Genomic DNA, 71,398 nt, shown 5'->3' with positions numbered 1-71,398 from the left:
AGTTGCAGTGAAGAGATATTTGAGAACTACCTCCTTTCCTCAAGCCAGTTGTAGGTACTGTACAATGGTGCACAGAAAGTTACACATACACTTCTAAACTGAAAAGCCACATCTATATCTAGTACAGCTGGCACTACATGGGAGGAGGAAAAGGGAAAGCAGACAGGGTTAAACTTCTTAAGAGTGAAGAGAATAGGCAGATGGGTGTCTAAGGATATTCAGGGTTCTAAACTCTAATGACCAGTCACTGCTCACCTGAAGTGAAATGCCTAACAAAGAAAGTTTGTTTTTGGTCCCCACTAGTTGGAAACTTAAGGGGGTATTGCTTGGCTATACTCGAGAATTCAGACTGGGATGGAATTTCAAAAACAGTTTTGCTTCTACCTAGTAGGTGAACATCTTACCTTAGCTTGTATTTCCATTTTTAGTGTGGAGCCAACAATAGTTAAGACATCACTAACAATAATCAGGATGTACCACCCATTGATAAATTCCATTTGATCTGTGAAAGATACTTCTTTCTTATGATGATGTTGGAAAAAACTTACAAATTCCTAGAGAAAAAAAAAGGAAAGGCAGCTACAGTCAAACTAAATTTAAACATCTCAAAAGCATTCCTTAGGATAAGTTATACCCACCCTTTGGAGCCGAAATCCTTTAACCACTGATCGTGTGCAGAGGATCAATGAGGCTAAACAAGTCAATATGACAAAGGCATCAAAGATCATCATGTAATGAGTATTCTTTTGTACTGCAAAAGAACAAAAAACCCAAAACATGTTTATAATTGTGCACAAACACAATGGATTTTGCCTGTCTAAGAGTATCCATTTAACTCAAGTCTGAATCACTCTGTATATCCAGTTTGGATTAAGATAATTTAGAGTTTCACCCATTAAAGCTTAGAGATAGGAGCATGAAGTTGATCTAGCATCTCAGTATGCTAGAACACCACTCACCAAGTTGTAGGCTTAAACAAACCAGTATATTGCACTTATGCCCAAGACAAGGCAAGCCATCTGGCAAGTTATTTCAGTATTAATGTATCTCCTGCCTTCCTGTGCAAAGAAGACATGCAAATTCAGATTCAAAAGGAAACAGCTTTCAGCTTTGGTTAGAATATTTTTAGTTCTTTACTGGCATTCTTGAGCAAGTTGTACAGATAGCACGTTTTACTGACCTTGTCAGTGCTTGAAGGCATGAGACAGTCATGTGAATACTATTTGTATCTTGGAGCAAATACATAGTTGCTAACACGGTAGAATTACATTTTTCTGTTGTGTATTTGCAATTTAGATTTATACAGATCTAAAAGACAGCTGTATAGACAGTCATGCATTACACTGACTGCAAATATTAACGGTATTAAACTTCGACTAGTGCTTCTCATTTAGAAGACCTATAACCACTCCATGGGTTTCCTAGATCACAAGCCAACATGATTTTACAGTATCTTCTTGAAAATAAGCAGTTGTCTTAAAATAACCCCATGTCATCATAATAGAGGCGTCTCCAGTGTCCCATGGGAGCACGAGATACTGTTCCTCATTTTACAGCGACAGGAATGGAAGCCTTTAAATAAATAGACATTCAGTGTCAGTAAGAAACTGATCCCAGATCTTCTCAGTTCCAGTCCAGTGTCTTATCCACTGAACCATCCTTCCTCTCCCAGAGCAATGCAGGTAACTGGTACACAGCTGCACAGGCAGTCAAGACCCAAGTAGTACAAGTTGTGCTGAACATCAATTACTCTAACCAATGTTGCTTTTAATAAAAAGTGTATATTAAGAATGAGACACAATCAAGACATTTAGGCAGACGAAGGTTTGCACCAGAACTATGTTAAAGGGTTAAGACATTTTATACAAGCGTTTTCCTATAAAACTAATATATTTGAAGCCAGATAACCATCAGAAAAGGATTAAAGTTCCAGTACTAAAAACAGGATGCTTGCTTTAGACAACCCCTATCTCCCACAAAAGGTATTCTAGTGATTACATTGGTCTCTAAAAACCACTGTAACACACAAAAGACTCTACAACTGCTTATTAATCCAAGCAGGTTTTGAAACAAGCAAGCTATCAATCTAAAAATAGGGTGCTGAAGTGCTATCTGACCTCAAGATGGTACCTGCTGCACCATTCCACAAAAGATACATGTTGACTTTTTGTATATCCAAAAATCTCTGCCATATATGTAGCTATGTACTCACATTTGAGCAATTTTTGCAACTTAATTCAAATGGATAAAAAATTGTGTTTGGGTTTTTTGGGTTTTTTTGGCTGTACTTGTAAAACAAGTAAACTTGACTAGTATGTTTCACCACTGATTTGAGATTAAGTACAAAAGAATCTCCTGGATTGACCTGTAAAAATGTTAGTGTGAGGCACATTTTAAACAGGGCACCACATCCTAATATAGATTATCACACAAGTCTGATATAAAGCACTTTCTTTCAGCACTGCATGATCCATTTGGGCTAGCATGCCATCTAGTGACTAGTTGGTGAAATGCAGCTAATAGGACTAATTGAAGCAGGGAAAAACGTGAACACAAAAAGGTTTCACAAACAGAAGTTTTTGAAAACTATTGTGTTTCATTGTCCTCTCCACTCCCCCTTTTCCACTGAATGCAATAGATTGAGGGCCAGGATGGGTCTCTTTTCTTCCCTGCCCCTTTAAAAAAAACTCCCTCCCCCCCCCAGTTTTTCCTTTTGCCACTGACTTTGGGGGGGGGGGGTCCAAAAATTTCTAAAGTTAAAGTGGAAAAGTAAAAACCTGGATCTCATTCACCCTACTGGGGCACTTAGTGGCAAAAAGGGGAGGGAGAGGAAAGAAATGACATTTGACAAAAAGCCATTTATGAACAGTTTCTGGTTTAAAGAAAGGCTATTTCTGATCAAAGTGTCAAACAAAGTGTTTTGACCAGCTCTAATATCTACTAATCTTAAGCTGGTTTGAAATATAGTCATTAAGTTCCAACATGCGGTACCTGCTGTACAAGACAATCCCTGCCCCAACTGGTTTATAATGCACGCAAGTACTTAAGATATTTGTTAGGTACCGTTGGTATGAATCACATCACAACTTGATTTCAATTAAATCAAACCCTTGGTACGGTCAGTTACACATGCTAACAACATTTAGGTATATTTCTAGCCACTCCATATTAATACAGGTGAGGAAGTTTACTGGATACAGCCTTTGCACATGTTAGAATAAAAAAGTGAATTATATAAGAACCAGCTTTACTTTTCCACCACTATCATTCAGCTCTGGCAGACTTATATAGTGCTAGCCTTTTTGTACTAAAAAGTCCATAAAAACAATTTAACTCAGTATGGTCAAGGATACATCTAGCCCAGTATCTTATCTTCCAACAGTGGCCAATGCCAGATGGTTCATTGGGAATGAACAGAACAGGGCAATTGTAAAGTGACCCATCCTGTCTTCTAGTCCAAGCATCTGGCAGTCAGAGGCTTAGGCCTGGTCTACACTACGCGTTTAAACCGGTTTAAGGAGCGTAAAACCGATTTAACGCCACACCCGTCCACACTAAGAGGCCCTTTATATCGATATAAAGGGCTCTTTAAACTGGTTTCTGTACTCCTCCCTAACGAGAGGAGTAGCGCTAGTATCGGAATTACCATATCGGATTAGGGTTAGTGTGGCCGCAGATTGACGGTATTGGCCTCCGGGCGGTATCCCACAGTGCACCACTGACCGCTCTGGACAGCAATCTGAACTCGGATGCAGTGGCCAGGTAGACAGGAAAAGCCCCGTGAACTTTTGAATATTTCCTGTTTACCCAGCGTGGAGCTCCAATCAGCACGGGTGGTGATGCAGTCCGAAATCAAAATAAAAAAAGAGCTCTAGCATGGACCATGCAGATGTGATCGCAGTAAGGGCAGGCAAGTGTTCTATCAGCGCTCCGTTAAAGACGAAATTCAAAATCATTTTTAAAAAATCTCCACACAGACGCCATAGCAGGGACTCAGTGCACTGCTGCGTGACAAGCGTAATGGAAAGCCAAAGAATCAAATGGACACTCATGGAGGGGGGACTGGAGGACTCAAGCAATCCCACAGTGCCTGCAGTCTCTGAAAAGCATTTGCATTCTTGGCTGAGCTCCAAATGCTTCTAGGGTCAAACATAGTGTCTGCGGTGGTTCAGGGCATAGCTCGGCAATTTACCCACCCCCCAGAAGTGAAAGGGAAAACAATCCTCTCTTGACTCTTTTACATGTCACCCTATCTTTACTGAATGCTGCAGATAGACGCAATGCTGCAGCAGTCAACACCAACATCCTTGCTCCCCCCCGCGCCATGGGTGGCTGATGATGACGATGGATATCAGCCATATTGCACCATCAGCCTATTGGCACATGGGGCAGTGCAAAAGGACTGGTAACCATGCCGACTAGCATTCAGTGAGGTCTATCATGGGCGCCTGTGTAAAAAGCTCCTTATTTTTCCTGGTAGATGGTGCAGTATGGCTGGTAACCATCTTCATCATAGCAACAGGGGGCTGAGCTCCATCAGCCCCCGCCCTTCATGTGTAAAGAAGGGATTCAATTGTCCCTGGACTAGCAGCGGAATGCTGGGCTCCTCTCCTCCACACTGCTTAATGTCCTGTCTGGACTATCATAGCAGCTGGAGGCTGCCTTCCACTCATTTCTCACTAACAAGTCACTGTGTCTTATTCCTGCATTCTTTATTACTTCATCACACAAGTGGGGGGACACTGCTATGGTAGCCCAGGAAGGCTGGGGGAAGAACGGAATCAACAGGTGGGGTTGTTGCAGGAGCACCCCCTGTGAATAGCATACAGCTCATAATTTCTGCTGGATCTGACAGAGCAGCTGTGCTCTCTGGTTCTATGATACAGTGGTTCTCTAGTACACTTGCCCATATTCTAGGCAGGACTGATTCTATTTTTAGATACCAAAAAGTAGGGAGTTATTCCCAATTTTGGCTTTTGCGCCCCTGGCTGATCTCAGCCAGGGGCACTTATGACAGCAGCAAATGGTGCAGTGCAAAAGGACTGGTAACCATGATCATCTTATTACCAATTTATGGTATGGTAGATGGTACAGTATGGCTGGTAACCATCTCGGCTGTCATGCAAAAGCAAAAGCATGCTGCTGTGTAGCGCTGCTGAATCGCCTCTGTCAGCGGCATCTAGTACACATACGGTGACAGTCACAAAAGGCAAAACAGGCTCCATGATTGCCATGCTATGGCATCTGCCAGGGCAATCCAGGGAAAAGAGGCGCGAAATGCTTGTCTGCCGTTGCTTTCCTAGAGGAAGGAGTGACTGACGACATTTACCCAGAACCACCTGCGACAATGATTTTTGCCCCATCAGGCACTGGGATCTCAACCCAGAAATTCCAAGGGGCGGGGGAGGCTGCGGGAACTATGGGATAGCTACGGAATAGCTACCCACAGTGCAACGCACCAGAAGTCGACGCTAGCCTCGGACCATGGATGCACACCACCGATTTAATGTGTTTAGTGTGACCGCGCGCACTCGATTTTATACAATCTGTTTTGCTAAACCGGTTTATGTAAAATTGGAATAATCCCATAGTGTAGATGTACCTTTAGGAACACTCAGAGCATGGGACTGCATCCTTGACCATCCTGGCTAATAGCCATTGATGGACTTATCCTCCATGAACTTATCAAATTATTTTTTGAACTCCATTGTAGTTTTAGCCCTCAATATGACAGGGCAACAAGTTCCACAGGTTGACTGTGTTGTGTGAAGTACTTCCTTTTGTTTTAAACCTGCTGCCTATTAAGACCCAAGGGTCACCAAGTGAAACTGTGTTATGCAAATGAATAAACACTTCCTTAATCACTTTCTCCACACCATTCATGATTGTATAGACTATCATTCATCTCTTTTCTAAACCGAACAGTCCCAGTCTTTTTAATCTCTTCTCAGATGAGAGCTGTTCACTACCCTTAATTATTTTTGTTGTCGTTCTCAGTACCTTTTCCCATTTCTAATACATCTTTTTTGAGATGGGGCATCTAGAATTGCATGCAGTATTCAAAGTGTGAGCATACCATGTATTTATACAGTGGCACTGTGATTTTTCTTCTTCTATTATTATATATCCCTTTCCTAATGTTTCCTAGGATTCTTAGCTTTATTGACCACTGCTGCATGTTGTGGATAGTGGTATGACCATGCCTGCTCAATTACTAAGATCTTTCTTGAGGGGGGAGGTCTAAATGTTCTTTTAGATCATTTGTGTCTATTTGGTATTGTTTTCCAATATGCATTACTTTGCATTTATCAACACAATTTCATCTGCCATTTTGTTGCCCAGAGATTGAGAGATTCCTTTGTAACTCTTCGCAGTCAGCTTTGCACTTAACTATCTTGAGTAATTTTGTATTGTCTGCAAACTTTGCTACCTCACAGTTGAACCCTTTTTCCAGATCATTTATAAGCATGTTAAACAGCACTCATCCCTGTACAGATGCTTGGGGGGCACCACTATTTACCTCTCTCCAGTCTCAAAATAGACCATTTATTTTCATCCCTTGTTTCCTGCTTTACATAATTCCCCATATTAGTTGGCAAGTTGAAAATGAAAGAGGATGAGAAGATGGAACAAAACCCCATCCAGAGTGGATGGATTCTGTATAAACATGACAAGAGTTCAAAACATTTATGGATGCCTTAAAGTATTTTAACTTAGTTGTTACTTACTTGATCCAGAAACATGCCAGTCTCTACATTCCCTGATGGCAATATCATTGTCCAGACTTATTTTAATTCTTCCACTATGTGCTTTGTTATCAAACACTATCTGTGTGAAGAACAGATTTTGTATAAAGTTACAGGTGCTTATATAATGCTTAGAAATTTTATATATTTCATAACAATGACCCATAATAGTCTTAGGAGGAAAATTAGGAAGCTTGGAAATTTCCACTAAGATAATACATATTTACATACATAAATTTGACTAACAGAAAAAAGGTAGTCTGATTAGTTATTTGCTATAATTACTCTGTTCTATTTGTTGGAATATAAATTAAATCAATAATTTAAATTACAATCCCATTCTAGTCTGAACTTCACATAACCATTCCTAGCAGGCTCTTTAGAGAGAAGAGAAAGTTGTTTTTTTAAAACTATACTTGTGCGCTCAAAGGCGGAGGTTTAATTTCTTATAGTTGCTGTCTGGTAGCATTTGGTTAATGGTTTAAGAGGAGAGCCTATCAACAAAGGTTGGCAAAATGTCTTGTGGTTCCCACAGCACCAACCTTCGACTATTTATAGGCTATTGTAAGCTGTAGCAGCCCCCTCGACCCACTCACCATGATAACCGAGCCCTGGTGCGCAACCATGTTTGAATATGTAATGTATAGTACACCCCCTATGAAGGTATCAACATATGCAAGAATTCTTACTATGGTGAATACAAAATACATTGAAGTATTCACTTACTGCCAAAGTAAAGTCATAACAATCCGGGAGTTCATGGTGACGAACTGTCTGGAGATTGATTGCTTTCAGTTTAAAGGTAAGCTGTACTGTTACAAGTCTGGAAGGCAAGTTTGAATTAGCTTTTCATAGTACTAGAATCACACACACACACACACACACACACACACACACACACTCTTCCACCTCACCTATGGAAGTCCAGAGTGAAATTGAACTTGTGCTTTCCCAGTGTTCTGTTTTCCAAAGGCATCATTGGCTCAACATAGAAACATTCTGCCATGAAGAAAGAAGCACAAACACTAGATGGATTCAGTGTCAGTTTGAAACAAATTCAACTACCAACCCCCCAGCGGGCATAAAAGTTATTGACTAAAGTCAAAATAGCACTCTCTCTCAAATAGATCAGTCATTTTAGAGATCAGTTTGCAAGATTATGGACTTTTACACTCCAGCTCAATTCATTCTTGACCCAAGGCACACTTGAAGAATTAACATTAGTTATTTACTTCTTTACCTCACAGGGATGTTGTGATGGTAAATGGATTAGTAAATGCATTAATAAATGCAAGAGGCTTCATAATATGGTGATGGATGCCATAGAAAAGCCTTTAAGTCAGTCAAAATACCAATAGCATTGGCTAAAGCTAGTGCTACTTCCCTCAACATAAGGGCATTAGAATTGCAAGTAATTTTAAAAGTTACAAAGCTTTACACGTTTCACAAATGTTAGGTTACAATAAGTTTAAAGACAGACTACATGATCCAGCATAATCTGTTCTAGATTTTTGTGAAGAGAAACATTTGTAGATTCTGTGACCGTTTAATACAACTATAAAATACTGATTAGGTTTGAGGAAAAATTGAAAACCAAAAAGTTTACTGAGTATAAATAAAGAGTTCAGACAAGATATAAAGTAGGTGTGTCACCAGTTTCAATGTTGGGGTCGATATCAAAGGTGTCATTTCCAGGACAGATGCTTCCTCGCTTGTAGAACTGTTGACAGACTGCCATAGCTGTTTCTTCTGCCCCTCTCCTCTCATAAGCATGATTTCCAACAGATATGTTGCGCAGCTGTAAGTACTAAGTCAGAACAATAAGAGTCAAACTGTCAAGTCACGCCTAGGCTGCTACATCTGAAAAAGACAGACAATCAGTATTCGTTTGAATGTAGAATATAACCATCTCATTGTTTAAAAAGTCACCTAAATAATTCAGAAGGGCTACGCCACACTCCTCAGCTGGACTTGTCCACTAACTTCAAGAGAGTTTTGCTTGGACAAAAAGTTCCAGATTAGATCCTAAACAAACAAGTAGCATTTTCTGTTAAAGTTCTCTCTTTACAAATCCCTAGGATGACCCTAATTCATTATTTTTAAAGCACTTGGAAATCCTTGCATTAAAGCCATTAGACAAGAAAAGCATACTGATAAGACTTGGAGGCAACAGCCTCAAAATGTTTAACACTGGGGCATGAAGATCACTAGTACCAGATTTTTCCAAGTAGTCACTGAAGGCCTTCATCTGTCAATCTGATTCAGGATTTATCCCAGGCATATGGCAATATTGTAGTTTGTTGCTTAGTCAAAATTGACATAAAAATTAGCCATTTGGTTTGACAGTAGTATTTCATTTGATCCTAGAGGTACAGTGCACAGATCCTCTCACGTGAGATGGTGATGCTACAAAAAGCAGCCACGCTAGCACATTCTGGCCATAGACCTAGCATATCTGACTCTGGAAAAGTTACTCAACATACAGGACCCTGGGATGCCCTAGAGTAGCCAGAGCAGTTCTTATACCATGCTTTTCCCTGCTTCCAGCATAGGAGGGTGTGGCTTGGGTTTTTCCAATAGTCTTGCCAGTCCTCTGCTGCAACTTTGGCTTCTTGGCAGTTCAAATTTATACTGGGGTCCAGCCCACCACATAGCAGACCAGGTTGTTCCCTCTTCACACACAGTTTGTCTCCAGGTCTGTTTCCTCCAACTCTAGGAAAATATATACATATATATTTTTTCTATCTATGGCCCTTATTCAGAGGTGAAAGTAAGGCGGTCCGGTATGGTACACCATACCGGCAAGAGCCAGTATGCCATGCTGGACTGCAGCGGCTTCCACAGCGGGGATTGAAAGGGCTCAGAGCTCCCTGCCGCTGCAGGCAGCCCAGAGCCCTTTGAATCCTGGCCGCGGCTCTGGCAGCCGGACTGGGGCTGGGATTTAAAGGGCTTGGGGCTCCCCTCAGTCGCAGGAGCTCTGGGCCCTTTCAATCCCTGCCCCAGCCCCGCAAAGCTCAGGGTTCCCCCGGCAGCAGGAGCCCTGGGCCCTTTAATTTGCCCCTGAGCCTGGGGGGGGGGGGGGGCTTCCAGCCACCTCTTCAGCTGGGAGCCCGTGGTTGATTTAAAGGCCCTGGGGCTCCCAGCCACAGCCAGTGCCCCAGGGCCTTTAAATCTTGAGACCACACCCCCCTCAGGACTCCAGCAGTACCGGTAAGTCCTGTAAGTTACTTTCACCCCTGCACTTATTACTGTAGTATCCAAGTGCCTCACAGTCCAACCTATATACTCTCACACATGCCTGTGAGGGAGGATGGGAAACAGAGGAAAATAGAGGCTTAATGACTTGCCCAGGTCACACAGGAAGTTTGTGGCAGAGCAGAGATTTGAACTCTATTCCCAAGTCCTAGGCTAGCTCCCTAGCCATGGCACTATCCTGACTTTTCTAGGCAGACAGTATCATACGTTGTCCCCTTGAATCTTAAAATGACAGTCTTGTAAGATATTTAAGAAATAGGATCATATCCCTCAAACAGTTGCCCAGAAGTTTGGAATGAGAGAATTGTTGTTCTTTGGCAGCTAAGGGCTAGATTCACAAAAGGACTTGGGCACCTAAAAATCTCAGAATCAGGCCTCACTGGGATTCATAGAACCCCCATTCAGCTGCTGTTGGGCCCGTTAGGTGCCTAAAGTTAGAAGGCATCGACAAACTTGCAGGAAAGGTCTCTCTGCGCACGCACACACACACACACTGCAGCCCCTTGCAAGACTTCTGGACACACAGCAATGCACAAACCAGGAAACACAGGCCATCCTCCAAATTCACCTGTGGGGCTCAATCCAGAAAGTGCCTTCATAGCTCACCTACCAGATTGGTCCCCTATAGGTAAACTTACACTAGACTAGACGACCTGCCTCATAACTCTTAGCCCAGTGGCTCAGGTACTCATTTGTGATGTGGGAGACCCCTGTACAAGGGTTTGCCAGGGCTCGACCCCCTCCAGACAGCGGGGAGCCACACCGGCTCACTAACCGCAGTTGATGCTTGGGGAATTAGTCTGTCCACGGGGTCTTCCTCAGCAGCCTTTGCAATACTGGAATGAACACCGTAAGCCCAGGCCCTAGGTCAGGGCAGGGCAGAGTTAGAACTCAGGCCCTCAGACAGGGCTGAGCAACAATAGTAGGCCCCAAGCCTCCAAAGGCCTGGGACAGGGGGAGACTACCACCCACGAGTTGGGTGGCAGGGGGGATGCAGGCCCTCCTAGTCCACTGCATCCCAGCCTGGGGTCCTAGCAGCAGCAGAAGACCCGCTGTTTAGTCAGTGGGGATCCTGGCCGCAACATACTGAGATGGGCTCTGGCAGTGCCGCAGCCAGACTAGGGTCAGCTGCCCCCGGGCAACTTCCGGACTCCCCCTTGGGTGGTACCTGGGTCAGGGGGTTGTCCTCTGGGAGGTCCAGCACCATAGCTTCCTCAGTGAGCGGCAGGTCCGGCAACTCCTCCAGGTAGCGGGCACAGAACAGGCCCGGCCAGTCCTGGCAGCCGCCTTGGGCCATGGGGTTTTCCCAGTCTTGGGCTAGACTGGAGATGTCTGGCCTCTCCAGTGGCTCTGGCCTTACTGAGCGCTGAGGGCCGGCCTTTATACTTCCGGGTTGCCGCCTGACCCTCTGAGGGGCGGGCTCAAAGCTCCCTAGCTCCGCCCACCCCAGCCTCCAGATGGGCTCCTCCCCCTCCGGGGCAGCAGGGAGCCACACTGCCTCACTACACCCCCAAGTTCCCTTTCATTTGAGAAGGAAAAGTGATTTGAACAGGGATCTGCCATCTTTCAGATGAATGCTCTAATCACTGGGCCACAGCCTATAGGATATTCAGATGTGGGGTTCCCTCAGTCTCTCCTGTAGAAGCTGTATTAGTTTGCATCAGTGGTCACCAACCAGTTGATCGCAGAGCCTCTGGCAGTCGATGTGGAGTCTCTGATGGTCTCAGTCTCAGCGACTCCACAGTTGACCAGTCAATCGTGATAGGGTTGCCAACCCTCCTGCAGCCAAACATGGAGTTCGGCCGCTAACAGTCTGGCGGCACAGCAGGGCTACGGCCAACACCCTGCCTGCCCTAGCCCCGCGCTGCTTCCGGAAGCCACCGCCATCAGCTCCTGGGGGCGAGAGGAGCAGGTGGCTCCATGCATTGCTCCCATACACAGGCACCGCCCCTGCAGCTCCCATTGCCCGCAGTTCCATTCCTGGCCAATGGGAGCTGTGGGGGCAGTGCCTGAGGACAGGGGCAGAGAGTGTGGAGCCACTTGTCCCTCCCCCGCAGAGCTGCTGTCAGACATGGCAGCCACTTCCAGGAGTAGTGCAGGGCCAGAGCAGACAGGGAGACTGCCAGAGCCCCACTGCACTGTTGCTGCTCAGGAGCCGCCTGAGGTAAGGGGTGCCCAGCAGGGGTCCAGTGTATAGGCTCCTCCTGCACTTCTACCCCAGACCCCCTGCACCCAAACTTCTTCCAGACCCTGCACCTCAAACCTCTGCCCCATCCCAGAGCCTGCACCCCACAACCCCTCCTGCACCCTTACCCCCTTCTTCAGCCCTGAGCTCCCCCACACCCTCTCCCTGAGATTGCACCCCCAACACCCTGCCCCAGGCTCAGCCCAGAGCTCCTCCCACACTCTGAACTCCTTGGCCCCAGCCCAGAGCTTGCACCCCCTCCCACAACCCACTGTCCCAGCCCAGTGAAAGTGAGTGAGCGAGCAGCAGAGGGGGAGGGGGGAAATAGTGTGAGCAGGGCAGGGGCATGGCCATGGCCTTGGGAAGGGCCTCAGAGTGTTTGGGTTTGTGCCATTACTGTTATTCTTGCATTCTCTTTGGAGGTAGATCCTGGGTTGCACTTAAATTCAAAAAGTGATCTTGTGCTGTTGATATAGCCCCATTTAGCACCACCAAGGTGAGGTATTTAGAGACAAGTACATGTATCTGGGCCCATAATCCACTTCTGGGTTCCAAAATGCAAACACATTTGAATGTGATAAAGGGGAACCTCCCATTTGAAAGTGGACCATTCTATCTAGTTATCCCAAAGGGCAACTGTGCCAAAAGAAACTGTTCGGTGACAAGCATTCCTTGTAGCATTTAGATTTTTTTTTTTAAAAAAAAAAACTATAGTCAAATGTAAGTTATTGAATCTGTTAGAGAAGCGATAGGTCTTTTTGCTTAGTATTTGGAAAAACAAATGGAGGCTCTCAGCCAGAAGTAGAGCCAGAGAGTTATCTCCAGTGATCGGAGAACATAGCCACTCTCTTCCCCAGCTCACTACTCCAATTAAAAACAATTGCTTTTCCTCTAGTCTCCACAGGGAAAGAATTATTTGAATCCCTCCCCATCATCCAGCCCAGAAAGTCTTAGAGACCTGCTAGCAAAATTCAGATTCTCTCCTAGATATGTTCCCACATTGTTCGCTTTGTAGATGGCTGGATAAGACTCCCCAAAGAATGAGACAACATTCATCCAGATGGGTTGCAGCTGAATGACAAACTCCCTTCCCCCAGACTGAGTTTACCACTTCCCCCAGTACTCATACTTTGCCCAGCAAGCTAGAGACTAGTCAGGAAATTCAATTTTGGTCTCCTCTGATAGTGAGGAGACACTAGTTTTAAATTGAGGAAGTCTCCTCCTTCATACCCATTTTAATTCAACTTCAGCATGAAATCATTCCCTAACTTGAAGAAAGAGTCATCTTAACACCAGTTATAGACTAATGGATTTACAGTTGAACCCTGTTATGTCGCCAGCCTAGGGGTTTGCCAAAAAGCGTCGAGATAACCGATGATCGAGATAAGGCGAAGCGGGGACCAGGGAACCGCGGGGCCGGCGGGCGGGCGGCGAAGCGGGGAACCGCGGGACCGGCGGGCGGGGCCGCCGCCGGAGTTAGTAGTTTACCGGTAAGTGGCAAATTCGGCGCTCTTCTGTGCTCGAGATATTAGGGTTCGGCGAGATTAAAGAATCGACATAACTGATGAGAAACCGATAAGACAAAGAGGGAGTTTGGCGGTTCCACTTCTAAAATGTCGACTTAATACGATTGGCAAGTTAACCGAGGTCGAGATAAATGGGTTCGACTGTAGTTGAATTTACAACGAAGGACAGTATTACTACTATATAGTACATAATCTACCATACAGTTCTAAAGTGGCACACTCCAATTATGACTCTACATTTGTAGAATATCAGTGATCAATCCTATATCATTTTCATAAAGAGCTCAAGATTTGGCAATAATGTAGAGTCAGACTATTTAAAAAATATCTACTATTGACTTTGTAAAATTACTAGACACTTAAGTTATGTTAATGACTCCACAGTTAAGAGTACAAGTTTGTTCACTGATACTCTGCCCTCTTAATTTAGAAAACATCAACCTTCTCTCCTGTCAATTTCTCCCTTTCCAACACTCCCAAAGAAGTTGGGAAATGGGAAATTCTTCCAGCTTTTAGCTCAATTTCTTTCTTTAAAAAAAAAAAAACTACCAGTTTTATTTCAATCTCAACTCTTTTTCTAAGACACCAGCTTTAGATATTTTGCAGTTCTGTGAGATTACTTGATTTAAGTTACGTTTTACAGGTTCTTTCCTATGCTTTATGTACTTGACATATTGCAATTGTCAGAGAAAAACAGTTCTCACTCTCTGGTTGGGTGCAGCAAAGTCGGATACTTTTCTCAAGCAATTGCATAGAGGGAGAGAGTGCACTAGGACACAGGGCTTTCCCCTCCTAGGCAGGTCTCTCTACAGGTAAACAATTACAGCAAGCATTTATACCTTGTGTTACATACAATAAGCAGCAACAGCTGCATTTTGTTTATACATTGGTCATCTTGATATCTTAGTTTCCTCACTTATTTAGACTCTAATCTACATTCCATATTTATCTACACAAGGTCGCAACAACTTCACACAGTTCTCTCTCACTCGCCTCACACACTCCTTGCTTCTACAAATCTCTTGTTATTAAGGTTACAGTTAGCCTGACTCTTGCTCACAGAGGAGACTGTTGGAATTGAAATCCCTTTCAACTCCCTGTCAGTTCTTGCTCTACTTCCACACAATGGAAACTTTTACCTGGTTTATTGCAAAGAAGATCTGGTCATAGACATCTGTTTGTGTGTATACAGCATAGGTATCATCCAGTCTCTCTGTATATCCTTTCAAGAAGAGGTGCTTGAATGCCACAGTGTTCTCCTCCTTGAAGGCAACCACCATTTGATTGCTTAACCCAAAAACTACTAACTGAGGGAGTGGGGGGAGAAAGAAAGAGAAAAATGTTTAAAAGCCCAATTTTCCTTTGGAACTGCAAAGGCTTACAGTAAACTACCTTCCCTCTTCTGCACAGAAACCCCTCTCAACAGCCATGGCTGGATTAGACTATTACTAGAAATGGAGCTCACACGGCCAGCTTCTTTTTTGGGGGGAGGGGAAGAAAAGGACAGGACACATGTTGGAAATTCAAACTCCTCTCTAAAGAATACATAGCCTAGAAGATCATTCCTTCAGTGTAGGTACAACCGCCTCCTGTGTTTGGAAAGTCATTTCCCATCCAGATAGAGGCAGGACTAACAGCTTTTTTTTTTTGGGGAAGCGGGCAGGGGAGGAAGGGCCATCCCATCTCCTAGCCAAGCTACAAATGAGTCACTACACATGTTTTGACAGTCATAGTCGGAGGTTATTTTGGAAAGCAAGAAATACCAGAGTGACTCAACTCAAACAGCTACAAGGTATAACCAGATCGAGCTTTCAAGCAAGAAAAAAACAAAAAAAAAAGAGAGAGTCACCCTGGGATGATGTAGAAGAGGAAATGTACTGGTCTAACCTCTTGCACTCAGGTAAAAAAGCAGCATTAGCACAGCATTCTGCAATTACCCAAACCAGCTTTTAAAGAGATATTAGAAGTTAATTAACTGTTCATTAAAACGTTTTGATTAGCTAGCACAAGATCCTGTTGACAAGTATTACCCTGGGGAGGAAGAGACACGTAGAAGAGTTTTATATAGGCTTAACAGGAGCCCAGAATTCCCTTTAGTGGTTTTACTGCCAATTAATAGAGAAGAGACTTCCAGGAAATAAAACAGTCACTGGGCTAAAGGAGGATTTTGCAGACCTGATGTTCCCTGGAAGTGAAATTTCTACATGAGGATAACTAGATTACCAGTAATTCTGGCATTAAAGGGTGCATCATCTCAATATATCACCCTAGGGCTACACATGTAAAACACACACTAATGAGAAGATGATAAAGATTTCAAGTTATTCATGTATGGGCATGTTTCCCTGGAAACAGTGGCTCAACATTAGTTTACTTCCAATTTAGGTCCTCCCATTCCCAATTTCTAGCTTATACAAGAGGAAGACAATCCATGTAACACATAGCAGTAAAAGTAATATAAAAAAAATAAAGTAGAGCATATATGCACACAGAGCCCACCAGTGTTTCATCAAGGAAACAAAGATTCCTGGAATTTACTCTTGCAGCTTGTGGGACCATTGTCCTCCACACTCTTGCTTTCACAGCAGAAAGTCACTAGGTTCTGCACTCCATAAGCAGAAATTATGGAAGATCTTTGGTTGAAGACTAAGATAGGAGAGGAATTAGCGCATAAACTTTCTCCACAAGGAAAGGAGAGAGAGAGGCAGATAATGACAGTTTAGTCAAACAACAAAGGTTTGGTCTAGCAAACTAAACTTTAAAGTTGGATGAGAAGGAAAAGATTGAGAGAGTACTTAAATTCTACTCTGACATACGTGTGTGTGTGTGTGTGTGTGTGTGTGTGTGTGTGTGTGTGTGTGTGTGTGAGTTTTCTCAATGAGGTGTGCACATACCACGCAACATGTACCATATTTCCAAGGCTTCCAAAGTTGCTTATTAAGAGAAGCCTGAGTTGGTACTGTTATGTTGTGCCACAGCAAGTAGAATATTTATCAGTTGCCTTCCTCCTATCTTGTATCCATGGAGTGAAAAGAAAGCCCCAGCTCCCAAAGTAACTCACCTGGATGGTAACCATCACTATTTTTAGAAGTTGAATCCCAAGTTTCCAAGGTTTTCTGCCCCGAGCCCAAAATTTCTCACATGGGTTCATGAAAAAAAATTTAAGTTTCCTTCTAAGCTGGTCTTCCAAAAGCAGCTCCTGTGAAATGGATGGGTGGTGTTTGTAGCTGTAAAGATTTTCATCATCATGAGAGCTGCAGCTGCTTACAACCACTGCAGCATTTTCCATTTCTGGAAGAAAAAAAGCCATTGTGTAAGTCAATTGGAAAAACATGCAGGCACGAGTACAGTAAACAGCAGATAACTTATTACACACAATGCTTAAGATTTTAGTCTACTGATTACAAGCAGGTTAAATATATTTGCATGCTACATTGCACAAATAGCAAGACATATCATATGTATTCTTTAGAACTACAGCAATATCTTGGCTCAATTAACAAAGTTTTGAGAAGACATTGAATTTGGAGATTAAAATATTAGGACCATGATTGACAAGTGACATTTTTGTCCCTTTGGATTACTGAATTGATTGCCAAAAAAGCTCTATTCTTCCCCCACCAAAACCACAAATATGAGATAAGTTTTAGACAGAGGGAAATAAATCAGAAGGACATTTGTAGTATGTCATCAGCTTTTATGGGTACTTGTTATCTACCCCTACATCTCCAAGCCTGCTGTCTAAAAAGTAGAACCAGGCCAAAGGCCAGGACTAATTATTTCAAGTTTAAATGACCTATAGCATTTTCAAATGCCAATTCTCCTTTTCAAAAGGTGTGGAGGGGTTTGTGAGGTTTTTAATCTCATGATTTTGCAGGGCCTGACTCATGATTTCTGAATGATGGGGGTTGACAGTACTATAATAGGACCTAGCATAAATGCAGTGACAGGACTTTTTTCTGTTAAGCTTGCTAAGACCGCAGCCAAACATGGTAAAGAGCATCACGCAAATGTTAGAGAGAAGAGAAGAGATTCAATTCTTTATTACATTCTTCAGCACAAAAGCTTCTTACTGTGGTGTTCTGGAGTCAAAGTGAAGAGCTTGTAATGCTACACTCAAAAACATTTTTATTTTAAATAGGTCAACAAAAGGACAGAATTTTGTTTCCATTAAATCGTGAAATTAGATTTGCTTCTCCTGTTCTTATCTGAGTTTTGAATATACTGGAAAGACATTTTAAACAGACAAATCAAGTTTTAAAGCTACATGTGCTAGAAAATTCTCCTTCATTCACAATTTATATCCAATATCCAACTATAAGTCATTACAAATTAGTTTTTCCTTCAGTTGTTGCATTAAGTCATTGTACTGAGCTGTATACAAGGGTCTGCATGGTATTAATTCTCCAGAGAGTAGGAAAGTAATTAAAAAGGCCTGAAAAGCATATAGTTTCTTAATGTTGAAAATTATTACTAGGACCAACAATAGAGCTATATTCAAAACTGCTCATTATAAGTTCCTGTTTTGAGGGCTCTTATTGCTGCAGGTTTTAGTGTACATGATGGATTCCAATGTCCTTTAACAAAATTTGTTTTGACAGTTCTTAAATCTTACTCATCTTGGCTTAAAGGCAGTACATCCTCCTTGTGATACAGGATTTTTGGTTTCTGTGGCCAATTGAAATATCTATATCTCCTCTCCCCCACTGAGATTTTCAGAACGGAGTAGGCCATACTCAATTACTAACAATTATTTTTCACTTTATTAACTTGCATGCAGACCAGCAGTGGTACCAACACTCAACAAGCTTGTTGCATTGATGCCCCCCCACACCCCATATTTTAGATCAAACAATCACACCTTCATAAACAAGCACTGCCAGAGTCTCTCCATCTCCCACACTACCATCATTAGTAGTAAAGGAAGTTACTTTAAGAACTCCACTTATGATTTTGGAGGTCATAAACCAATTATAGGGGGCAGGGGAAGGAAGCATGGCTAGAAGAATAACTTTTATTCACACTTGGTTATATTCAAGGCTCCATCATGGCTCAGAATGGTAAAAGTTTTCAACACACAGATGTTACAGGTCTCCTTCCAGCAATACAAGTCATTTTATTGTTGATCTTTTAAGACCATGTTGCAGGCTTCCATCTCATAACCGCCACATCCAAAGTCCTAGGAAGGATTCTATAATGGTTAGGGGAATACATACTAGGGCCTGAAATTCTCTTGATAATGCTACATGGGTCTTCAAGCAGGGGGCAGATCTTACATAAGGTAAGAGAAAAAAAAAACAAGTATTCCACACATACTGCCATTGACGTCAATGAGAAAGATACATTGGTAGAGAGAGCAGGACTAGTTAGTCAGTACTACAATGCCCAGAGCCACAAGAAGCAATTAGAATTAAAACTCTGACAAAACTTTGGATCTCTTTGTATAGGGTTAACTCAACTTCAGTTTCTTTTTAAATGAAGTATTATGAAAAAAGACAGTTAGACATGGTATTTAGATAGTGAACTTTTTCATTCTTTGTACTTGAAAACTTTTAAGAGCAAAGCCCATAGTCCTATCATCTAGGATGATCACTGCTAAGTATTTTTATTCCAAGTCACCAATAAGGTAGTCTTACAATACATGACTGAAAGTGCCAACACACTGAAAAGCACTTATGGGTTTAAAAAATGTTATAGCCATGAAAAGTTGTAAGGAAAGTAACAATTAGGAAATATTGTAGGGTTTTAGGTACAGTTTCAACAGTACCAACACTATTACCATAGAAACAGTTTTACATAGTTAGCTAGAACCTTTCCTTAAAGCACAAAAAGTAAGCATATTAAGTCTGATCTATTTGCAGGTAATTTTAAAGGAATCACTCACTTTGGTATCCATGTTTAAAATAGTTAAACATTTATAAAGTTAACAACTCATGTTTCTCAAAGCTTCACTCAAAGTGTGGCAGCCTGGCACTCTAAAGAGGCTATACAATGTCATGGATACATGAAGAAAGGAAATTGTTCCCCCTCTCTACATCCTAAAGGTAGCTTCACAGAGTCTTTCACTGCCGAGTTTTCCCCAACCTTCTGGGAAGTGAGATGCCAAAGGGGGGCTGCACACAAACTGACCTTTTGGAGGATAACAATAGAAAAACTGCATTTCGCAGTCTGCTCCTGTGCCTTTCTCCTCCATGACCGCTTAGCTATTTCCCCAGAGCAGCACCACCTACAGAAACTGATATATTTACTTATTTAGCGGTAGCCCTCACACATTATTTATATAACCTGCCCCTCAGCAAACTACACAGGGCGATCTTGTTAGCATCTCTGCAAAGTACAAGGACACCTGATGCCAATAGCCCGTGCGCGTCAACCCACGTACCTATAGCAGCCAGCTGGGAAGGTGCAAATTGCTCTGAGAAGGCGTCAGTGGGGAGTTGGTTTCATAGCCGCATACGCACCTCTCCTGGCCTGTGGCCGAAGGGGACAAGTGAAGCGAGGAAGCGTTGGCGTCTGACAGCAGCAGAGCCCAGAGCCTCATGTTAGCGATTAACAGATACTGCAGCAGCATTAGCTGCACGTGACTGCCACTCAGCTCCTCCAGCAGCCTCCTCCCACTGGCAGACTGAATTTCATTGAGGTCCGAGTCCTTCCTGCTTCAGTATTTTTCCTCTTTTTATCTACATCATACCAGACCCCCCAACCAGAAAACAATAGTCCTAAAAACTACTGAGTGATGATCCGAGCCACAGATCAAGTTGCCGCAGCACTTACAGTCCTCTTCCTTATCTGTCACTTTAGAAGAGCAGGAGCCTATTTTAATCTTTCTTTCTCTTCTTGCTCTGGTCCAAAAACGCTATGCAGCCATCTCTTGGTTAGTACACAAGGACACTGTGTTGACAAAAAAAAATCATACGCTGAAAACAAACCTATATCGGTACTTGCGTTACTAATAGCATCTAGGTAATCAACAGGGAAGATTCTAAATAAACGCCTGTTTTACTTGTCACTATTATGCTGTTTACTTTTTGCATGTCGTTCAGCCTGGACACTCAGAATCAGTTAAGTCATTGTCATTTGTGTTTATCATCCGTTTCCCTTTCAGAGTCCCAGTAAGGTAACGTCTGGTTTGCAAACACTGCAGGGGAATGTTTATTTGTATAACATTTCCATTGGAATTGGATATTATTCACTCACTATAATTTTAAATAAAATTGAATGTTTCTATTGATTTAGCTTGTTTTTATACAATTTAAATTTGGGGCCAAATTTTAACTGAAGTGTTACTTTACATATGCTTTGCACAAAAGTTTACTATAATTATTATATAAATTTTCATGTAGAAGTAAAACACAGGAGATGGGGGTTGTTTTCTTGATATTGCCACTAAATTCCTGTTTGACTTTGAATAAGTCACTTGCCCTCTCTGTGTTCTAGTTTCCTCATCTGAAAATGAGACTAATAATCCTGGTCTATCTCACATAGGTATTGTGAGGATTATTTTCTAATGTTTGTAAAGTGCTTTGAAATTGTTGGAAGAAAAACCTTATAACAAGTGCTGAACTTTTGAGATATATACACACAGTTTCTTGGTATGTAATGTCACAGACAGACTGTTATACAAGATGTTTTGGAATATTATGTATGTACTGTAATACTAGTTCTGTGTCTGACTGGATTTTTTCCCCGGTGTTCCTGGTTTGGAAGAAAGAATACACTATGTTGTAATTTCCAGTAACAAAATCATAATTACGAAGAGCAGTCTGCGTGGGGTGGGGGAGGGTTGAGCTATGCTGAATGACTCCCATTGACTATAGCTCTGCACAGGCAGTCATCATAAACATCAAATATAATTAACCTATTAAAGTTATTAGCTGGACTTCAAAGAGATAATAATCCTCCTTCCTGAGGATCAGTCACTCCCGAACTAGGATACAAAACATCACTTTGGTACAGCTGCCTAAGGTGAGGGTAGTTTCAAAAAAGATAGGAACTGCCCTAGGAATGTGTGAATAGTACTGATCTACCTACTGCCCCCTTGCCCAGCCTGTGGCAGACTCAGCAGTGGCAAGAAAGCTTTTCTTTTATAATTACGGGGGGGACGACTGGGAGAGTCACTGGCAGTATCAGCAGACTTAAGAGAAATTAGGACCCTCCTGGTTGTGTGGAAAGGAACACAAGTAAGTGGCACTCCTGTCCCCTAGGTAGTAATTATTATTGTATTGCAGTAACGTCGAGAAGGCTCAATCAAGGGCCACATTGAACTAGATGATGTACACAGAACAAAAAGATGAACCTTAGAGCTTACAATCAAGTAACTCGATCTAAATGATTCTCATGCTTCTTCCTTACAAATATGTAAGACCAGCACGGAAAGAGGGAGATTTACAAACAAAACCAAAACAAACTATCTCACCAAAGCAGCTAAATTCCCATCCCTATCTGGAGAGACTCACAGTCACAACAGCCTTAAAATGACCGTAAATCAAGGAGAACCCCAAAACACGGGGGACTTTCAATTTCAGGGAAGGGAACTAGGACATGAGCCGCTTGGGGGGTGGGTGGCAGCTTTAGCAACCGAGGGAGAATCTTGACACAGTTGCAGAGGCTATGTCGGAAGAGCTAGCACAAAAGCATAGGTCTTCCAGCAGCAGCTTGTGGTTAAGGTTTTTGGGTGTGTGTGTGAAGTGTCTCCCTCTCTATGGATAAGCCATGGGGCAGCAGGTCCGTCCCCCCTGCCTTCACCTTAAACACTGATTGCAGGGATCTGATAACCATCCTTCTCCTCGCAGCCGGGTGCCTATACCCCACGCAGGCCACCCCTTTGCTGCACTGAATAGCCAGAGGAGCCCACACTGCGCCCAGAACAGAACTCTTTCTTCATCCTCCCCAGTGGAGAGACCGCAATCCACAGCATGCACTGCTCGCCGTCTCACACCGGTGGCTACGAGAATGGCAGCGCACAGCATGCTGGGAATTGTAGTCTTCTCGGTGTCGCCTTTAGAACAGACTTCGTCTGTCTCAGCCAATCGCGGCTCCCCTCGCAGGAGGCGGGTTGAACTGGCAGGCGCGTATTGCCTGATAGAATTGTCAGTCCCGCTTGTGTCTCGGCCCTAGCAACTGAAGCATCCTAACGACGCCTGCAGCGTGGCCTGAGGCCCTCTTTGCACAGACCCCAGAGCGGCCCCCTGCGCCTGCAGGCAGGTAATGGGGGCTGGGGGCAGACGGGGGTGGAGGTAGCAGCGAGCGCAGGGTGACCATCTGGGAGCCCAGGGGCATAACCCCCCCAGAGGGGTAATCACAGGGGCAGGGCGACCCCCATCCCGACCCCGCCTCCCACTCTCAGCAGCTCGCCCACCAAAACACTCCCCACCCCGGTATGCAGCACACAGCCTCGGCAGGGTGTGGGAGAGAGGGGAGCAAGGGGCTTAGAAATGGTCAGGAGTGATTGGGATGGCAAGAGAAAGCAGTGAAGCCAAAAAGGAGACAGAGGAAAAAAGGCCAAATCAGCAAAGAAAACATCTTTGAGAGAGATGGGGAGGGGGAGATTGTAATTAGCATCTAAAATGAGTGACAAAATATGTCCTAAGGAAAAACATAAACACTGTTAAAAGAGGGTGGAAAAGAAGCATCAGGGTAAAGAGGAGAAAGGAAAAGGAGGTACGAGGAAGCTTCCTTTGGGTGATATTTTGAACCTGTGATTTAATCTAATTTTGGTGGTTTCTAGCAACAGTCACCACAATGTGAAAATGGTTCTGACCCTGGGACCCAGACCTAACCTCCACTTGGACACTATAGAATTTATAACATAAGCCTGTTGTACTGATCATCCTCATTTTCTTTTTGAAAAATTGCAGTGCATGCAGGGACATGCCCAGTGTGCATTGCAGACTCCACTTAGGGCAAAAATGTACTGTCCACACTCCTCAAGATGAACATGCTGGGACATGTAGATTTCCATGAGCATTTCTGCTCAGAATAAAATGGAGTATTGCATGCCACGGTCTGCAGTCCTAGCAAAGACAGTACCTACAAGGAGGCTGGAAATCTGATCAAAACAGAGCATGGCATGCTGAAACCAGTAGTCAGGATCCCTTCCCTTGTATTCCCTGGAATTTACCTTGGAATCCACACAGTGCTGCAGGATTGTGCTCTAGAATCTAAGATTTTATTTAAAAAATATTATGTTTCTAGTCCTGGTGGTTGCAAAGAAAAGCTTGAAAATGTTAATCAGATATAAGCTGATGCATTGCAGTCTTCCTGAGACTATAGCCACCCAGAAACCATATCTCAGGGTACGTCTTCACTACCCGCTATATCGGCGGGTAGCAATCGATTTCTCGGGGATCGATATATCGCGTCTCAGACGCGATATATCGATCCCCGAACGCGCTCATGTCGACTCCATAACTCCACCAACCCGAACGGCGGTAGTGGAGTCGACATGGGGAGCCGCGGACATCGATCCCACCCTGTGAGAACGGTAGGTAATTCGATACAAGATACTTCGACTTCAGCTAGGTTATTCACGTAGCTGAAGTTGCGTATCTTATATCGATTTTCCCCCGTAGTGTAGACCTGCCCTCAGAGATGTGTACACTGATCCCTGCTTCCCAGTGAGATGATTGAGACCTAAATATGACATTTTAAATGTCAACATTTTTACACTGCTGATAATTTTAGCAGAAACATCTAACTCATGTTGCTCAGTCTCTAACTGCCTCCCTATGTCCTCTCAGGTAGCAAAGCCCATCAAGCACCTAGTGAGGCCCTGATTCAGGAAAGCATTTAAGCATCTGTTTGATGACTGTGGAACTACTCACATGCTCAGATGCTTGCTTGGATCAGGGCCTCAATTGCCAAAAAATCTAGTTTAATTCCAAACAACTTCTGTAATGCAGTTATACATTGTCAGTTCATATATGGGGGCATATCAAAACCTGTGTACGGCAGGTTACATCAAGTTAATCAAAATAAACAACACAAGGGCTTCTGTACAAATTTGATCATTCTTAGCTGTTACTGTTAACAATTGTAGCTTCCCCCCAGACAGAAGTGTGCTTTTTAAGTTGCCAGTGTCACTTTAATTTAGATCTGGTGACACAGACAACAAAATAACAAAGTATGTTTTTTATACTTTGCTGGTACTGTTTTGTTCTGTAGAAGTATATTTGATTATTCTGGTCTTTTAAATTGTAATAAATCAGTTTTAAATTAGTAATACACACAAACATGACCTTAAGTGGTTCAATTAGGCCACTAATTAATCATTCTTCCTTCTCAGTTTAGACAGCATCCCTTGCATTGCTTATAACTAATCACCTTTCTCTTTCTGTGGCACCCAGCAACTTTGTGGATTTGTTTCATAACTCTATTTTTTTGGTCCATTAAACAATTCAGAGAACATTCTGATCTTCATTTTTCTTCTGAGAGTCTAGGGCTCGGGACTGCACATCGGTTCCATGATGCCAATTAATCTGTAAACTATCAAATACAAAGTTGTCAGATGATGTCTGCTTGGACATTACCAGTTAATATATGATCTTGTTCTGACAACTTGTGCTGAAAATTGACTCCTCATATTTTCTGAAAGATTTTAGATAGTAAATTACACGTATCTGTGGACATAAACAGCCCGCAGATAAAATGTCTGGTTTATTTAATACTGGGTTTTGTATATTATATTATGTTTTCAATAACTATTCTTTGTATACATGTTTTGTACACTCTGCTGTTATTTTTCAAGTTTAGTGTTCAGGTATTTAGTTAATGAACATGACTATGAAAATATTGCATTTGGGTATTTATAGAGAAATACAAGTAATGGAGTCCTACTCTTATGCAGTATAAGAACTGAGAGAGCTCTCTGTGCGGATAGGAATCGAACATGGACAAAACATTTCTGCTTGACATTAAAAATTAAACTCTTGGCCTCTTCTGAAAAATTCACAGAGCAAGATTCTTATTCGAATTGTAAGCTCCCCTGGGCAGGAGACATTTCTTTTTATGGGTTTTGTACGTTGTTGACCATACTGTCAGTGCTTAATAAAAAGTGACTAACAAAATGTTATTCAAGTAATAGTGGAAGTTGTACTTAACTTGGCAGAATAGATACTTGGCAAGATTGATAGTATCTATTATGGTTTGTGCTACAGAGAAGGTGAGACAGCTTAGTCTAGTGGCTACTGTTCAGGAATGAGAATCAGGAGACCTCATTTTTAGTTTTTGGTCTCTCTCTGGCTCAACTTCGTGAGCTGAGGCAAGTCACTGAGGGCCAGATTTTCAAAAGTGTCCTTTAAGTTTGGGTGCCTTGCTTTTTTAATCTAAGACACTATTGTATCTAAACTTGGGAAACCAAATATGGAGGTGTCCAAAGTAGAGGCAAGTCCTGAAAATGTTTGCTTTAGCTTATACACTAAGGACCAATAGTTTACAGGAGACCATAGCATAATACCAAAGTGAATGTTACAATATTTTAGAGTCTTTGATTCATGTCAGCTACCCACAGGGGCTCGTAAAGGTTAAGGCCTTGATTCTCCGCTGCATTGTACTTTGCACAGTCACATATGTTGCCAAATCAAAATGGTAGCATTTTATATCCACGTTGCACAGATTTAAATGGTAGGGGCCTGGTTCTGTTTCCAGTGAAATCTATAGAAGTTTTGCTGTTGAGTTCAGTAGGAATAAGATAAGGCCCTAAGAGTGTCCTAACTACAGACAAACACGTGCCTAGAGAATGACAAATTTTGAGTCAGAACGGATGTATTGTTTTTGAGATTATAAAGGAAGGCTAATTAATTTTTTTCCCTAACTATATTGTAATAAATGTATGTCCATCTGTCTCCCAGCTGGTCCCTACGCGGCATCTGTGGGTTCCAGATTTGATCCCCATCACTCAACTCAGTTACATTTCACATTCTCACCCACCCCACAATCTTCCTGCCAACCCCTCACTTGTCTGTATGACCTCTCAGTACAGAGGATAAAGGGGGGAGAATTAAACCGGAGAGATTTTTAAAATTTATTTTAAAGAGATTTGTTTGCGAACCGTTGTTCTCAGCACAGTAGCTTTAAAGTCAAGCAAAAGAATGTAATAAGGGGATGTCTTATACACTATTATGCTTTGTAAGTTGCTTTCTTAAAATAAGACGTGATTAATCTCAGATATTTCAGTGTTTCCTCTATTTATGTGACTTATGGTTTTGATTACTCACTAGAAACAAATCAAAATTTCCAATCTGGATTTATTTCAATGTTGAATAAGGAAGTGGTGAGATAAGGGAATGTGACTGTACTAAATATTCAGCGGTTCATCTTGCCCTCCAGTTAATTTTCAGAATTACTGTCTGCTTTGTTTGTGTTGGAAAACATTCTCTCTTTCATTCAGGGGCTTCAAGCTTCTGGCTCAAGTTAGAGCAGCAATAGGATTCCTTTGTGGGATCAGGACCACAGACAGTGCCAGTGGGCAACAGTTGTTTTAAATTTACAATGGTATGGATCAGTAGTGGCTTTCTGTGTGTAAGAAAATTGATCCGTATACTTGCATTTGTCAATCTTGCGCTTTCCTTTATGGTGTGCCATGCAGGATTTTTTTGTAGGGCTGTGCTTGGAGGTTTTGACAACATTTTCTCTGTCTTTTTAGCCAAATCTTTAGCATAATATGCCCATAAAGATAGAATGCCTTTCTTCTTGTCTTTTGGAGCAGCATGGAATCATTCTAATTAGACAGTCCCAACACATTTTAAAAAACACAGAGGTTAAAATGTGTCTCAGAACTGTAAGATAACCACATTACTCAATGCAAAGCCTGGATTCAAGAATATAGATAGGCAAGAATCAATGAGTACATTTTATGCACAACATAAATATATTTCTATATATAGGAAAGCAGTTGGAAAGTGAGTTTAGTTGTATATTAGCAATCTTCAGTAGAAATTATTATGGACAAGTTTCATGATATCAAATTAAGATTGAGTAAACATGTGGTAAAACCTTGAATCCTTCACTTTAGAGTCATTCCATGTAAAATTAGTAAATATGTTTCTTCTCAGAATGTGATTCAATTGTAAGTCCTTGTTAATTCTCATAAAATGGCAGCTCCAGAACTGCAGTGGTTTCAGAGTTCTGGAACATTAACCCATCTTGTGCAAGTGCGGTTATGACTTATGGTAAAAGTAAGTGGTTTATATTTATACAACTCATGAATGGATTTAAGCAAGGGGACCATATTTGCACTAATCAGTCATGATTAATAATTTCTTAAATGCTGATGTTGCCCATCACCTGTCATTCCCATACTCTGATAAAAGAGGAAAAATAGATTATTTCTAGATTATAGTTTTCTAGTTTGTTCATGGTGAAACGGAAAACGGGGGGAGGGGATCCCAAATATTGTAAAAAAAAAAAAGAGAGAATTACAGTTAAGCCTGACCTGACTCCCATTGAAGTCAATTACAAAATATATATTGATTTCGGTGGCAGCTGGATTAAGCCCCAAATCTAGAATAATAGATGACCAGTTCTTCTTCTCTTCGCTAGCAGCTGCCTCCAAATTAAAATTTTACATGTTCTGTCTGTGTAGAGCAGAATATGATATTTGATTTCTTATTCCTTCTAGAATGATTTAAGAGCAGTTGGCATAAAAAAGAGAAGCACTAAGTTTCTCAATGTGGGGAGCAAAATAATTAAAGGATCGTCCTAACTTTTAGTTTAAGTTACAAACACACACATCTAGACATTTCTTTTAATGTACGAACTAGGGATGTTGATTAATCGCAGTTAATTCACGTGATTAAAAATATTAATTGCAATTTTAAAAATTAATCATGATTAATCGCACTGTTAAACAGAATACCAATTGACATTTATTAAACTTTTTTTAATGTTTTTCTACATTTTCAAATATATTGATTTTAATTACAACACAGAATACAAAGTGTACACTGCTCACTTTATATTATTTTTATTACAAATATTTGCACTGTAAAAATGATAAAAGAAACAGTATTTTTCAGTTCACATCATACAAGTACTGTAGTGCAATCTCTTTATCATGAAAGTGCAACTTACACACGTTGATTTTTTTTTTTGCTACTCAGAAACAAAACAATGCAAAACTTTAAAGCCTACAAGTCCACTCACTCCTACTTATCGTTCAGCCAATCACTAAGACAAATACGTTTGTTTACATTTATGGGAGATAATGCTGCCCATTTCTTATTTACAATGCAGTGCTGCCCAGATGATTCAGGGGGCCCGGGGCAAAGCAATTTTGGGGCCCCCTTCCATTAAAAAAAGTAGCAATACTGTAGAATACTTTATTCTCATGGGGGCCCCTGCGGGGCCTGAGGCCTGGGGCAAATTGCCCCACTTGCCCCCCTCTCTGGGCGGCCCTGTTACAATGTCACCAGAAAGTGAGAACAGGCATTCACATGGGACTTTTGTATCCGGCATGGCAAGGTATTTACATGCCAGAGTTGCTAAACATTTGTATGCCCCTTCATGTGTCAGCCACCATTCCAGAGGACATGCTTCCATGCTGATGATGCTTGTTAAAAATATAATGTGTTAATTAAATTTGTGATTGAACTTCTTGGGGGAGAACTGTATGTCTCCGGCTCTATTTTACCCGCATTCTGCCATATATTTCATGTTATAGAACTCTCAGATGACGACTCAGCACATGCTCATTTTAAGAACACTTTCACTGCAGATTTGACAAACGCAAAGAAGGTACCAATGTGAGATTTCTAAAGATAGCTACAACACATAACCCAAGGTTTAGAATCTGAAAAGTGCCTTCCAAAACCTAAGAGGGATGAGGTGTGGAGCATGCCTTCAGAAGTTTTAAAAGAACAACACTCCAATGCAGAAACTACAGAACCCGAACCACCAAAAAAGAAAATCAAAGTTCTGCTGGTGGCATTTGAATCAAATGATGAAAATGAGCATGCATCAGTCCGCACTGCTTTGGATTGTTATCAAGCAGAACCCGTCATCAGCATGGACACACGTCCTCTGGAATGTTGGTTGGAGCATGAGCTTTTGTGGGTGAATACCCACTTTGTCGGATGCATGTAGTGGCACTGCATGCATCCGACTAAGTGGGTATTCACCCACGAAAGCTCATTCTCTAATACATCTGTTAATCTATAAGGTGCCACGGAACTCTTTGCTGCTTTTACAAATCCAGACTAACACGTCTACCCCTCTGATACATGAATCTTTAGCTCACCTGGCATGTAAATATCTTACGATGCTGGCTACAACAATACCATGCAAACACCTGTTCTCACTTTCAGATCGACATTGTGAACAAGAAGCAGGCAGTGTTATCTCCTGCAAACGTAAACAAATTTGTTTGTCTGAGTGATGGGCTGAACAAGAAATAGGACTGAGTGGACTTATAGGCTCTAAAGTTTTACATTGTTTTATTTTTGAATGCAGTTATTTTTTGTATATAAATTCTACATTTGTAAGTTCAACTTTCATGATAAAGAGATTGCACTACAGTACTTGTATGAGGTGAATTGAAAAAAACCTGTTTCTTTTGTTTTTTACAGTACAAATATTTGTAATAAAAATAAATATAAAGTGAGCACTGTACACTTTGTATTCTGCATTATAATTGAAATCAATATATTTGAAAATGTGGAAAATATCCACAAATATTTGAATAAATGGTATTCTATTATTAACAGTGCAATTTATCATGATTAATTTTTTTAATCACTTGACAGTCCTAGTACAAACCATTTTAGGCTTCTTAAAATACCTTCTTTAAGTTTTTCCCCTGGGGAGTCTCTGATATTGTTTTATTTTACTTAAATCTCACCTACGTTCAGTCTCAGGTCCTTTTTGGTGAATATGCTGTCTGTCCAAAGAACGCTGGAGGGACCTCCCTTTAGGGCTCATCAGTGTTGTATCATGGCCCTCCCTCTGCCCCATGATATGAGTGCAGGGCCTTTCTTTTATTACTATTAATATTGTGGTAGCACCCAAAATGTACTAGGTGCTATGCAACCACTTATGACAATATGGTCCTTGCCTCAATTAGCTTACAGTTCTAAAAACTAGTTTCAAATTTATATGCCCACGTTATAGAGACCTGTGGCACAATGCAACTGCCACTCCAGCCTTCATTACTTATGCTTAAATCTTCTGGTTGTTCACTAGTAATATCTGACCTAAGAAAGCCTGGACCAATCTGGTTGTAAAAACTGCTAGTTAATTGGATGCTATGTGTATGTTTTCCACATGATGGTGCTGCAACTGTGTTTCATGTTTTTTTTTGGTTTTGTTTTGTCTTGTCTTCCCTGGCCCATACTGCTGGCAGGATTCTTTATTTAGGTCAAGCAGAATAGACCCTTCTTACAACCTGTGATCTCTGCTATTCTAATTGTTTTTTAATATTATAATAATTTTCATTATACACGTAAAAAGCTCTGTTGGACTATTTCAATGGAAAAGAAGGCAGAAGCAGAAAGCTGTTTTCTTGTGATTCCTGTATGTATTATGACTATGGTGACCACTCTGAAGCAGAAAAAAAGAGCCTCTATACTTCTTTCCTAAACTCTCCCCCTATCCTTTGTGAAGGAGAAGTGGGAGGGAATAAAGAGAATAAAATAAGCCAGACAGCCACTGGTTGAGCCTCCAGATGTGTGTAGAGAATAATGAAGTCAAAGAAGAAATGTGTGTGACTGTATGTTGTAACTAATTGTACAGTTGTTCAAGTTTGCCCTTAATGGTGTCAAACTAAAAAGTCAATTGAGACAAGTGGCCAGTTATTCTGGATTTACAGTGGTGGGAATGAGAACAGAATCTGGGCCTAGGTCTTTTTCAGACATTCAGCCTCATGTGTGATTTGGGGATATTTGAGGTTGAGGTCCCAGGCTAGGCTGAAGAAAAACAGTGCTGGCAATGTCCAGCAATTGAAATGCTATGGACTGTTAATTGACAATGAGGAAAAAAATGATGAACAGCAAAACCAGCATGGTTTGCTTGAGTCAGTGAGTCTTGACTGAACTACCTACAAATCCCTAATTTTCCCCTGTGATAAAGAAAACTGTGGTCAGGGAATGGCATATCATTTAACTGGTCATGGTATCTTCTCTGATATTATCTTCACTGTACTGGAATTTGCTCCTGTGGAACTGGAATCCTCCAAAGATGGGAGTTACCTGTCTTCAAGAAGTTTAGGTGAGAGGAAGGAGTGAGACACTGAAAACTGTAGGTAGCACAGTTTTATTCAGTGTGAGCTGTGTTGAGATAGTAGCGCTAACAAATTCTAGCTCGAATAAAAATACAGATAAATATCTCTTTGGTAATACTCTGTACAAAAATGCTGTGTGCAGCTATGCTCCTGCCTATGTTTAAAAACACTGGGACAAATAATCACGTCTGTGATACTCCACATGTTCCATGAAGACTGTAGCAAAAGTACACAGCTTTGTTTGTGCATGAAACCTACTCTCACTATGTTATTTACCTTTTTAATTATTCAGACCTGGAACCATCAATATTATAAATAGTCTACGAAAGGCTTGTCTACATGGCACAGCAGTGTGCGCAAGAGGATGTAATTTCTAAACTGTACTGCATTGCACGCCAACTGGCCCATATACACACTGCTAGCACACATTAAAAATTCCCTAGTGACCGCCCTACATTAAACACACTATTGAATTTTTACTGCCAGATAGTGCGCAGCGTACTGGCGTGCTTTAAAAATCACACACCTTTAGCGCACACTGCTGTGCTATGTAGACATGCCCAAAAACAGAAGCAACAGCATTTTCCAACTGTAAGATGCCATGTCAAAAGTACAGTAAGTTTGGGGCATAAACGTTTAGACAGTTCCTTTAGACATGGATGAAAAATACTTTAATGATAATCTGTATAAATGTAAGCCTTGGCCAAACTTCTCATTTTGGCCAGCAGCAGACTTGACCCGTTGATTACAATATATTCATGCTCTATATAATATCTTTCCAGACAGAAATCTGAAAAATGTTAGAAAGTCCAAAATCCAGCAAGACCTCTGCTCTAAGTGCCAAAGGCTCAGTAAAGAAAATTAAAGGAGAAACCAAAGCTAAAGGATCAGCCAAAGGCAAGCGAAAACAGCTTGGTATGTATGATACTACAGGGGTAAAGAAAGATGTTGCCTAGATTTACATGGCAGCTACTTACATTGCTTGGGCTAAAATGTTACAAATATACTAAGTACATTAAAACTCACTAATTTGCACCAATGACTGGGAGACCTGTTAGGAATTATTACAATTTTGTGAATTAGCAAGTAAGTGACCAAAACACAAGCACCATGGACATTACATCACACAATTAACTATATTCATTTAGAGAAACATAATTTAGATTTACTATGTGGCCTAGTGGATAGAGCACAGGACTGGGACTTAGGAGACCTTTTTTCTATTCCCAGCTCTGCCACTGGGCTGATGGGTGACCTTGGACATGTAACATTACTGCTCCGTGACTCAGTTTCCCCAGCTATAATGTGTGGGTAATGATGCTTATCTCCTTGTAATGCATTTTGAGATCAACCAATGAAAAGCTTATGAGAGCTAAGTATGATTGATTATTATTGCTTTACGATGAAGATAGAGGTTTAAGTACAGGAAAATACTGAGGTATGTCAGGTGCCACTGTGCAGAAAATGTTCAGTGTTTAATATTTAATAGTGACCACCACCAATGTACTATCATTTTTTTTAAATATTATGAATTCTCACTGTAATAATATGTAATTTTACTGGAGCGCTCTGGTATTATATCTCAGCTGAGAAGTGGGGAGAGAGAGTTAGCAAAGTGCAGGTTAGTGAGGCTCTTCTGTATATTGTAAGGAAAGAGTTTCTTCAGTGGTCTAGGCAAATTCACCCAAGAGGTCACAATGTGCTATCAAGATGAGTGTCAAAATTGGACTCCGTGTGCTGCTGCACTGTTCTAAGGGGAGTTGGGCTGCAGTCACGTCTGGAGAGGGCCAGCTGACCACAGCAGAAACCAGAAAGGAAACACACCTCAGTGAATGGTATCAATAAAAACCTTTTCAGCTAAAACAATCATCAATACTATCAACAACAGGTCAGCACCCCAGGCTAGGTATGGACCAGGGTCAGTTCATGAGTGTAGACTGGAGGCCTGTGTCCCCAGCCCAGGAAGGACTGAAACCACACCCAGAGTCCGGATCAAGGCCTTTTTCTCAGGGCTTCACTTGTTATTCAAACACAAAACTCACAAAGTAACACTAAACAAAGCTATTCCCCAGTCCTTCTTCTGGCCATCTGCCTGGGGCTATGTCTATACCTTAGAGCCTATGCCAGCACAGCTACATCAGCATATGCTGGCCTAGCCCCCAATGTAGACACAGCACACACCAACAGAAAGGGGTTTTCCAACTGGAGTAGGAACACCACTCCCCAAACGACATTAGCTATGCTAGCAGAAGCACTCTTCTGTCAACATAGCTGTGTCTGCTGGTCTCTGGTCTGGTCCTTGGGATCTCTGGTGCCCGCAGTCAAGTGCTGAAGCGCCTCTTGTGCAGGAGCCTCCACCAAGTGTCCTCTCTCCTCGGCAGTCAACCTAGAATGAGCTGGGCTGCTCCCTTTTATACTGAGGCAGCAGTTGGAGCATGCCCAGCATGGTCTGGGGGGCAGGACTTTGGCTGCCCATAATGTGGGGTTAACCCTTTCTTGCCTAGTGCAGGGTATGCATACCCTCCCAATCATTATGTCTAATGAATGCTACGCAGCAGAGCAGACAATGCCAGACCATTAATCCCTTCCTGTCCTGACCCATTGTAGAGTTTGTAACCATCACATAAGCTCAGGGATACATAATGACTCCTGAAGCTCCATACCCACTCCACCACTCTTTAGAAAGATGCAACATCGGCTCCTCTGAATACTAGCCAGCTCTACTGATCAAAGTGTTTAGGGGGACTTGGCCATTTACCATCCCATTCAGTCATGACCATGTCTGGGTGGCAAGTTACCCAGGGGATGCTATCAGGTAGCGTGCTGTGACTGCATTTGTGCCACAAGGTGGGAGATTTCCTCTTTGGTGTCTTGAGCATCTGTTCACAATAAACATCAATTTTACGTTTCTCTCAAAATTCAAAGAAAAACCAATGCCTCCTTAAAACACATTCAGACACTCATTCGAATAGGATTCGGTAGTTTCTTTCGTAAAATCTACGTTGAATAGAAAGTGTATTGTGCTGCCTCTTCACAGGTTAGATTTTATACATTATAAAGAATGTGTTGCCACTTGTGTATGTTATGAAATTAAAGATTATACAAGGATAACTAATGTATTAGAATTTTTTAAATGCCACCTTAACATCATGTTATTGTATTTCAGGTAAAAAAGATGAGGAAGAGGACATATCTATGGCTAGCATAGGTAAGTTCCATTATTGATCAGGATTTACAGTAACAATTTTAGAATATTTTACAGCACCCATAATCACTGAGGTTAATAACGTAGAAGAATAAGGAAAGATGAAGAAAAGTGGATGAGAAAGAATTAGAAACGATGAAAGAGTACACCTGAACTAACTAGTAAAGTACAACTGTCTGATCAGCAGGCAGCTTGGTGTGGAGTGTTGGATAGGAATAGCTTTCCCAACCTAGGAGTCTGTGTTATCAGGAGTTGAAAAGAGAAGACGACAGCTTGTGCTGAAGAGAGCAGTGGTTGTCAAGGGGAGGTGAAGTGTATTTACCGGATGATATTATTGTAAATTACCTGCAGTCAAAAGAAAAACTTTAATGTTTAAACAAAATATTTAGATTTCCTTTAATCATTGTTAAACCATTCTTAAATCTGGTTGGAAACTGATTTACAGTCCATTTCACTGGGGTCTACCATTACCAGCACTACAAGTAGGAGCCAGTTTCAGCAAGGGAGAGGCTTGCAGAATTAGGTACAGAAATTCCAATTGCCGTTTAAAAACTTCTAAAAGAATTGACGTCAACCACTTCTTCCTTGGTGGATATTTTTACGCTTAGATATTGAGTAGGATGAGTGCAATTTTTGTTTTTAATAAGTTAAGTCTAGTTATGTTCACTTGTCTTAAATATTGTAGGATTTTTCACACTTTTCTAGAGCCCTCTTGTTATGCATTCTTTTGGACAGATTTTGCAGTTTTTGACCTCAATTGAAAATTTGCCTGAGAAAAGACTACCTGGTCAGGCTCAATAGGTTACATTCTCAGTTGGATGTACTGGCATTTACTGGTGCAGCTTTCATTGCTAAAAGCAGTTGTACACCTGAGACATCTTGTGGCAAATTAGAATATACTCCTCACCAGAGGATTTTATAAAAAAGGCATGAATCACTTCTTTCCCCCGAGTAGCATATTAGTCAGTACTACGTGCTGATGGATGGAGGTAAAATTACATGGTCTTAGAAGTTTCACCTAAGCTGGGGTAAGTTGTGTCTGCTTTTAATGAAGACAGAATATTCTAGTTTTTCAGATGATATCAATGTTATGTTTATGATGTTCCTGGAAAGTCATCAAGAGAAACAAATAAGAATTGTAGCTCCACCTAGTGGCGAACAATAGAAGAAAAAATTGATATCTGTATGACTTAGTTTATATAGAATTATAGTATTTGGAAATGCAAAAGATCCTATTCTCTAAGGATACTTTCTCTGCAGGAGTCTCATTCCTGGTTCTTAGCTCCTTAGCATAAAACTAGCAAAATTCCCTTTGCTCTTTAGGGATTTTTGGCCCCTGAGGATAGTGGTAGCAGGTTAAAGTGTGAACTGTGGGCACAGGGCACAAACTTTATAATAGTATAATAAACAAACAGGAACCAATGTACCCAAAACTAAGACTCTTCTAAAAGTCCACCACTAAAAATACAAGGTGATTCCAAACAAATGGTACATTTGTGGTGTGTGGTAATAGAAGGGTTTCATTTGCACTCACTGGGGTTGACCTGCAAAATTTGTTTGTACCTTTACTACTCATGAGTAATGTCACCATCCCAAAGTCATGCCACTTCCAGAAGCCTGTGTCCCCGCTCTCTGAAGGAATGATACTGCACCTGGGTGGGCCGGGCTGGAAGGTAGGGGCTGGGCATGATGCAGACTTGGTGGGCTAGATGCTGGGGCCCACTGGCAGCAGTGGGGATGGCTCCACAGGGATTACCGGTGCATACCATGTCAATTTCTGGGGACACCCTTGGTGTCACATACTCATGGTGAGCTACATCACTTAACAAATGGGTCCACCATATTCTACATTAGCTTCAGCTTTTGAATGGATGTAAGGTGTAGCCTCATCCCATGTAGAACTTACTACAGTCATCCTATCTAGAAATGACAAAGGCATAGATTATAGTGCCAAATCTGTCTTTGAAGACACAGAGTTCTAGTCAATGTTCTTTGATTATCTAAAAGCAGATAGGAACCTAACAAGAGTCACACTTTAGTAACAAATGATGGATACATACTCTCAATCAAAGGGTCAGATATAACCTTTGTCATACGCTCTGGTTGTCTCCCTTGGCCAGCCATTGCCACCTCAGTTTTATCTGGTTTGAGTCTCAATCAGTTTGCTCTTATTCATGCTTCAGTCTCACCCAGTAACTGAAAAATAGACTCAACTGCACCCTAGACAGGATGAAATGGAGATGAGGGTCCTGATTTAGAAAAGCATCACTGTTCGGGACAGTACATAAACCTGTGCTTAAAGTTAAGCATGGGCTTAATTGCTGTCCTGAATAGGGATAGAGTCGGACTTTCCTCAATCAGGGCCATAGAGCTGGAAATCATTAGTACATTGAAAGCATTTCAGTCCATGCCTCTTCACTAACCCTCCTAATGGCTTCATGCACAATGAACAAGATGTAGGAGGTGAAAGAGAGGAAGCCTGCTGCGCCACCCCATATGAGAGAACCCATGAGACAGAAGAGCAATTGCCTAACACTGGTTGCATGAAGCTAGCACAGGGCAGCTCTGTCTAAACCCAGTTTGGTCTTCACGTGAGTTAACAAAGCCATCCAAAGCCAACAAGCGGACAATGCAATTCAGGAAGCACCATAATTAACTGTAGCAAAGACTGATGGCAAATTTGACAATATCAGTATGGACACTCTGTCCTTATCCACTGCCTGAAGGCCATTGACCAAAGTAAATATAATAGTCAAAGCCCAGAATGACAAGGGTTTAGGAAGTCAGAGGCATCAAGATACTATGAGTTGTCTTGCTGCAACCTTTTCCATAATCTCACACAAACATTAACAATTAGATACAGTCACTAATTACAGATTATCAGCATCTAGACTGGATTTTGATCAGAGGACATACACGTGCTTCCTTAAGAGCACTTGGTCCTCTTTTCTCTTCAAGGTAGCATTGGCCATCTCCTCTAGCAAAGGACCAGTATTTCCCTACTGGCTGTCAATAGCTAGGAATAAGACCAAATTACAGGTTGTTGAATGAAGTTTCCCCAGCATATTACTGAGCAACACTGAACAAAACTCAAGCATCATTTGTCCCCTCCATATATTACTGTGGTTTTATAGATGCAGATGTTTTGGTCTGAATACTGTAAATTTTATCCACAGTGATACATGATTTCCACACTCCAGGAAGGATTCTCTTCAGCCAAAGAATAGACATAACTTAGATTTACCACACTATCCACCACCTTAAAGAAATCAGATGATCATTATTTTGTGAGTGCTAGATTAGCCGCAAATAAATGTTTCCTTGCTATCCACACAGCACAAAACTTCTGCCTTAGCATAGGATGACTGTGAATTCATTCTTCTGTTTTCTTGAAAGATTTTATTTTAAACATATATTGATTATGCAAAATGTGTTAGGCACTGACTTTTACAACATGAAAACCATGTTGTTATCTTTCCATATTGAATTTACAATCTATGCCACAAAATGTACCAAAAACTGTAAGTACAGCGGTTCAAAGGTGTCATATTACTAGCAGTAAGAAAGATTTAGAACTGTTAAGGACATACCTCCTACACTGTCAACCTTTCAAGGAAAACACTATTTTTGTTCACCCTCCAACTTTGCCTTACCTTTTCTAGGCCACCCAGAGATCTTTCCATTAGTTTTCACTGAAAAGACACAGGAAATTTTAAATTGTCGAATTAATGAAGATATCACAGAAGAAAAACCTTACAAACTTCTGAAAAAAGAGGAGATAATTCAGGACATGAAGACAAGAGCTGCAGTCTCCGATTTCCACCCAGTCAAAAAAATAGTCCTAGTACGTAACCCCTTTTTTTCTAACTCTAAAACTTAAAACCCTCATACCATGTACTTTCAGTGGTAAGGCCCATCCTCATCTGTCCATCTGTGAATACTCTAGGAAAATGTATTTTCATTACAATTTTTCATATTCATATATAAGCCTTAAAAAGAAATGTAAAAGGGAATAAATATTAGTATATTACAAAATAGAAATAAGTCTAGTTATGCCTTTGGATATGTCCTTGCAATTTTCATTGAAGTCAATGAGAATTGTACACACACGAGGGCAAAACAGCCCTCTGTACTTGTACATTTTTACAAATTCTGACCCTGATTATCCACCACTAAAGTTAATGATAACTTTGCCATTGACTTAAATGAGCATAGGATCAATCTTTTTTTGTACATTACTTGCTTTCTGCTTTCCAATAGCTAGCTATAGTTCTTTGCATTTAAGAATTGTTTTTTCTTCAGGATTGTGTTTTCTGGTATTGACTACTTAAATATCTAATTCACAATTTTACAGATCTTAGATTAATCTATCAGTTGTAATTGGAAGTTGAATGCATGAAACCTTTCTGTTCTTATTCATGCAGGAATATCCAGGGGAAGAACTTCTGATAGTTTTAGATACAGAGTTCAAATATGGACAGAACTTTTATCTTGTTGCAACCGAAGAGGCCAAGGAAAGCTTTTTAAATGTAAGAAAATCAAAACACATCTTCACATTATTCCACATACTTAAAATAACTCACAGTGCTACAGTCACTCACACACACACACACACACACACACACACACTATGAGATCTGTATTTAGGGTGACAAGACAGCAAGTGTGAAAAATTGGGACAGAGGGTGGGGAGTAATAGGAGCCTATATAAGAAAAATTCCCAAATATCAGGACTGTCCCTATAAAATTGGGACATCTGGTCAGCCTATCTGTATGGTCTCTTCTTCTCTTTGATTCCCATCCATCAGCTCACCAGCAACCATGGGGCCGAATGAAGTTTTTCCATCACTTTGTATCAGCTTCACAGCCTCATTCATCACTATGTTTATCCAATACATCCTCAGTTTTCCTCTCTTTCTAGTTGCTTGCACTCTGGTACATATCACCTCATTTGATATCCTTTCTGAGTCCATTCTTGACATGTGTTCAAACCATTATAGTTGTCTTTCTTGGCTCTTCTGTAACAGCATTTATTTCTTGCCCTAGCGATGTTCTCAGCACGTAATTTTTTATTTTCTGCAGTCTTGAATCTCTCAGTATTCCTCTCTGCTAGTTCATGTCTACAGTCACTCTCTTATGTTCATCAGCTTTCCTCATACATCAACATTCTGACCCATACTGCAGTATCAGCACAGTTGTCTCTCATACACTGATTTTAATTTTTTATTGAAATGTCTTTAGCCTTTCAGATCTTACAGAGTTTTAGGAATGCAATAGTGGCTAGTCTGATTCTTCTTTTTGTGTCATCGATACAGATCTTCTTCAATGACATGAAAAGAAGATCTGTATTGAACACACATAAATAAAGCACTCTACTTGCAAGAATTTTACACTTGAAGTTAGTCTTAACATGCAAAATATACCTATAATTTATACTGAAAAGAGTTTGGGTGAAATCCCAACTCCATTGTCAATGGGATTTTTGGCATTGACTTGATTGGACAAGATTACCATTTCTCATAAAACTGGTAATCACACATGCAAAATCTCTAGTTTTCCAGATTAGACACATTTCAGTAAGAGATTATAATTAATGAGCTAAAGACTCTTCAAAGGAAGAATATCTATTCAACGAATTGTACTTAGAAAATATATATTTTTAATGCAAAACATTAAAGGAAAACATTAATCTTGTAACTGAAAGTCACATTTGGTTTTGATTTTTTTTCTACTGTTGTCACAAGGAGCACATAAAATTATTATAACTGAAAGATTAGAGAAAACTGTGCTTATTTTCATTGCAAACATTTTTATATAGTCATTTAGAGTCTGCTTTTGCAAATATTTGTACACACGATTTCAGTAGGCCTATTTATTTGCCTGAGGTTATTAACATGCTTACATGTTTGCAGGATTGGAACCTTAATTAGTGAGGTCTCAGTTCTGCAATGCACTGTGTACTGGAGCACCACTGTGTGGACCCCTGTGACCTTCCAAGTTCAGTATACTGCAGGATCAGGCCCTTAGTCATTTTCTCCTATTGTTCCTGTGCATCTGTCACAGCAGCAGGGGAAGGGAAAAAATATTTTAATAGAAAATAAAATAGTGATTCTACATAAGAATAGCCATATTGTGTCAGACCAAAGGTCCATCTACCCCAGTATCCTGTCTTCCAACAGTGGCCAGTGCCAGGTGCTTTAGAGGGACTGAACAGAACAGGTATCAGAACAGGGAGTGGATGGGTCATTGCACAAAGTAAAACCTATTTCCCCATGCTAATTTTTCCCCTACTGTTACTCACACCTTCTTGTCAGCTGTTAGAAATGGGCCATCCTGATTATCACTACAAAGGTTTTTCTTTTCTCCTGCTGATAATATCCCACCTAAATAATTACCCTCGTATAGCCTCTGTGTATATATATCTTCCTACTATATTTTCCACTGCATGCATGGGTTTTAGCCCACGAAAGCTTATGCTCAAGTAAATTTGCTAGTCTCTAAGGTGCCACAAGTACTCCTCGTTCTTCTTGCTGATACAGAGTAACACGGCTACCACTCTGAAAGGTATCATCAAGTGATTCATCCCTTGTTGCCCATTACCAGCTTCTGGCAACAGAGGCTAGGGACACCATTCCTGCCCATCCTGGCTAATAGCCATTGATGGACCAATCCTCCATGAATTTATCTAGTTCTTTTTTGAACCCTGTTATAGTCTTGGCCTTCACAACATCCTCTGGCTAAGAGTTCCACATGTTGACTGTGTGTTGTGTGAAGAAATACTTCACTTTGTTTTAAACCTGCTGCCTGTTAATTGCATTTGGTGGACCCCTAGTTCTTGTGTTATGAAAAGGACTAAATAACACTTGCTTATTTACTTTCTCCACACCAGTCATGACTTAATAGCTCTCTATCATATTGCCCCTTAGTCATCTCTTTTCCAAGATGAAAAGTCCCAGTCTTATTAATCGCTCCTCATATGGAATCTGTTCCATCTCCCTAATAATTTTTGTTGCCCTTTTCTGTACCTTTTCCAATTCCAATATATCTTTTTTGAGAAGGGCAACCACATCTGGACACAGTATTCAAGATGTGGGCATACCATGGATTTATATAGAGGCAATATGATAATTTCTGTCTTATCCCTTTCCTAATGATTCCCAACATTCTGTTAGCTAATTACAAGGGACTCGGGAGCAGGTGGAGTACGTGAAACCACTTTAAACTCATTTTTAAAAACTGACTTGCTTTTAAATTGACAGTGTCCCTTTAATATTTATTGGAAAATTCATTGCTAAAAGGACAGGACCTAATCCTCCAAATCTTTACTCCTGTGAGTAAAGCCGGATTGACTACATTGAGACTATTTGTGTGAATAACAATTGGCAACACTGAATTTTATCTACATTGAAATAATATATTTATGTTTATATATGAAAAACTATAAATATAGTCTTTGTAATTACTTTGTCTTATAGCCTCCAGAGGCAGTGGAAGAAGAAGGAGAGACTAAAGAAGGAATGACAGAGGAATACATTTATAAGCCTCCTGTCCGCAAACCTTGGGTCTCCCTTGGCAGTGAAAAGGAAATTGAAGAAGAATCAGTTAATGAATCTCTTAGAAAGGTCAGAAATTATAGCTGTCATTCAATCAAAGTCATATTCTCACACAAATTCTCTGTTAAAATAAAATTATAAAGAAGTTCTTTAAATGAACAGAAGGCAGAAAAATTAGATTTATGCCTGAGATTCTTGTGGTCATCCCAGTTTTGACTGTGATCTTGTCAGATACTACAGCAAAGGAGAGTTGGAACTAGCTAGACCGCTAAAAAAAACTGAAAGTGCTGTAGGAAGAGATTCTGATGTTTTCCTTTTCCATTTAAGTCCATACATGATCCAATGCCCTAGACTGTAATGAGGCACTCTGCTGCTGGAGATGTAAATCAGAAGTCATGGCCACTTGTGGACATTAAGCATCCCCATCCCCATTTCTAAGGTTTGGGGTGGTAGTTTTGATATTTTTGCCAAATAATTACAATTTAGATAATTGCAATTATTTTCTACTTACTTAAAATCCCAATCCTGCTCCAAACAGGTCAATGGAAAAACTCCCATTAACCTCTGGGAAGTCCAAATTCTCCATGTAGTTTAAATGGGATGCAGTATTCTCTTCTATTTGTTCTGGAATCTGCTGTCTGATATAGCATTGGGCTTACCTTGCATATAGGCTTTGTGGTGGCTCTCAGAGTGAGGTGAATTTCACCCAGAGAGAACTGAGGTAGTTGTTTGGACAAAGGGACAACTTTGATATCTCAGAGTAACAGGATTAGCCCTTTCAGTGCTAAGAGTAATTTAAAAAATATTCAGAAGTCCTGTACCATTTAGAGAGATAAAGATATATGATGACACACACTTATTGGTGATTTGGGCTCATGAGAGGGGTACAGAATTTCAAAATCTATAAATGTTTGTGAACTCTATTTACAAGTGACCACCAGAAGATCTCTGAATCTCATTGTTTCAAAGGACTTGACTTTCAAGAATAGTTTTCCTGTGGTTATTTCAAAAAATCTCTTATTTTGGGTGTATTGCAGATTAAATATATGATTTCTCGAGTGCGCAGAGAGTTTGGTTCAAAGGTCAAATTTACTGATAGAAATGCTTCAAGTGTGAAAGATGGCTACATTGAATGTACATCCTATCAGGATAAAAATTTCAGCATTAAGAAACTTGAAAAAGATGTTGGTGCACAAGTCGTTCCAAAAGTAAGGGAAATGAGTACTCAAACAAAGTGGTGAGTGTGAAATGGATTTACTAGTTTTTAGTAATTAAAAAGGGAAACATCCCTTCATTATTATTTATTAATTTATGTCCTGATTCTGAACTCACTAACAGTAATGTAAACCAGGAATAACTCATTGGAGTCAATGGGGTTACACAGTTGTAAATCTAATGTGAGAGCAGAATCAGGTCCTCTGAGAGCACCTTTTCAAATACTGTGCATCTAAGTTCTCCCTCACTTCCAAAGTCGGATCAACCCAAATCATCTTACCAACATTAGCAAAAATTAACATAGTTAGCTTTCCATTTTTTGTACTTCATAAGGCTTCTTTAAAAAAAAATCTTTCAAACTTACCTGTGTTAAAATTTATTCCAAATTGCTTAGGACCTATCCAAGAAATGCAGCCACACAGTATTTTCCTAGAGAGTTCTCAGATGAAGAAAAAGAGCTGTGTTTGTCATCTGAGGAGCTGAAAGAATTTATTATCTCAGTGTTTTTAAGGTAAAAATGTTGCAATAATATGCAAGTTTACCGTCAGTGAAACGGTACACACAACTATACAACAGGTGTCACTATATACTTAGGTTTATAACTGTTAGTTTTAAAATCAAAACAAAAGAACTGAATTCTTTGATGCATGCATTCCCAATCCATTGTTGTCTTATGTTGTGCTTTGTGGAAGGTGGTTTCAAATTTCTAAAACAAGTTAGTCAGCTGTTAAGCCACAATTAAAAACTTTCCTACTGACAGAAACTTTGAACCATCTGAAATTTAAAGTATAATGTCCACTCATTTCATGTGTTTGTCCACACTCTACACCAGTGGTGGCCACAGGTTTCCCACCACTGCTCTACACTGTCACTTTTGCTAATGATTGAAGTACTTCCATCAGAGTAATGCTATTGCATACCCATCCAGTAAAGTGACTAACACCTTCCTCTGAAGCATCAGACATTGGCTACTGTCAGAGACAGAATACTGCTCTAGATGGACCAGTGGTCTGGTCCAAGTAGTGCAGTTCCTATGTTTCTATATTCCGCATCTTCCTAGCCTATTTTTCTTCTTACTTGATACTGTAATAGATTTGTGACATCACATTCATTTACATGGGAACAAGTAATACAGTTCACGACAAATTCATTTTCATGGGTAAACAAAAAATTGTGGGCCAGATCCTCAGCTGGTTTAAATGGACAGAGCTCTATTAAAGTTAGGAAGCTACATCTATTTATACCACCTGAGGATGTGGCCCTGACTCCTCTGCTGGATTAAGTAGAAGGAGGAGCTGTAAACTGGGAGGGCCCAGTCCTACAGCTCTTACTCACTTGAGGAGTCCACTGAAATCATTGGGGCTCCAGGGTCGGGTAGTAAACTTCAAGAGCCTAATCTAATCAAATCTATCTGAGCACACACAAGTGAAGTGATAGCACAGTATGTCTATTTTTTATTAAGTGTATTTGAATGTGAAGGGCTCTCTTGAGAGTAGTGACCAGCACTGGGTAACCATTGTGCATACCACTTTGGGGGATGTGGTCATAATTTTTAAATGAAAGAGGTCTCTATTGAATTAATGGGTAATTATCCCATTGAATAATCTCATCTGACATTTTTGAAAATGTTAACTATTATTTTCATAACACAGAGTGGAAATAGCATTGCAGCAAAATGAAATTATGAATGCCTTTTTTGATGACTGGAAAGCATTAGCAGAAGATGAAAGTGCCTTTGGTGGCAAGTCAGATGCTTACCTTAAGGAATACCAATCGTTTACAGACCTGCACTATCTGAAGCATAGAAGAGTTAGCTGTGTTTGCTGGCACCCAACCATTTATGGTAATGCTTATAAAATATTTAGTTCATGCCTGAAATAGTTTGAGAGCTTTAAAGTTTAAAGTGATAAAGGTTTTATTGACTTTTAAATGTGGAAACCACTGATTTGAGATAAAGTGGGATATGGACAGGTATTGTGTAGAATTCAAAGAGGTAATGTTGTAGGCCAGATGATTTCTTGTGCAAGTGTATAGTAGAGAATACATAGGAAGGAAATTTTCCCCTGGTAAAACCCATTTAAAGGGACTCTAATTGTGCTGGGCCCAATTTCTCTCTCATACTCTCCCAGAAGTACACACTGCTCCATGGGGCCCTGCTTCTCTTTCAACTTCTCCTCACCACTTGGTTATGTGGCTGCACCTGAGTGCAGGGAGCACCAGTAGCCATTCTGAATGCTTCCCAATGTTTCCTTTGGGGGTATTGCAGCTCCACACATTCCATTGAATAGCCAACACTGCAGGATACAAAGGAAATCTGCCTTCTTTCTAAGTATAATGACAAAGGAATTGGTTTCTTAATGGGTGCCCAAGAGCATAACCATTTCTGTCACGTTATTCCAGTTTTGAGATTACAATTTAATGACTCTTAGCAAAAATATTGAGTTATATTCTGGTCTTGGGCTTCCATCAGTCATTTATAAGGTGCTTAATCATTCATTAACTAAAATTATTGCTTTAAAGGTGACCTACAGTGGGGAAAAAATGACTATGTATATAAAAAGGAGACAGCCATTTTTTTCTCTTTACAGGTCACCTATAAAGCAATAATTAACAGAGCCATTAACACTTGAAGTGGGCATGGGTTGGTTTTTTTTTTTTTTTTTTTAAGAAGTGCTAAAATTTTTCCCTTTATCGACCATGAAGTTGTTTGTTTTCTCCTCTATCAGGGATTATAGCAGTGTCAGTAACAGAGCGGCTTTCTTATGAAGAACGCATTACCCAGTCCGGTAAACTGTTGTTGCAGAAGTCACCAATTCTTTTTTGGAGTTTCTCTGACCCTATTCACCCTCAGGTATTTAAACAGGATTTTAAAATATTCAAAGCATTCAGACAACAAAGGAACAATCTTTCCAACATGGCTGTATTTCTCAATTGATTATTATTTTTTCTAGTTAATGCTGGAGTGCCCTGAAGAGGTCTACTGCTTTGAGTTCTGTCCATCTGATCCCAATATCATTGCTGGAGGCTGTATGAATGGACAGGTGTTGGCTCCTTTCTTCTTAGTTCTATTATTTTCTATATTGATTGTTCTAGTCAATCTTCATTTTTGAATTTTAATTTACTACATTAGTGTATCTGCACTAAATACTGAATATTCAGTGTTCTTGAACAAATGGAAAATGCAATGTGACAGCAAACTTGGTAGTTTGTATAAACTAGTGAAGCACAGTCAAAATACACATGGCCAAATCATACCACTTGTGGGATAAGTTCCCAGGTTTCAGCTCCCACTGTGGTAGTGAAACAGGGTTTGTACCTTTATTGTGCAGGTATGGGCAATGAAGTCTCTTAACCCACGGATAATCAAGTATTTACAAGGAAGTCCCATTGCCTGCACTTTACTTCCTATTCCCTGGTTCCTTTTCAGTTTCCTAAGGAACCACATTCCTAGTGGCTCCCTACCTATGTCTGGATCTAAATCCCCCTTGTGAGAGAGGTCTGACAGCACAAGAGAGAATTCCACACCGAATAATGCTGATAGGATAGGCATGATCTTATTTGAAGAAATTCCTCATACTGTGGACAACTGTTTAGACAGTGATCCTCATTGACTCATTTTTTTTCTTTAATACATTTTGGTGTTTTGTTAAGTAATTTATCAGAATGAGTATCTTAGGTTTCTCCTCCACAGAATTGCCTTGGCACATTGCAATACTCCTAAGAGTGGCATACTATTCTTCATGTCTCAGAACCACTAAAGGGACTGGATTGACTAAAAATGTCCACTTCTCGTATCTGAGTGGCTAAGCTAACTGAAAGCTGTAGACCCATCTAGGCCTCTTGGTTCCAGAAACTGAGCGTTTTCATCCATTGATAGCAGTTCGTAGAAAAAAAACCATAGACATTACCATGCTTGATCAGATGTCTGTCTAGTTCAGTATCCTGTCTGCCAGGGGACAGCACCAGATACATCAAAGGAAAGGAGACTATGTAAAGAAGTTTTGGTCTTGTGAGAGATCTAGTATAGCAGATCAGTCCAGCTTCCTTGCTGTAGATGGTACCAAAGCAGTCTGTGATCATAACTGCTTCATGGTTTCAGTAGATGCTTGTCTATAGGTGGGCTATGCTGCCTTTGTCCTTCATCTCCAATATGGCAGAACTGTGGGCTTTTCCTTGGACCAATAGTACCTGAATGCCTGTTACCAGTTGCACCAGGCCATGTCCAGATCCATGTCCCTGCTTGTACTTCATCATGGCTTTAGAATATGAATGCTTCCCATCTTTAGAATTCTCCTCCTTTTTTAGTTCTAGGGAGGAAATCAATAAAATATGAACATGATAGAGGATATATAAAATGATAAATGGTACAAAAGATACAGTTGGGCACCGCATTTATCCTCTCCCATAATACAAAAACAAGGAGACAGAGAATCATAGAAGATTAGGGTTGGAAGAGACCTCAGGAGGTCATCTAGTCCAACCCCCAGCTCAATCCCAACTAAATCATCCCAGCCAGGGCTTTGTCAAGCTGGGCCTTAAAAACCTATAAGGATGGAGATTTCACCACCTCCCTAGGTAATCCATTCCAGTGCTTCACCACCCACCTAGTGAAATAGTTTTTTCCTAATATCCAATCTAGATAGGGTGACCAGATCATAGAAATGAAATATTGGGACGTGGGGTGGGTGGGGAGCAAAAAAAAAAAAAAAAAAGCCGTTTCGCAGGGGCCGGGGAAATTAGCAGGCCCTGGCCACACTGTGGCCACGCGCGCTGCCCTCCCCGCAGCCCCGGGCACATGTGGTGCGTCCCGCCACCCCGCCGGGAAGGAGCCGCGCCTGGAGTGCAGCCGAGCGGGAGAGGCGCGGGGCTCCGGACTTCGGCAGCAGCGGGGGAGAGAGGCTCGGGGCCGCGTGAGCGGGCCATGTAAAGTTTATCGGCTCGGCAGGGACCCCGGCCGGCTCCTTGCCCCTGTAGGGAGGTAGCGTCCCCGCCCCGTGCCAGCATGTCTCGCTGGCCGCCACAGGCCAGGTAAGAAGCCGAGTTCCCTCCTCTCCCCTCGTCCTGGCTCCTCAGCTGAGCGCCATTCCTCCTCCCTCCCAGGCTTGCAGCTGTAATAGCGGCGCAAGCCTGGAGGGAGGGGGTGGTGGTGCGGCTTCCAGTTCCTGGAGCTGGTGGTGAGTACGAGCTCCGGCACCGGGCGGGCAAGGGGGGCTGGCAAGGGGACTGCTCCCCCAGCAGGGAGACGGGGGAGGGGCTTAGCTGAGGAGCCAGGACGAGGGCAGGGACTCGGCTCCTTACCTGGCCTGCGGTGGCCAGCGGGACATGCTAGCATGGGGCGGGGACGCTACACCCCTACAGGGGCGAGGAGCCGGCTGGGGTCCCCCCCGAGCCCATAAACTTTACATGGCCCGCTCATGCGGCCCTGAGCCACTCTCCCCCACTGCTGCTGGGGTCCGGAGCCCCGGAGCCCCCCCGTCTCCCTCCAGGCTTGAGCCGCCATTACAGCTGCAAGCCTGGGAGGGAGGAGGAAATGAAATGCCACGTGCTTGGGGAAGAGGCAGGGCCAGGGAGGGGATTTGGAGAGGGATCCAATAGGGGAAGGAGGGGGCGGAGTCGGGGCAGATGGGGGAGGGCGAGAGTCCCTCCGGGAGAGCAAAATTGCTTGTTTGTTCAGTGTCCCGACCGCACATGGGTTGGGATTCGGGACAAACAAGCAAAAATAGGGACATCTGGTCACCCTAAATCTAGACCTCCCCCACTGCAACTTGAGACTATTGCTTCTTGTTCTGTCATCTGCCACCACTGAGAATAGTCTAGCTCCATCCTCTTTGGAATCCCCCTTCAGGTAGTTGAAGGATGGTATCAAATCCCCCCTCTTCTTTTCTGCAGACTAAATAAGCCCAGTTCCCTCAGCCTCTCCTCGTAAGTCATGTGCCTAATCCCCCTAATCATTTTTGTTGCTCTCCGCTGGACTCTCCAACTGGTCTACATCCTTTCTGTAGGGGAGCCCAAAACTGGACACAATACTCCAGATGTGGCCTCACCAGTGCCGAATAGAGGTGAATAATCACGTCCCTCGATCTGCTGGCAGTGCTCCTACTAATGCAGTCCAATATGCCGTTAGCCTTCTTGGCAACAAGGACACAATGTTGACTCATATCCAGCTTCTCGTCCACTGTAATCCCCAGGTCCTTTTCTGCAGAACTGCTGCTTAGCCAGCTGGTCCCCAGCCTGTAGCAGTGCATGGGATTCTTCCATCCTAAGTGCAGGATGATGAAATTGAGAGGAAATGCATTTAAACTGTTATAAAAGAAATACCTTCTTTACACAACACATAATTAACTTGTGGAGCCACAAGATATTACTGACCTCAGGAAATTAAAACAATTCAGAAGAGGATTTTTATGGACGGGGAAGTTTTATTCCCAACTTTCATTAGTTAATGTTGGTTTATAAAACATGAAAGTTTATATCCCATATAAATGTTTTATCCTGTCTGTATATATTCTCATCATCCATACAAATGTCTAATCCTTTATTGAGTCTTGAGGATGTGATGGCATAGAAGCAGTTTTTCAGTCCACAGCCTCAGCAATCACTTTAAAGGTGACACTTAAAAATGCTTGATCAGTGTGACAGGCTGCACCTAATTGTTAACTGACTCAGATGGTTCTAGGATTTGCAGTCTGTTGCACAAGACTGCTACAGTGAGGGTCTGCAGAGGTAATACCTTTAAAAAAACCCACCACCCTCCAGTTCTGGCATTGTAAGTAGACTTCCTCCTTCTACTTTCAAACAGTGCTCATATTACAGTTCAGAAGTCTGTTTTAATCTATCGTTTAAACAGAAAAAACACTTTGTAAGGACGTTCATTTCTCGTCATAGGTTGTACTGTGGGACATTTCTGAGTATGAAGAAAAGCTGCAGAATGCTAAAACTGGTGCTGGTGGAAGCAAGAACACTGCTGTTAATATGGTTAGTACTTGAGTTCTGTATTTAGTGCTGGAGTATGCCCTGCTGAGAATAAAAAAAGAGAAAATGAGAGGAAGTTAGGAAATAAATATGGGAAAGGGAATGCAGGCTTAAAATGAAGGAAATATCATCCTGGCAATGAAGTACTAACTAGACCGTTTGTATTCCGATACATGAGGCAACAAAATAAATCTATCAAAATCTCATATCTACATCATCAACCCAGATAAATACTATTACTGTAATTCACACAGACCAGAGATACAATAGGGCATTGTTATTTATTGAGCACCAACAGTGTATTCAGCCCTACCCCCAGGAAGCTACCTGTCACAGGGCAGGACTCACCGGTGCGGCACCTCCTGCTGGTTGTCCAGGGAATTAGCATTTTCAGCCTCCAGAGCACCCTCTGCAGGCCAGTGTCCCGTTTGCCGCTGGGCCCGAGTCCCTCCTGGACCCCGGTGCCCCTTTCAGGCCAGGGTGCTGCCCCCTGATAGTACCCCCACAAATCTGGGTCTCCCCTCCCCAGAGAACCCCCACCCTCTATCCCCACCTCGCCTCAGTCTTGGGCTACTGCCAGTCACCATCTAGCCTCCGCTCACTGGGGCGGACTGTCGTGTAAAAGTCACTCATCATAGGCAAGGGGCGTTTTGGACCTGCTGCCTCTGCCTGCCCTTGAGCTGCCCTCTGCAACTCTAGTACCTTCTTTGGCCTTTAACAAGGCCTGCAGCCTGGGGGGTTTCTAGGCCGGAGTTTCCTAGCTCCTCTGGCCTTCCCCCAGCACTGCTCCAGTCTTGGCAGCCAGGCCCTTCCCTCTCTAGCGCTAGAGAGAGACTCTCTGTGACCACTGCCCTCTTATAAGGGCTAGCTGGGCCCTGATTAAGCCAGCCTCAGCCTAATTGAGGTGTGGCCCCCTCAGCTGAGGCTTCTTTCCCCATTCAGCCCCACTTTTCTTTCCCTGCCACAACCCTCTTCCCAGGTTGTTTTAAGCCTTTTAAGGCAGGAGCGCGTGACCATCCCGTTACACAACCAAATAGATCAAATCAATATAATGTATTGGATGATGGTATAAACTGAAAGCAGAACAGAAATTTTCCCCAGTGCTAAACATGTATATGGAAGTGTGTTTTAAAGGACAGATTTAAAGGATAGAGGGAAGGTGGTTTGGCTCACGGAATGAGGGAGATAATTCCTAGCAGAGTGTGTGGTATGGAAGAAGGCATGAAGATGAGAATGGAAAGAGGATACAAAGTAGGTAATTAGACGGAAGGCCTGAGAGCACAGTGGAAGAAATAATGCTATATTGGAGGTGGGTGGAGCAATGGTGGACATAATTTTTACAATATGTTATGCCAGGATCTGATTCAAAGCTGACTGAGACTTTCCATTGATTTTTATGGGCTTTAGATCAGACCCCTAGAAAGGTTTCTAGATTGAACTAAGATACTGTAAAGCGACATTAACAATTTGTGAAGTTTCCTTTTATTTCTTGATAATGTTGTGTTTTGCAAAACATACCTTTTAAAATGTATCTTTTAAAAACTTCTCTAGCCAACGTTTATACAAGCACAACAAAGTGGTAAGGAACCACATTTTGTGAGATATTGTGCAGTCTCTTCTATAGAATATGGCCATAAATCAGTAATAACGGATATACACTGGCTGCCAGACTATTTTGAGGTGAGTTTCAATTGATATTTTATTACTTTTTCTTTATATTTTTAACAAACCACTAATCACAAATCAGTGTGTGAACTGCAGATCAGGTGTTACAAGATGAAATTATTTACAATAATCTCAGTAGTACTTGGGCTCAGTATTTCTGACTGCATCCTAGAATGCCAAACAATGTCAATCCGGTCCCTCTCATGCTCTCTGTACTTTAGGATGGTACTCCACTCTCACCTTTTATTATAGCTGACTCAGATATGTAGCTGACCTTATAATAAGATTTCTATAGCTTTACTCAGAATTACATTAAATATATTTTGATAACTACAGATGGGATTTCAAAATACATTAACATTACTATGGGAATTCCTAGCCTGACACCAAGGAGTTAAAGCAATAACTTCTTAGGTCATCTAAACAACTTAGTTGCCAGAAATGACTTCACTAACAGATCTCCTTTTTCTAGATAGAAGTTGCACACACAAAAATTGGACCTACATTTTCTTTCTATCCTATTCCTAGTGCTCCATCCATAGTATCTTAAGGGCCCATTCAGCTCCCTGTAAAGTTAGTGTGGGCAGGGCCGGCTTTAGGAGGTGCGGGGCCCAATTCGAACAGTTTTGATGGGGCCCCAGCAGGGATGACTAAAAAAAACACGAAAAAAACACGTGGGGCTTGTACTCACCGGGCGCGGTGCTCCAAGTCTTTGGTGGGCACTTCGGTGGCGGGTCGTCCACTTGCTCCAGGTCTTTAGCGGCACTGAAGGACCCACCGCCGAAGTGCCGCCAAAGACCCAGAGCAAGTGAAGGACCTGCTGTCAAAGTGCCGCTGAAGACCTGGAGTGCCGCCAGGTGAGTAAAAATTAAAAGGCGCCTCTAGCCAGGGAAGGGATTCTCACTGGGTGCGGGCCCGATTCGGGGGAATTGGTGGAATAGGCCTAAAGCCGGCCCTGAGTGTGGGAGGGAAAGAGGGCTCCCAGGAGTCAGCCCTACGTGATCATTTGCTGTCTAAGTGGTAGGATTAGCGAGATGTGCAAAAAAGAGGCCAGGCTGAAAAATCAGACCCACAACCCAAAGTGGATGTTATCTTGAGAATTTCTTGTAACTAAGTTTTTAAGACTCAGTTGCTACTGCATTAACAGTCGAGTGAAGACTGTGGAGAAGACAATGCAGAGACATCATTGGAAGGAAGATTGATACATTTGCACATTAATCAATAATTAATTGATAGTACCCACAACCCCCTCTTGGTACCGTACATACATGTATAAAGACAAGGCCTCGCCAGAAGAGTACATACAAATTTGCCAGTGGTTCAACTCAGCGTATGTCTACAGCAGGGGTGGCCAACCTGTGGCTCCGGAGCCACATGCGGCTTTTCAGAGGTTAATATGCGGCTCCTTGCATAGGCGCCAACTCTGGGGCTGGAGCTACAGGCACCAACTTTTTAATGTGCTACAGGGTGCTCGCTGCTCAACCCCTGACTCTGCCCCAGGCCCCGTCCCACTCCACTCCTTCCCCCAACCCCTTCCCCTCAGTCTGCCGTGCCCTTGCTCCTCCTTCTGTCCCCCACCCTCCTGCACACCACAAAACAGCTGATCGCAGTGGGCAAGAGGCGCAGGGATGGAGGGTTAGGTGCTGATCCATGGTGCTGCTGGTGGGTGGGAGACACTAGGGACAGGGGAGCTGACAGGGGGACTGCTGATATGTTACTGTGGCTCTCGAGCAATGCACATTGGTAAATTCTGGCTCCTTCTCAGGCTCAGGTTGACCACCCCTGGTCTACAGCATCAGTGCTACAGGGTCAGCAAATTCAGTATTACAGAGCTGCATGATAGACAGTAAACAAACTACATTAGGATTTTAATCCAGCCTTCCTAACTCATGCAAATAACCCTTTCACTTCAGTGGCCATGTTTGTGTGAGGAAATTTAGTAGGATTTGGCTTATAAATGATGGATGCAACTTTGCTGAGTAGCTGATAAATACAAGTTTTGCCAATGAGCAGGAAGTAGTCAATTCTTTTTCGAGACAAAGATTCCATTGTGTACATACATTTTCATCTTTTTGAGATTGGGAATTAGGTCTGAAAATAAGATCAGAAAACATTAGTGGAATCAATAACGTGCATTATTTCATCAGCACTTTGTTTTCTATTCCTTTTATTTTCTGAATAAGTTTAAATGTAAATCTGATTTTCTGTTTTGATCTAAAAAGAGAGGAAATAGTTCAGAGAAAGTAGTTATTGGAAAAATATACACAGCCCAATAAAACTAAATTGTTTATAATTACTATAAGTAAGTATCATTTGAGATAGTCACTTTTTGAATCGCAATTTCACTATGTAGTTGTTTACCATTAATTCTTCACTAATTTTCTATTTGTTTAAGCAGGATGAAATTTAAAAGAGGATGGCTATTAGGTACTCACATATTTGACAATTGGGGGCCTGATTTTCAGTTGTGCCAGCAACTTAAGATCTCATTGACCTCATTTCAAGTTGTATGTGCTTGGCATTTCTGACTATCAAGGCACTACTGATTTACTTGAAGTATGCTTGTTTTGGTAAAACGTGTTTGTTTCATTTTCATATCAATGGGCTAGTGAGCCCTGACTTGCCCAGCTGTACCAGGGTATTTGTACAGCCAACAGTGAGAGGCTCTCTTTCTTAAAACCTGTTTTAGAGAAGTAGCTTTGTTGATAATAATTTGTTGCCATTTGTCATCCCCATCTCCCTGTATTATGAATTCATTATTATTATTATTATTATTTTAGGTTAACAGAATGGGCACTGCTTTTGAAAACAGAGCTGGAGTTTGTGTGCAGCTTGTAACCTGCTCTCCTGATTGGTAATGCATTCTACAAATGTTTTCATAGGCACCCAGTCACAAAACATCCCCTGAATTCCTTTGAAAATCCTTCTAAATACACCTTATTATTCCATCTCTCTGCTAAATGTTTCAGCATATATTCCATGGTGTAACTGACCAAGTTCTGAATCCCTACAAAGCTGTCTGGAATAGATTAAATTCATCCTGTTGCAGAGGGTCAGCACACAGACCACCACATCACTTACGCCCCACATAAAGGCAGTGTGTGGGGTCAAGTAGCTGGACAGCCTTACAGAGGTTCTTTCATGCTCACTCTGTGCCACAGAAAAAGTGTCTGGGCTGGTCCCATGTAGATTGTCCTGGAAGGCCACAGAACTGCATTTATGCACAGGAGGCTGCTAAATAACCTAAGGCCATGTCTACACTGGAAACTTTTGCTCGAATGGTGACATAAATTAGTGTGGGTTTTTAATGACATTTCTAAACTGGCAAAGGTCCTAGTGTAGATGCAGTTAGACCTGCATATAGTCCACTAGGGGCCACTGTCAGAGACAGGATGCTGGACTAAACGGACCTTGAGTCTGACCCAGTATAACATTTCTTATATTCCTCAACTGGCTGGCAGGGCTGTGGCTGCAATTCCAACCCAGAGGCTGGAATAGCAGCTGTGGGTGGTGGGCCTGCACAGCAGACCCACTCGCAGACCAAGTAATTAGGCTGTATGCAAGGGAGTGCATTTCATCCACTGAGTATGTAGGTTTCTTAAACAAATGGTATGATGCTTATTTAGCTACCGTATCTGATTAAGATCAGAATGAGGACAAAATGTGGAGTAACTATATGCCCTAGTGTACAAAAGTAGCTATAAACTAGTTCTCCATTTCTCTGTTCCCCAAACTCTTGCATCTATTGCTATACTAATTTTGAAGATAGACGATAAAAACAAATATTATACAAAAGCTTATTGAAAAGTTAAAATGATTTTTAAGCATACAAAGAGCAATAATCTACAATCTCTGGTTTTGTGGAGCTCCATATTATTTTGGGATCTTCGAGCCCCCAAAACTACTATCCAGAATTCAACTGAGAAAGCAAAAGATGAGAAGGCTATCGAGGCTCCCCCTGATGTACCGACTACTTTTAAACATCTGGATCTCGCCTGGAGACCTCTCATTAAGGTACTGTATATAATGTATAATCTTGCAGAGTTGTCATGGCATTTTTAAATAAAAAAAATCAGTGCAATCATGCTAAATTTAGTAAAAAAAAAAAAGTCATGGTTTTAGGGGGAAAGGTATGAAAATGCAGTTCTACCTCTTTAGAGACAATATACCTAAATCCCTTCACTGCTGCTGCCAACAGGGCACCAACCACCTGCAGAAGCACCCTCTATCTGCCCCAGTACCCCAACCCTAATCCCACTGGTCAAACCTGAGTGGCACTGTGACCCTGTGCACTAGGTCACAACGCCCGGAGTAGGGAGTCGGGTCAAGACCTGCAGGATAGGAGCCACTGCTGCGGGGTGAGTGTATACAGGCTCACTCTCCACCCCCTCACCCCAAAATGTACCATGTAAATGTTCACATTGTGATTTTCCTTTTCATTTTGTTGTGATTTGTGTAGGGGAAGACCATATTTTATCCCTATAACAAACAGAATAGGACAAATACTTCCCAAACTTAGCTTACAAGAACTTTAAAATGATCTACCGGTAAGAATTTCTGAATAAACGCAGGCTGCAGTGGAAGTAGTAATGTATACGAGCATTTTTACCACCAGGTTGTCTCTTCTGGTCAGAGCAGGTCTAGAGACACGTTTGTTAAAACACGAGTGGCCACGGGCTACCACCAGTGGAGCCGACATTCAAGTGGCAACAGTGAGAAATTTTAGGGGGAAAAGCATAATGTAGACTAGACCACTGAGTCACATTTTAGCTACTGCTAGCAAAGAAGGCAGCGGAAGCCAGGGTTTGTGGAATCTGAAGAATGCTCTTCAGACTGACAGGTCTTTAGCATTACAACAGAAAGCAATTTAGCCGTATGCCTCAAGTGTTTGACAAAATGAGTTATCAAATACTCCCTTTGTACTAAACAGGCAAACCTAGCCAAGAGCGACACAAGTGGAGACTATAGTCCTACTAAAATTAGCCTAGTGGATGAGCATTTCCATTACAAAATGCAAGGTAATATTTTCAGTTTATATTTTTGAGATACAAGTATTTTGGTAACATGATTTTTCTCTGTATATAGAATAAAAGATAAGCAACATAAATATACTGTAACTAACGGATCTGTTTTCCTAAATTTACTGGTATATCATGGCACTGAAGGTAATGAACACATACAATATGAGAAGAACAGAATCTCTACCAATGGCTCACAGGTTATCAGATCTCATTAGAAGTTATACTAGCAAGCTTCAGAGGGATAGCCGTGTTTGTCGCTTTTTACAGATCCAGACTAAGAGTCCTGTGGCATTTTATAGACTAACAGGTGTATTGGAGCATACGCTTTTGTGGGTGAATACCCACTTCGTCAGACGCATGCTTATACTAGCAAGCTGTTTTTCTCAGGAGTACTTACTCCCATCAAAGTGAATTGAGCCTTGGTCAGTACTATGTGTGATTTCCTCCTTTAGAGCCACTGTTAGAAATGTATTAATCTGGGGTTTTATTTTAAATGAACCTTTCCTTACTTCATTTTCTACTCCTGAGGCAAGTCTTCTATTTGCTCACTTTGCAGCAGAAATTATTAGTCTCTGTACGAGAATACTTTCAGAGAAAGTATTCAGAGAGCAAACCTATCATGCTATCTTAGGTACTTGTATAGCTCCCATTACCATAGTATTTGAGTGTTACTGCCACACAATCTTTAATGTATTTATCCTCACATGTCCCTCAAAGCTAAAGAAGTGCTATTACTCCCATTTTAGAGAGGGGTAAACTAAGGCACAGAAAGGCTAAGTGATTTGCTCAAGGTCACACAGGTCACTGACTGATCAGGTAATTGAACCCAGTTCTTCTGAGTCCTGTGCTAATGTGTGGACCATCCTTCCTCCCTGCATTGGTAAAGTAGCAATCAAAAGGAAAATATTGAAAAATCATTAAAGTCTTTGGAGAATGGGGAAGGCAACAGAAGGGGGATGAGGCAGATTTGGAAGGGTGAAAGATCATCAGGCGGGTTTATACGGTTTGGAGCAAATTAGTAACAATGGGACAGTATGTGTCCTTAAAAATACTTTTGGAAATCATTACCTCACTGACCCTGAAGCACAACAACTCTGTTACTAAGATGTGCTGGATCAGATTTATGTACTGCCCACTACTAACTGTAGTTGGTGTAAATAAAAAGTTCATAAATAATTCTACAAACTCATTACTTTAAAATATTCACATAGCAAACTTCAAATTCCCCACTGCCCCCCAAAAATGAGAGAACGCAAGAGACACACTAATCTTTCAGCTGTCTAATTCTAACTTGCTACTGAGCCCTCGTCAAAGAAGGAAAATAAGAATTCTGGGACAACAGAATTCATTGTCAATTGTCTTTATCAAGTTCTCGAAGAACAACACAGACTCCAGCAAGTATTAGACATTTTCATTACTGGTGATCACGTTTTTCCCCTCAGGTTGAAATGGACATTGCCTAGTCAAGTTTGGTCTAAGCAAAAGAAAGACCAAGAGAAATATTGCTGTAGTTTTTAATTCCAACTGAAACATTTATTGAAACAAATATACATTCACTGTTGCAGCCAACAAGCTCCATCTAGAGAGAAAATACATCTATACCACAGAAATTTTACTCATTTGTATAGTCCCACTGAAGTCAATGAGACCATTTGGGTGCATAAATGTTCATAGGATTGGGCCCAGACTCAGTTATGCTCTGAAGTCAGGGTTTTCCATCACACTTTTTCCAGCAGTGTTTAGGATTCTAAAGTGACACATTTTTCTATCATCCCAGACCCACAACCCTGCTTATCCATTTACATGGCTGCAGCAGAGCTGTCTCCACAAGCACCTCCTGTATTGAGAGTTTTTCTTAGCCTCTCCCATTTAGGGTGACGAGCTTTTCAAAAGGCAAAAGCTGGACACATGCAGGAGCCCCGCCCCCTCTGTGACTCCACCCCTGCTCCTCCTTTTATTCTGGAGTCCCTGTCCCCTGGCCAGGCTGAAAGCCAGAGCCAGGCCAGGGTAAGAGCTGGCCTGCTGTGGGGAGCCCTGGGTCCTCCCCATACCCAGGGCTGCTATTACCGTGGCCTGGCTCCAGCTTCTGGCCTGGCCAGGGGGGAAGGGACTCTGGGGTAAGAGGAGGTGCAGAGGCAAGGCCTCATGACAAAGGGGGGAGATAAGGCCAAACTCAGCCTCCCCAACCCCCCAACCCGTCAGCCTCTAAGCCTTGGAAGGCACAGAGCGGGCACTGCAGGGAATCTGTGATAAATGCCATCCCGGAGTCATTCAGCCTGGGACTGGGTCTTGAAAGCCACATTTTGGATTGTCCCACCCAATTCAGGATGGGTGATCACCCTCTTCCATTGCTGCAACAGTGTTAGAGCTCTGCCGGGGTAGCAACATTGAGAGTACTAGTGTAGACTGGTCATTGGCATTTTAACCATTGCGTTGTGTAAACTGGCCTACTCTAGTGCTCCCGCTTTGGCGGCCACTAGTGGAGCTGCATCAGTGGTGGGCAACTGTGGGAGATTTTATGAAAAATCTAAAGTGTAGGCACCACAAGAGTACTGCTTGGCCTGCCTTCTATTGCTAGCAATTTGCATGTGCTCAGCCTCTTTCCCCTGCTAGATTTAAGGTAACATTCCATTCCATGCCATACTAGGTTCACTCTTCTCTGGAATTTTCTTCCCTTCTTTATTTCTTATCTTGAAAGTTCTAATCCCTCACCCTTGAATTACCTTAGTAAGGAAAATAAGATGTTTGATCTAGTAAATTTCCCTATATAACCAAATGATTATATCCATACTCTTTTCAAGATAAGATGCAATACCAAATCAAACCAGAAATGTTTGGAGACGAAAATCCTTATAAGCAGTTAAGGGTCCCTTCAGCCAAACCTCTTAAAATACTGGAGAATATCGCCACCAACTTTTTTGTTGGAACCGAAGTAAGTTAAACATTTTGATCATCTATGACTGATAATTTTTAAAATAGAGAAGGTGTGCTGGACAATTTACACAGACTGGTGCGTGCAAATGTTTTATTTATGAGTTAATCAGTAGTTTTTTCCACTCTGAATTTGCCTTGCCTTTGTACCCCATTTTGACACATTTATATAAATATTTTACTTTAAAAGATTGCTGGGCCATACACCCATGTTTAAAGGCTGGGATTGAAACTCAGTGGGAGTTGGGTGGCTAATTCTCTTAGGCTCCATTGGAAATCCCAGCCAAAAGGTGTTGAACTTAATTCTTAAACCCAGGAACACACAAAATGTCTTTATTCCCATTGCCAGAACTATTAGGACAGTAATATTTATTGCAGGGTTTCCCCTAAAGGTCTCATGAAAGCTTTATCATATTTTCAGTTTTCCCCCTAATTTAGTCCTGTTTTAAAAATCAGCCTAATGTTCTAGCTTCTACCCCATTTAAACTAGACCTAGCTGCCAAAATTGAACAATTTAAAAGGTGTCTTTTTAAAATTTCCTGCATTTCTTCCATTTTGGGGAAATCATTTTTCCCTCTTGCTGCCACCTGTTCCTAAAATTGTGGGGCAAGGTCCATACCATACACGTGAACTACTCCAGCTCTACATGAAGAATGCCCTATAAATGCTGATCAGTAATTGCAATTTTTTTTTAAATTAAAACAACCCAACTGATAAAGTAATGTGAACATTTGCCCCATTTTTGCAGTCGTGCTAAAACATGTTCACATTAAACGTATCTAAAAATTGACATTTAGTAAAGAGACTCCAATTTTACCAACTAAAAATAGGCACATTTTGACTCAAGCTTTTGCTATAAATATTTCACCCAGCCTCCATTTGCATTTATTTGATGTCTCTGGCATCACAGGATGGTGAAGTTATTTATTCCGACTGGAAGATGGAGAGAGACAGTGACTCAGGACGGCTGATTAGTAAGTTCAAGTTTTTCACCATCAACTAAAACTGTCTTTTTAAGCTAATGGACAGATGGATATAGAGGATACAGACATAGATTGAAGCCTTGTTTTATTACACGGAGATGTAAGCTTTGTAGGACGGACTCCTGCCCTGTCTGCAATAGGAATTTGACTCATTGCTGACAACAGGCATCAGCAAAGATCCTCCAAACTGGTGGTGAAAATGATTTGACTCCTACTGTAGAATGAAGAAAACCCTTTTCAATACCATTACCAAATGGTATTGAAAAGTTTTGTCCCATTTACACTAGTAATTAAAATGTTAATAACACCAGCTCAATGGGACCTATTGCAACTGTTGCCAGCAATGGGTCAATTTGTTTGTATAGATGGAGCTTCAAAAACAGTTTTGAAGAAGACCATTTCCAGACATAGAATAGCAGCGAACATAGCAGTGGTAGAAATCTCATCCTTCCCAAGTCTTTTCACTTGAAAGCTTAATTGTGACTATTTAAAATAAGAAATTGCATTTTTCTAAAACACAACATTAATTGAAAAACCTATATTAATACATCATTTGGCTGGACAGTTAAAATGAAAATGTCTGCAAATCCAATAGGTCCTTAGAGTGACATTAGCTTAGCCACACGGTACATTCTGAGTAGCTTTTGGTATATATGAGAAACTGAAATGATACTATATTAAATATGAAACCATTCATTTAACAATATAAAAACAAAGGAAATACGTAGTATGTATGTCATGCAACTTGGCTGACAACGTTGCTGAAGGAATCCAAACTTCTATATTTTCTGGCTTTTTAATTTTAACTGCATTAGTGTAGCTTTTGCATTTAATTGATGGATACTAAAAATATTCCAGTGTTTGTTACTGAGGGACTCAATAAAGAGGGTTATATTGTGAGAAGCTAGAAGTTTTAAGTTGCATTTTAATGTCCTATTGTTTCTATCCTGAACTAAGAAATGCTTGCTGAACTCGAACAGTTTTCTAGGATGATGGCTAAAGATATTAAATGTATAGATATAAATAAAAATAAATTTTAAAAACTTCTCATATGGTGTCAGTATCTCACAGAAATGTACACTGAACAATAAAGCAAATAATAATAAAGCTAATAATATATGAATTAATGAAAATTCTCTGAAGACAAGTACAGCGCCTTCTACAGCGCCCCACTAGGATCTCCTTCCTCGGGGACAAATGTCTGAGAGTTATTAGAAAATTAGAACAGAGACTTAAAGAGAAGAGATTGTATTAAACTAATCAAAATGCAAGGGCCTGTAATCAGGTACTCAAGTGTTTTAACCAACTGGCAGGGCAGGCACAACTATGGAAGTTTGATATCACGATTTTCTTGGGCAAAACTGGAGACATACATTTGGGTTGAGGCTGCTTTTATCTGTGCTAGTCAGCTTCAGAGCACACAGATCTGAGGCACAAAAACCCAGAAGAGGGAATCTATAAAGATAATGGATCCAGTCTTGCAGTAGTTATTCCAGAAAAACTCCTACTAGGCTGAGGATTGTAGGATCAATTTCACTATCTTCAGAAAACTAGAGTTACAAGTAAATAATTGTCCTTTTCATTCCATTAGGTCAGAAACCAGCTAACAAATATACCATCCATGATGGAATTGTCCATACTATACAAAGATCCCCATTTTTCAAAGACATCATTCTTAGTGTTGGAGGCTGGAATTTTGCCATATGGAAAGAAGGTGTTACAGTAAGTTACTTTGGCAACAGACATACTGTAGTTGATGGAGAAAAGAATAGAGTAACTACAGGATATAACCTGAGGGACAATACTCACGGAAATTATGGTAGATGGCAGAGCTGGCCAGTTTGAAAATAAATTGGGTTTAAAAAAAATAAGTTATTTTCTCCTGCCAGAGCTAAGCTTTTAAAAATAGTGTTGTAAACTTGGCTCCAACCAAGGAAGCAACTTTCTCTAATACCAGCTTTTGTGACAGTTGTGGCTTCTGCCCAGGCTATTTCCATTTCAAGCAGTCTGTTATGAGTCAGAGGAGCCTGAGAGTAGAGGTAGGATGTGCTAAACAATACTACAGGCTTAAGGAACCCCTATTAAACAAAAGTAATTTAAACAACAGAGTAATAGACACAAACAATAATTCATTATCTCTTTTCTCCCTTTGGAGTTATAGCACACCGAAGGGCAAAGTGACTAGTTATAGGGAAAAGGAAATGCACCATTTTAGTCTAAAGATAGCAAAGGCAAGGATGGCTATGGTAGCATCCATACCAGTGAGGAATGGATGCAGTCTTTTGGCCAGCCAAATATTGAAAAATCTGTTTCTTACTATTGCTGCCATCTGGGAATCCAGGACTTTAGTTGCATCTAGCAAAACCCGGATTTTTTGTTTGTGTTGTTTGTCAATTGGTAGGAGTGGGCATCAACTTTTCCACTTCCCTACAACACTTCTCTTTACCAGTCAACAATATACATGCTGGTTTTGACACCATAATTACTTGTGTAGTGGGATCACTCAGAAATGGTAAAGGTTCTCACGTTACACAAGCAGGAGTCTGGAAAGAGTTCTGACTTGGTTGGTTTTTTGTTTTTGATTGTTTTGGATTCTGTTACATTGACTTTTTTTTTTTTTTAATTAAGAGTGGCCCAATCCTTCAATCATGCTGCTCATCAAAAAGATATACTGTAGGACATTGGTCCTTATCAAGAGCAGGAGTTTTCTTCATTGGTAGAGAAGATGGACATATTGATATTTGGGACCTACTGGAGAAAACACATGAGCCATCCCAGACCCAGAACATCTCTATATCAATGATCACCTGCATCAGACCCTGGATTGTCTCTTGTATGTTGTCATGATTACACTTTTCCACTACACTGTATTTTAAAAATAAATTATACCATGATTCAGGAAAGTGCTTATGCATATCCTTAACTTACACACTGTGCATTGTTCCATTGAAGTCAGTGAAACTATGCACAATGAATAAAGTAAAACACATGCATAAATCTTTTCAGTATTGCGGCCTTCATGTTTTTATCATGATAAGCAACTAGGCACAGTTTCTTTTGTTTTTTAATATTGTTACAAAAATATTATTGTTTCTATTAAGCAAGTTTGAAAAGGTAAAAATATATTTATATGTAATAAGGGACATTTAATATTAGAAAAACAAGACAAAATAAAACTTTTTGCTGCAAAAACAAAAACCTAAAAAAGTTACAAAAATGAGTCTTTGGGAGCTATTCACTCTCTCTGTTTAAAAAGACAGATAGATGTGCACACTTGCTTAAGCATTTTGTCAACAGCTTTATGAGGTTTAAGTATTTTATGGCTGAAAATGTGCATCTTAAATAAAATATCTTTCACATTATTTTTAATAGAGAGTCAGAGAAATACCTGAAACTTTACATAAGAGTTTTCAAATTATACTTGCCTCTTCCCTGGGAATCATGGAAACTGCAGACAAGCTCCTTGACCCTCACTAGATCGTAAGCACTTTGGGGCAGGAACCATCTTTCCTTTGGGTGGAATGCCTAACACAGCAGAGTCCCAGTCTGTGATTAGGTTCTCTGGGCACAACCACAATAAAATTAATATCCAATGACTCAAATAACCATATTCGGAATTCTGTATGAATAGAGGCCTTAGCTGAAAAGTTAATCAGTAAATACTAGAATTCATGGTTAAAAAGATGCTAACACAGTAATTGTCATACTGGGTCAGGTCACTGGCCCATCTAATCCAATATCTGGCAATGACCAGATGCTTCAGAGGAAAATGCAAAAATACCTACGGTGGACAATCACAGAATAATTTATAAGCGAATTTTCTTCTTAGGCTATCAGTCAGCGTCTGGCTTGTGTCCTGCAGGTGTGGGGGTTACACAAACATTTTAATTTACTTTCTGCATCCTTAGTAATAGCATCATTGTTTATTTTGTTTTCATAATCTTACAGCAAAGCAGCACTTTTTAGCCATATCTGATGACTTTGGAACACTGCATATTTTAGAAATCTCTTGGACCTTAAGTCACCCTTCCAGTAATGAGGTTTGTAACATTTTCTACTTACCCTATAAGTGACCTCATATGTTGTGGGGTTTCATGAATTTTTTTTCAGGCACATCCTTTCAGGTTATCGGATTCCTACATATTAAAGGTGATTAACTTGTGTTCGAGATGATCCACAGCCACGATCTCATAACATCTCACAAACCAAAGCTGGGCCTGGTAAGTCCTCAGAGGGGAGACCTCAGAGGAAAACCAGTTGTTGCAAGAAGCAGAGTTGGCAGAACTCCATCATTAGAACCAGGCAATGGGAGAAATGTAGACAAAGTGTCCAAACTGTAGAAACACCATTTTTTGCCACGTGCATAAAATGGCACCAGGTTTCATAAGCTACTTTCTATACATTTGCCTTGATTTTTTTTCCTATACATTTTGCATAGCTCCAAGGATGTCAGTGACTTCAATTGAGCCATGCTGATTTACACCATCTGAGGCTCTGACTTGAGATCTTTTAGGATATGTTCCTGCATCAATAACTGCATCCATAACTAGCCCCCACGAACTCATTGGGACTGCTCATTTGAGTAAAAACGATTAAATTATAAGCTCTTTGGGGCAGACTGTCTTGTTCTGTGTGTTTGTAAAATGTCTACCACAATGGGGGCCTGGTGCTGTAATACTACAAAAAAATAAATAATTTGCAAAATTAGGTGCTGAATTTGCACATATTCTCTCCCTACCGCTTTCATTCAGTTTCTCCCAGCTCTTTCTCCCCACCAGAAAACAAGTTAGGGGCCCCATCTCACTCATTCTAACAATTTTTTCTGCTGCTTATTCTGTTCTCCCTATTCTCTTTCCTTTCCCAAACCACTCCTCCTCACTATCCCAAACCTTCCTCTTACCATTTATATACTCATGTATATTGTAAACTTATGGTATGTAACCAAAATGAAACCATATGAATACTGGTGATAACTGGCACCCTGGGCTCAGTAAAGAGAACCTCTCCAGTTCAGGTTAGGAACACATTTCCAGCTGCTTCTGCCCACACTGTATTTGTTTTGTGAGTAGAGGGCTTTACTGACGGAGTTATCAATCCAGCACCATTTGTGAATATTTATCTACTTACTGTAAAATCTTTACATTCGGTTAAAAAACTAGGATCTTGAACAGTCGTGTTAGGGAAATTGGTGCACAGTATGGCTCAAATAACTCTGATAGTGGAGAGATGGGGTCAGGGGACTTGGTGCATAAAAGGTAACTCAGGGCTGGTTTACACACAGACCTGGATTGATTTAACTAAATCATTATCGTAAAACCAATTTAGTTATTTTGGTGCAAACGTGTGAGGGGTCACTCTTGTTTCACAACATGAGTGGATAAAGTCAGTTTGTTATTGAGACTATAAAAGTGACTTTGGCCGCACACAAACTTGCACCAAAAATATCTAAAATCATTTTTAATCCATGCCTTTTGTTATTTTACTACCAGTCTGTGCATAGACCACACTAGGATAGGAAAACTGATAACAGCATTATCAGGTTCATCAGGAAATGGTCGATGTATTACATTGTTACAGAATTTCTTATTTAGTTCTGCATATTTAAAAAAAGATGCTTTAAAGCAATGCAATATTACTGTAGATGGATTATGTGCTGAAAAGTGCAGTAATTAAGATTCACTGTGATCACCACAAACCATGATTGCCTTTGTGTTAATAGCGTGCTAGTGTTCTTCATTACTTTGAGAGAGAGATCAAACATCTGGATTATTTTGAACAGCGGCAAGAATTCCGAGCCAAAGAAAGAAAGGAATTGGAGCTGGAAACACAGAGGAAGAAGACAGTAAGTTGTGTTCAGGAGGTAGAAACACTAGTTTAGTTTATTATTTTGATTTTTAAAATATGCCTCTCTCTTTGCTCTAGGTAAAATTTCCTCTGGTATTTCCATCTATTAGGCTTTATAAATTAAAAATAGCTTTTGATTAGCATTTTCTAAGTAAATCCAACTGACCACTTTCATATTTATAGACTAGTCCATCATTTGGGGAAGACAATATACTGTACTAGGTCATGCTTAACCCTTCAGTCCTTACTCAGCCAGCACTCCCTTTGACTTCAATAGAGGGAGAGTGGAGATCAGTTTGACCCCATTTAAGAACTCTTATTAATTTGCTTTCCCCTACCTGTACACTTGAAATCTTAATTTAGGTGCCATTTTTGTAAGTATTATTCTTTAAAGTCAGCAGGCAGAGGCCCCAAACCTTCAGCCCTTACTTACATACAGCCGTAGTGTCATTGGACTCAGTAGGACTGTTCATGTAAGTGATGATTACTGGCATGAATGAGGGTTGCAGGCTTGAGGCCTACATACATAAAGCTAGAACTATTACATTATAACAGGCGGATAGAGATGTTTTTCCAGTTTGATATTTTAATTAAGGTTTTACTCAGATTTGTTTTTCCTTGTGCCCTCCATATCATCTTGTTGGGAGTGTGTTACACACAACACTGTTATTACCATTGGCAGTAGTAGAGGACTATGGGATATGCCAGATGCAACAATTCCCCCTTGTGGAGAGAGGGAAGTATAGTATGATGAGAAGCGCACTAAGGAAATTAACTGATGGACACCCTACCCTAATCCTCAATTACTGAGGGCCAATCTTCATTCTGATATATTTTGCTTTCCACAACCATCTCTCTGTACAGCTTTTCATGAGTGATGTACCTGAATACTTGGATGCTAATATCTAAACTACTCTTAAATTTATTCACCTAAATATGGGTTATTGCTGATTATGTACTATATGTATCATATGACTTTTAAAAACAAACATGGTATTTGAGGATAATCTAAGCACTATACCCAGATGTACAGAAACCTTTTTCTCAACCTACGTATTATATAATTTTAACATTAGCGTTATATAAAGCATTATATACCTGGAGTCCTGTGTGGTATGTGAAAGGAAGTAAGCCTTGAATAGACGATGAGGCTTGTCCATAGGAGGTACTATTGCAAGGGCTTGGAGAATTAAATCTATCCAATAGCTCTGTGTTGACATGACTAATAAATGATACCTTGCTGATGAAATGGCAGATCCGTGCATGTGGTTCTCAATGATGCTCCATTCCTGATTATATAGCTAAAAAGATGGAGGTGAAATAGTCAGCATTGACAATCACTGACTGAAAAGCAATGGAATCGTAGTAATATTTCAAAGCTAACAGCAGCTAATAATGAACTATTGGTTACTTTTTCCTCAGAGAGTGGCTGGTGGACAGAAATCAAGAGAACAAATGGAGGAACAGATGAATATAAATTATGCAGATTTTCTGGAAGAAGAGAAGAAGATCCTGACAGGACTTGGGCTATTGAAAACAACAGATAGATTTGCCTAGAACAGAACAGAACGAGCATATTGGCGAATGTGCATTTTTTTTCAGGATAGGTTATTTTGCTTTCTTGGGAAACCTGTATATATTTAATTAGCAGCATCTTTAGTATGAGAACTGTAAATATAAAGCACATCACACCTAGGCAACATTATCTCACTCGCTTTATTAAGGTGTTTGCTCACCGCAGCAGGTAAGAGAACACTTGATTTGTGATATTCCTGCACAACCATTCATCAATGAATATAGTTACAAATGGTTTAATGGCATTATTTCAAGTTGTCCTACTTATTTATTGTTACAATGCACCTATCCAGTGCTGTGCCTGCTGTAAAAATACTCAATGAAAAATCTACTCAACAAGTCAAAATAAGACTACAACATCCTCCCCTGCAAACTGCTCCCATTCGAATAGAATACAGGGTATTAATATTCCTGCTGCTGAGCTCCAATAAACATCTCCCATTCCACCCGACCTCATTCCCAAAGCACTCAATTCCCCTGGAAAAGCTCAAGAGAAAAGGTTACTTTAAGTTTTGCAGCATGCCCTGAAGGTCCCAAATTTGGGCATGTCATGAACCCAGGGAGAAAGAGAGCTCCAAAGCCAATGACACTGCCGCTCGCCACCTTTGGTTTATACCAGGAGGGACCAGTCAGCACCTCAGATTACCACAACTGTCCTGGCAACATACAAAGAGAAAGAGGTGGTCTCTCAATTGGCTGGGACTGAAGCCTTTAAGAGCTTTAAACCTCATACATTACACCACACACTTAATCTGGGCAGACCATGAAGCACTGGTCTCCTGTGCTCTTTTCATGAAAGCCCAGCTCATAAGCAGGTCACTGTATTCTGAACTACCTGCAATTTCTACATCATTTGAAAATGTCGCCCCAAACACACAATCCAACCTTTGGGTGATTAGGATGTATAGCACAGCAGATAGTACTGGACTTACTGTGTTGTTAAATACAGAGTGTGGCCGTCCCACGGAAAGAACAAAAGGAAATGCAGTGCTAGGGGACCTATGTTTTGATTCTATAGGAAGTATGAATTGATGCCATGTTACAAGTTTTGCTTCAATATTCAAAGGCTTCTTTGAGCCCCATCTCTGTGTTAAAGATTCTGAAGTGGTTGGCAGGATTTCCTTTGTTGAAGACTGTGAAGAAAGGGATGTACATATATTAGGCTGTGTCTACACTACGCAGCTTTTCGTGACCTGGCTGTGCCCCTACAGCAATGCTGCTAATGGCATGCAGCATAGCCACTGTTTGTTGGCAAGAGAGAGCTCTTCCCTGCAACAAAAATCATCCACCCCAACAAGCAGCAGTAGATTTGTCGGCAGGACAGCGCTTCTGCCAAAAAAGTGCTGTTTATAGCAGCGCTTTTCTTCGACAAAACTTTTGTCTTTTGGGGACACGTGTGTGGGTTGGTTGTTTTTTTTTAACAACTCTGAACAACAAAAGTGTTGTTGTTCACTTGCCAGTGTAGACAAAGTCTTAGATAGAAGAAACAACCTACACATATGAGCTAGACACTCTCAAGAAATTTTTGATGAATCCCAGTAACTACAAGAATGAAGCTCTAGTGGCTAGGTATGTTTGTAGAACCTGGAGGGGTGTGTTCCTTAGCTAGTTTTCCTGTGTTGTGATTAACAACAATTTACACATAGTTAAAGGCGAGCACAAGATTTTAAAAAATAAAGTATTTTTCTGTAAATCCCATGCAAGATGACTCTCTTTCTTCCTGTCTGATATTTATTTGCTTTAAGGAGGTAATCAAACCTTGATTAAGGAGATAATCTTAACCTATTCTGCTGAAGCTATGCTTAATGGTAATATAACTATATTAATTCACTTCATGAGAAATCGGTGAATGACTTTTTGGAGGGTCTATAGTCTACATCCCATACCTTAAAATTTCTATTTGATACCAGATATGCTTAAAATAAGAGGAGAGTCCACATCTAAATCCTGGATTCAAGCACTGCTAATATTTGCAGAAGTATCATGTAAACTTATAGCTCCATGGAATTTGTTTTAAACAGTAATACATTTTATCTGTAGTCTAACTTTGAGGCTGGTCCTTTTCCTGTTATAACGTGCTGATCCAAAATCACAGATCTAACCCCCCACCACCCCAACTCTAGGAAATTTCAGAACTCTTCAAACTGGAGCATCTCTGCTTAAAATAATCATTTTGTTCATCAGATTATAAAATGATTCCTAATTGAAGATTAGTAAATGCTTAACAAATAGAAGACTGGACCCATAAAAATATGTTGTTCCCCCAAGGAAATTAGAAAAGAGCAGCTTTTTCTAAGCACACAGTGGATGTTGCTGTTTGCATTTCCACTGAAAGGCAATTATTCCTGAGAGATGAACCATGTGTTATACAACAGTTTTAATATCCACAAGTGTAAATGAGTAACAGCCTCATTAATATTTATGTTCATCCTTTATCTGCAGGGATGACTCTTGATATAATGCAGTGTTCTGCCTGTTGCTAGGTTTCCAAAGCCAGGTCAGATACCATGT

At 41.0% G+C, this 71,398-nt stretch overlaps 2 protein-coding genes across 11 annotated transcripts in view; one reads left to right on the top strand and one right to left on the bottom strand.

Moving 5' to 3' along the window:
• The window catches only part of MCOLN3 (mucolipin TRP cation channel 3), a 26,212-nt gene extending 6,218 nt beyond the window's left edge, over window positions 1-19,994 (bottom strand). For all 3 annotated transcript variants that reach the window (XR_005584081.1, XM_039486319.1, XM_039486320.1), the window contains exons 1-9: window positions 19,842-19,994; window positions 16,774-17,003; window positions 14,852-15,019; window positions 8,400-8,553; window positions 7,661-7,745; window positions 7,473-7,569; window positions 6,729-6,828; window positions 639-751; window positions 405-554 (exon numbers count right to left, since the gene is read on the bottom strand). Coding sequence is in view for 2 of the 3 variants with exons in the window: in XM_039486319.1 (XP_039342253.1) it covers window positions 405-554; window positions 639-751; window positions 6,729-6,828; window positions 7,473-7,569; window positions 7,661-7,745; window positions 8,400-8,553; window positions 14,852-15,019; window positions 16,774-17,003; window positions 19,842-19,905 (1,161 nt within the window). In the remaining variant the exon portion in view is untranslated. The remainder of the gene's footprint in view (window positions 1-404; window positions 555-638; window positions 752-6,728; window positions 6,829-7,472; window positions 7,570-7,660; window positions 7,746-8,399; window positions 8,554-14,851; window positions 15,020-16,773; window positions 17,004-19,841) is intronic.
• Window positions 19,995-22,813: 2,819 nt separating this feature from the next.
• Window positions 22,814-69,017, top strand: DNAI3 (dynein axonemal intermediate chain 3). 8 transcript variants are annotated; one of them, XM_039486635.1, is made up of 23 exons: window positions 22,814-22,916; window positions 32,706-32,838; window positions 35,090-35,131; window positions 38,791-38,972; window positions 39,553-39,657; window positions 42,604-42,750; window positions 43,719-43,918; window positions 44,291-44,407; window positions 45,549-45,739; window positions 46,623-46,747; window positions 46,848-46,937; window positions 50,782-50,871; window positions 52,420-52,548; window positions 55,314-55,387; window positions 56,400-56,547; window positions 57,464-57,551; window positions 60,356-60,486; window positions 61,396-61,459; window positions 63,060-63,190; window positions 64,097-64,301; window positions 65,417-65,508; window positions 67,188-67,310; window positions 68,735-69,017. In XM_039486635.1, the coding sequence occupies exons 2-23, from the start codon at window positions 32,721-32,723 to the stop codon at window positions 68,867-68,869; spliced, it is 2,727 nt and encodes a 908-aa protein (XP_039342569.1). In that variant the 5' UTR covers window positions 22,814-22,916; window positions 32,706-32,720; the 3' UTR covers window positions 68,870-69,017. The 8 variants fall into 8 exon arrangements, 7 of the variants coding, with proteins under 7 accessions (XP_039342569.1, XP_039342562.1, XP_039342563.1 ...); XM_039486628.1 differs by having other exon boundaries at window positions 61,387-61,459; XM_039486629.1 differs by having other exon boundaries at window positions 22,819-22,912; window positions 61,387-61,459.
• Window positions 69,018-71,398: the final 2,381 nt, after the last annotated feature.

Source organism: Mauremys reevesii, linkage group 8, assembly GCF_016161935.1.
Source record: "Mauremys reevesii isolate NIE-2019 linkage group 8, ASM1616193v1, whole genome shotgun sequence".
Taxonomy (NCBI): Eukaryota; Metazoa; Chordata; order Testudines; family Geoemydidae; genus Mauremys; species Mauremys reevesii.
The sequence above is the reverse complement of the archived record's forward strand: the minus strand, read 5'-3'. Positions and strand labels throughout refer to the sequence as shown.

Coding starts and splice junctions, on each gene's coding strand:
- DNAI3 (XM_039486628.1), top strand. CDS start 32,721: ATGTTAGAAAGTCCAAAATCCAGCAAGACCTCTGCTCTAAGTGCCAAA. Junction 46,938..50,781: donor GAGGCTGTATGAATGGACAG/GTGTTGGCTCCT, acceptor TTCTCGTCATAG/GTTGTACTGTGGGACATTTC. Junction 57,552..60,355: donor TTTCCATTACAAAATGCAAG/GTAATATTTTCA, acceptor ACTCTTTTCAAG/ATAAGATGCAATACCAAATC.